This window comes from Phyllostomus discolor, chromosome 4 (genome assembly GCF_004126475.2).
Source record: "Phyllostomus discolor isolate MPI-MPIP mPhyDis1 chromosome 4, mPhyDis1.pri.v3, whole genome shotgun sequence".
In the NCBI taxonomy this organism is placed as follows: domain Eukaryota; kingdom Metazoa; phylum Chordata; class Mammalia; order Chiroptera; family Phyllostomidae; genus Phyllostomus; species Phyllostomus discolor.
The window spans coordinates 123,826,596-123,898,684 of NC_040906.2; the positions used below are offsets into that span (position 1 = coordinate 123,826,596).

General features: G+C 41.4%; 2 protein-coding genes, 1 long non-coding RNA gene and 1 other non-coding gene across 5 annotated transcripts in view; 1 reads left to right on the forward strand and 3 right to left on the reverse strand.

The window, feature by feature from the left end:
* Positions 1-19,642: 19,642 nt before the first annotated feature.
* On the reverse strand, positions 19,643-25,467 carry IL17F (interleukin 17F). Its single transcript, XM_028510206.2, has 3 exons — positions 25,441-25,467; positions 21,396-21,601; positions 19,643-20,271 (listed from the first exon to the last, which is right to left on the reverse strand). Exons 1-3 carry the CDS (start codon positions 25,465-25,467, stop codon positions 20,007-20,009), a joined length of 498 nt encoding a protein of 165 aa, XP_028366007.1. The 3' UTR covers positions 19,643-20,006.
* Positions 25,468-27,931: 2,464 nt separating this feature from the next.
* LOC114495845 lies at positions 27,932-28,058 on the reverse strand. Its single transcript, XR_003684510.1, has one exon. It is a non-coding gene; the product is annotated as a small nucleolar RNA SNORA25 (small nucleolar RNA).
* A 15,225-nt stretch (positions 28,059-43,283) lies between these two features.
* MCM3 (minichromosome maintenance complex component 3) lies at positions 43,284-62,515 on the reverse strand. 2 transcript variants are annotated; one of them, XM_028509915.2, is made up of 17 exons: positions 62,238-62,515; positions 61,049-61,161; positions 60,378-60,586; positions 59,777-59,907; positions 57,592-57,830; positions 56,930-57,038; positions 56,103-56,256; positions 55,622-55,753; positions 54,809-55,017; positions 52,697-52,871; positions 52,199-52,325; positions 51,222-51,372; positions 49,063-49,203; positions 47,988-48,091; positions 47,406-47,494; positions 46,867-46,936; positions 43,284-44,523 (listed from the first exon to the last, which is right to left on the reverse strand). In XM_028509915.2, the coding sequence occupies exons 1-17, from the start codon at positions 62,313-62,315 to the stop codon at positions 44,325-44,327; spliced, it is 2,430 nt and encodes an 809-aa protein (XP_028365716.1). In that variant the 5' UTR covers positions 62,316-62,515; the 3' UTR covers positions 43,284-44,324. The 2 variants fall into 2 exon arrangements, with proteins under 2 accessions (XP_028365716.1, XP_028365719.1); XM_028509918.2 differs by lacking the exon at positions 61,049-61,161 and having other exon boundaries at positions 62,238-62,290.
* A 259-nt stretch (positions 62,516-62,774) lies between these two features.
* Positions 62,775-72,089, forward strand: part of LOC118500212 — a 13,647-nt gene continuing 4,332 nt past the window's right edge. Inside the window, exon 1 of the long non-coding RNA XR_004902768.1 lies at positions 62,775-63,158. This is a non-coding gene — a long non-coding RNA (uncharacterized LOC118500212). The remainder of the gene's footprint in view (positions 63,159-72,089) is intronic.

A 72,089-nucleotide genomic window follows, 5' to 3' on the forward strand; every position in this document is an offset into this window, starting at 1 on the left:
TTGGTCACCAATAACTATTAATTTTTCCATTTCACTTGCACCTCATTGAGGAGCAACTTAATCTTCTAATTGGAGTACCTGACTCTAATGCATCCTGGAGGGTGGTGGATTTCACAACGTTCAAAGTAGCCAGTTTGGGGAGTGGGGTGAAGCAAGAGTAAAGGAAAGATTGGTTAAAATTTAGACTCTTTTTTGTTTTATTTTATTTTAATTGTTGTTCAAATAAAGTTTTCTGTCTTTTACTCCCATCAAAATTTAGGTTCTTAATACATAATTTAGTGAGGAAGTAGTCAACAGGAAGTATCCAAGAGGAAATAAAACACTTAACTAGAAGCTGACTTCATATACCACAAATAGTTGTTCAATGTTCAAAGAATGAAAATGAATAGATAAATGAATAGCATTCTTGGCATGAAGGAAGATATGATATAACTTTCCTGAGGGACAGAATAAGTAATGGCAGTAGAAATAGTGAGAGGGGGTAAATCTGAGAACTGTCAAGCATAAAATTGATAGGACTTGATGGGGAAGTTAAGGGGAGAGAAAGCAGAAGTGGAGAAAGGCAAGGATGGCTTTCAGATTTCTGACTTGATTAATGGGGTAGATGGCAACGTCCTTCAGTATGATAAGGAATGGAAGAAAGAAGAATATTAGGTTAGTGGCCAATGAGAGTGATGAATTAACTTTGGGCATATTGAATTTGAGGTCTCTGTGGGATATCCACACTAAGATATTCAGTGGAAAAACAGATAAGTGAGCTCAGCAAAGGTATGGGCTTGAGGAATTTGGAAAGTAAACCCCTCAGGCAAAAGCAGATGGGATCCAAAACACGGCATGGGTAGCTGTGTGATTATCAGAAGCCATGTGCTCATTGGTGTCCCCTAAAGACAAGTTATAGAGTGAAAGGATCCCGCAGCTGAAGGTTGAACCTTGCAGAACACTCACTGATGTCTAAGGAACAAGAAGAGTCCATGAGGAAGAACTAAAAGTTGAGAAAGTGGTCAACAGAATCAAATGCCAAAATAATATCAAAGAAGTGTGACCCGAGAAGCATGTTGAGTCTGAAAATGAAGTCAATGAGCTCTAGAGGAACATGCTTCTTTGGAGTGCTGGAGGCCACAATCAGATTAGAATAGACTGAGGAGTGAATGGAATGGGAGGAGTGGAAGACACAGGAAAAGTCTCTTTTCAACGTAGCCTGACTATAAAAAGGAAGGTGATAGAGTAATTGCCATGGGAACCTGTAACTTATTTATATCTTTATCTGGTTTTGTTTTTGAAGACTGAAAAATTTTGAGCATGTTAAATAAACTGAGAAAAAATGGCCAAAGGTTGAAGATATCAGACAGAACTCAGGAGGGTAATGCTCCTCAGGTAAAGGCAGGTAAAATCTAAAGCACAGAAAGATAGACACCCCTTCTGCTATTGGGATGAGCAATGGATGGCTCAGATGGAGGTACATTTACATCTGTCATGCTCACTGAAACATACATCTGTTTTTGTTTCTCTACTTTCTCATTATCTAATGCTATGCATTCTGGCTCTGACTCTACTGTTTTGAGGAAGCTGCACTTTCCAAAGTCTCAAATAACCTCCTAATTTCAAATTCAGTGGCATCTTCTCAGTTCTCTTCTTCTAAGCCATTGTGTAGCATTAACCCTATCAAACACCCTCCCCTTCTCTCTTGCCTTGGTTACCATGACATTGTGACTTTCTGTCTCATCACCCTATTAATTTCTTCTGTCTCCACATTAGTTTCATCCCTTTGTCTTATGCCCTAAATGCGGACATGCTCCCAAGATCTGTGGCTTTAGCTCTCACCTTTGTAAAGATGGCATTCAAAACTATTTCCAATCCCTATTATATGACATGAATTATCCAGGACTCTGTTGTTCAGGCCTCCATCCCAAGATATTTGTTTAAAAGACCTTGAATCCCTGGGCATTGTGTACAGCACCAGATACCTAAGGAGAATCAGTGTTGACTGACCAAAGTTTTCGACATACGACTCTGATGGAGTGACAATGGTGCAAACATGAAAGCCAGCAAAACCCGGTATCACCTGGCGTGAGTTCAGAATAAAGATGAATGCCAATCTATCAGGAGATAAAAGAAAGGCAAAAGGTGGACTCATACTAATGAAATATCAAACTGGAACCTGATTACTCCCTAAAGGCACATGACAAGATGCCATATATTCTGTGAAGGGAGCTCAAAGGAACCCCAAGATCAGGACGAGTCATCATAAAAAGGTGAAAAATCAACTTTTCAGATAAAGCATTGCTGACGCATGGGATTGGCCACTTGAACATGCAGCTTTCAAATAGTAACACCTAAATGAAGGGACAGTGCTCTTGGTTGTCACAGGTGTTTAAATTGATATACGATGACAGGCAAATTAAAAATACATTGACACATTTTCTTCACCCACTAGAGTGACTAAAATTTAAAAACAGGCAATACTGAGAGCAGACAAAAATGTGAGACCAACTAGAATTTTGTTACATTTCTGATGAGAATTCAAAACAACAGTCACTTTGGAAAACAGTTTGACAGTCAAATGTATACTTATAAGCCTCAGCAATGCCACCCTTAGATGTTATCCAAGAGAAACAAAAGCATATGTCCACCCAAAAACTTATATGTAAATTTGTAATTACAATAGCACAAAACTGCAAACAGCTCAAACGTCCATCAGCTGGTGTAGAAATAAATAAATCTTAGCACATCTATGCAACTATTCAACAATAAAAAAGGAACAAGCCACTGACACCCAACAACATGAGTGACTCTTAAAAGCATTATGCTAATGTGAAAGAAGTCAATTGTTAGAGAATATTACCTCAAACTATCTCCTGCTCAAAAAGCATTTTTTTAAGAGATTGAACAATTTTTATGAAACCAACACACAGATCAAAATATAGAACATTTACAGCACCTTGAACACTTCCTCATGCCCCCTTTCAGTCAATACCTATCCTTTTAAATTTTTTTTTAAATAATTTAACTATTTTTTAAATTATTTTTTTAAATATTTTTTGTTTTTCAATTATAGTTGGCATACAATATTGTATTAGTTTCAGGTGTACAACCCATTCACTAGACATTAACATGACTTATGAAGTGATCACTCTGATAAATCTAGTACCTACCTGACACCATACATAGTTATTATAGTACTATTGACTATATTTCCTATGCTGTATTTTACATCCTTATCACTATTTTGTAACTACCAATTTTTACTTTTAATCCCTTCACCTTTCTAATCACCTCCCCCAATCGCCTTCCCATCTGGCAACTGTCAAAATGTTTTCTGTATCCATGAGTCTTTTTCTGTTCTGCTTGTTCATTTGTTTTTTATAATCCACACATACGTGAAATCATCTACCATTTGTCTTTTTCTAACTTATTTCACTCAGCACAATACCCTCTAGGTCTATCCATGTTATTGCAGATGGCAAGATTTCATCTTTTTCATGGCTAAGTCATATGCCATTGTTTATAGGTACCACATCTTCTTTACCCATTCATTTACTGATAGATATTTAGGTTACTTTTATACCTTGGCTTTGTAAATCATGTTGCAATGAACATATAGATGCATATATCTTTTTGATTTGGTGTTCTGGGTTTCTTTGGATAAACACCCAGAAGTAGGATGCCTGCTGCTCAAATTTAGCAAAATCTGTTATAAGAAATTCCATTTATATTTGAAAACAATACATTCATTCTACCATTTCACTATATTACTGTGATGAGCAAAAATTTTGCCCAAGAGTGAGTTCTAGAAAAAGAAGAACAAAAGGATTTGCAGGATAAAATTTATTTTATTTGATATATATATATGTAAAACAAATTAAATGGAGAATATATATATATATGGAGAAGATATATATATATATATATATATATATATATATATATATATATATATCTTTCTATCAGGAGGTAGAATATCTGCAATTGGGCTTAAGTGTTTGTGTAATATTTCTATAATGAAAGATTTCAGATTACTTGCCAAAGTTTTTGAAATGACTAAAGAGCACCCAAAACAGTAGCTTAACTTTTGACCTTGAACAGATGTTGTTGCGTAAATTATTCATGAAGCTCATCACTGTCCCTGATAACCTTGCCTTTATCTCTGTGTCACATCCAACTTGGCTCCCATGAGACGCCAGACTCTAAGCAGACTCTAAGAAACCCTGTCTCTTAGATCCAGAGAAAAAGAAAAGAGAGAGAAAAGTGCATATACTTTTCATTGGGATAAAGAAGAAATTCTCATCCTGCACAATAACATGAGTGAATTTAGCACAGGTAGAAAGAGAGCTACTCCAAAGCCATGGAGTAGCTTCCCCTCCTTTTAAGCTCCTTTATGGACCCTCGGCATCAACTTCAAGGTCAGAATTAAAGAAAAATTAAGCAAAACAAACTTTTCTCTAATTCTAGAAAAAGTGAAATATTCCAGTCACTCATGGCTAAACCTGAAATGCTCCTGAGTTGTCACTGTAATTTTTCTCAAGTTTTTCAAAGCCTGACAGATCAGCAAGTCCAAATATGTTGTAAACAAGAAGGAAGGGGCAGAAGTAAGGAAGGGAAGAGAAAAGGAGAGGAGGGGAGAGAAGGGAAAGCAGGGAGGTGAGGGAGGGAAAAGAGAAAGAAAGAAAAGAAGAAGGAGGTAGTGAGAAGAATCAGAAAATAGAAAGGTAAGAATTCTCGAGAGGAATGATAAACTGAGTAAACCCCTACTCCCCCATACCCCTCCCTCAATCATCCCTAGAATGCCCCCCTCCTCCCTTACCTTCCTCCTAAGCCTTAAGGCCTTCCTTCCTTGCTTCCTCTTCCTACTCAAATCCCTCCCTCACCTCCCTGCCCTCCCCCTCCATCCCTCCTCCCTCCCTCCCAGCCTCCTCCCTCCCTCCCCTTCACTTCATTCCTTCCTTCCTGCTCCTTCTTCCGTCCTTCCTTCCTTCTCACTTCCTTCATTCCTTCTCCTTTCTCTCTCTGTTCTTCTATTTTTCTGTTCTTTCTTCCTTCCTTCTTCTCCGCCCCCATCCATCCCTTCTCTCTTAGGAAGAAAAGGACTTCTGTAGAGAAACTACACTCAGCATACATGATATTTCTATTGAACATTACTCCTGCTGAATACTCAGATGTGACTAAAAGAATCAATTACCTTAATCACCCATGTTTACCTCAGCAGCACATACTAGAAATCCGGTTGTATCTGTCAGGATGGGTGGGTAGGACAATTGGGAACCTAATTACAATTATAGCGTTTGGACTACAAATATGGCCACTGTTTGGACTACAAGTAATATGGCGACTGAACTCTGATCTGGATGAGGTGGTTGACATCAGACCAGGAACCACCAATGATATGTTGCTTCTTTGTTCACCAAGAACCAATCCTTGGCTCCTGCGTGAAGTCAAGCCCTATAAAATTCCCACCCTTTTCCCTTCTTCCGCCTGGACTTTCCTCGGCCCTTTCTTTGCAAGGGCAGAGGAAATCTCGCCTGGGAGCACAAACTTCCAAAATAAAGCTCATCTGCCTGTTTTCATGGCTAATTGGCTGTTTACTTCCTCGGTGGGGTCTAATAAAACCTTACAGTATCCATCACCAGCACAAGTGTGACTCAGCCACGACATCCCTCCACTCTCATCCCTATTCAGATCAGTAGTAAAACAGATATGAAGAGCAAATCTCAAAGATGCTCATTATGCCTCATCTTACAGAGTGATTTTTAATGGACAAATGCATATGATTGTACATTGTTTTTATAGCATGTGAATTTAATCAAACATAATGTCTAAACAATGTAAACTGAAAATAGAACATATGAAGTTGAAGTACTATTAAAAAGACATATTAAATTCATCAGTATCTCTCAATGACTCAAAAAGGCTATGATTCCAGGGTGTTCTGTTACTTAAACAGGTTTGGGAACACCCACCCCAGCCATCTCTACTACCAAAGCTTTCCATTCTCTCTGAAACATCAACTCCATTCTCAATTCTCCTCCTGCTCCCCAAAGGACTTTCCTTAACCAAAGGCCTCCAAGATCTATACTTCCCTCAGTTCCAAGCTTTCTTTCTGCCTCAGATACAGCTATAGATATGTAGATTAGATAGATTTAGATATAGATATAGTTATAGATATCAATATAGATAGTTGCATTTATCACATTGTATTGGAATCCTTTGCCTTAGTCTCATGAAAAGAAAACTGTTTTTGCCTTTAGGGACTGGCATTTCTTCCCAGAGAAGTATTTGCAAAGCACTTTGAAAGGCAGTATTTGGTACAAAAGATATGGCCACGAGGCCTCGTTTTAAAATTCAATAGAAAAATATATAGCTAAACTACTGCAAAACAAAGATACTAGAAAGAGGTAAGAAACAATGGAGGGAGAGGGATCTGAGGAGAGAGGAGAGGTGGACCTAGGGTAGAACTACTAGGAGGCGGGCAAAGGCAAGGAGCCTGTGGAGAAATGTCTGTCCCTGCAGATTCCCCAGTGCCGGTAGTGGCTGCAGAATGTTTCAGCCACCATATCTAGTAGTGGGTGTTGCGCTTATTGCACCATGGTGCTGCTGCATGCCTCTCTCACCCCACATCTTCAGAGACACCTGCCGCACTTACAGGTGCCCAGTGGGCTTTCCTCACAAAGCACAGTTTCCAAGTCATCCCAGGGCAGAGCCACATCAAGGAGAGCAGCACCGTCAGAGCCCAGGAACTAAAATAAACCTGAGGTTCCCTCCAGGAATCCCCACAGAAATGACAGGAGGGCCCTCCTGCTGTGCAGACCAGTTGTTTGTTTTTGTGAGTGTGCTGGATTTTAGGAAAAGCTGCCTCCTTTTCTTCCAGGGCCTCCCATTCTGTTGCCATTCTCACTTCAGACTCTTCCAGAGAAGGCAGCTGTGGCTGGGTCTCCAACTTGGCAAAACAGAGTATTTACTATGTGATATCATTTATAGGGCACTGTGTCTACTAAATTTCAGTACCTTCAGTAGACAAAGACCCCAGCTGACAAGGGTTATATTTACTGCTTTTTTCTGTCTCCCGTCTAAATCATGAGATCACAGCGGAAGAAACTGCACGTTATCGATCTTTGATTCTCCGGCTGACACAGTGCTGGACCCTTAAAAGGAGCGTTTTCGGAAAATCTCTAGAAAACTACCTCACTGGCTCAATGTGTTAACCTCCTAGAGATGTGCATTTTTCCAAAAAGCCCTCAGAATCGGCATTTCAAAGAAAGGATTTCAGCAAAGTACAAAGATATATCTTAGAGGCAAAGTTCCTTCCCAGTGCCCCACAAATCCTATCATGTAGAAAATGTTCTGTTTTGCTAACCTTGAGACCCAGCCAAAGCAAACTTTCCTGGAAGAATCCCAATTAAGGAAGGCAAGAAAGAATGAGCGGCTCTGGTGTAAAAGAGGCAGCTTTTCCTAAAGAGTAGCAGACCCACCAAGGTAAACAATTACTGCTCAACTTTTTGCCCTATTTCCCTTTAATATATCAAGTTAAAAAAGTTTGATGAAGCCAAAAGATTCAAATAATTTTAATATATCAAATATGACTGTTATGCAATGTTTACTTTTATAGATGTAACCTTGAGCTGTTAGGAGTGAATAAAGGTCATTTTGGAGGCTGAAAATGTAGGTCAGACATCTGGGGTTAAGTTCGTGGAAGGAGCACTTCACCAACACCGACTTCCTTCCCCTGAGGTTACTGTAAGAAGTTTACTGTTCTGGTCAGATAGATGGTGAGAAGCAGCTTTGGGTCCAACAATGCTTTTCGTATGTCTCCCACACAGAGCATGCAGCAGTCAAACTGAAACAGCATCCTCCTGCCTCCTTTGGTGAGTCAGAGCATTTCCCAGCCTGCACCTCCTGCCGTCACCGAAGATGTTGTTCAGCTGTCCTAGCCACTAGATAAAGCACATTGTCTGGGATAGACTGAAAAGGGGGCTGAAAACAACAGACCTCAATTGCTGCTCTGCAGCAGGGACAGTGAGCAAACCAGAAATTAGAAACGAGTAGACCATGCCTAATAATTCCTAGAGTACATGCTCTTCCAGCCTAGGAATTAGGCCAATCAGACATCCAAGCCGATGAAGAACTACCCATGCCAAAAAAGATTTTCGAAGAAAGCAATCAGATACACAAAGCATTTTATTCATTTCCCATCACTGCTATAACAAGTTACCACAAATTTGGTGACTTGAAACAGTACACATGTATTGTCTTACAAATTCACTGGGCCAAAACCAAGGTGCCAGCAGACCTGTGCCCTCCAGAGTCACTAGGGGAGAATGTTTCTTTGCCATTTCCAGCTTCTAGAGCTGCCTTCCTTGCCGGTGGCCCTTCCTCCATCTTCAGAGTAGATCACTCCAACCTCTTCATTCAGCCATCACACAGCATTATCCTCTTCTGTCCTCAAAGCCCCCTCTGCCACCCTCTAATAAAGGCATGTGTGACTCCAGTCAGGACCTACCATAATAAACCAGGATAATTTCCTCATCCCTATATCCTTCATCAAATCATATGTATAACGGCTCTTTTGCCATTTAAAGTAACACTCACAGGTCCCAAGAATTAGGACATAGGTATCTTTGAGGCTCAGTATTCAGCCTCCTATCCTATGTAAGAAAGATTTCTTTCTTTTTTTTTTAAAGATTTTATTCATTCATTTTTTAGGGAGGGAAGGGAGGGGGAGAGACAGACACACAGACAGACAGACAGACATCAATGTGCGGTTGATGGGGGTTATGGCCTGCAACCCAGGAATGTACCCTGGCTGGGAATCGAACCTGGGACACTTTGGTTCCCAACCCGCGCTCAATCCACTGAGCTGCGCCAGCCAGGGCGTAAGAAAGATTTTCAAAGAAGAAGAAAACAATCAGATACACCCTACAACACTGTAACACAAGGGAACATAGTATTCTTTTGATTATTTAGAAAGCAATTTCTGAGATCGTTCTCGTTATGGACATGCGTTCATCTCCATTCTCTAGCGGCACACAAGTACTTATTAATACAGAGCTCTGGCAGGCAAATGAAACCAGAGATTCAGCTCCATTAGACTTCAAAATACACTACAAGGTATGAGATCATTTTCCTTCTGCAAGAGCACCCAGTAATCTTTGAAACCTTCCTGCAAATAGAATTTTTAAATGTACATTTCCAGGAAGTGAGCATTTTTTGACTCCCACTAGATGTTTCTTGAAACCCCCTATTTTTTTTCTGAGAAATGCACACAGTTGGGCCTTTTAATTATATAAACTCAGGGGTGGGCAAAAGTGGATTTGCAGATGTGAGTACATGAAACACAGAGTTTATTCTTGTGTTGTTATTTATTAATTATTGGGTTATTTATTATTATTAACCTGCTTTTGCTCACCCCTGTATAAAACAGAGCAACTTGGGAAACTACAGTTCCTGGGCATTAAGTGTCTCTGTAAAAGGTGGTGTTAAAGGGTATTTATACCAGAGGCAGAGTTGCGTCTCTGAAAACCATGTCTTTGTAGAAAAATCCTTTGTGTCGATGATATAGATGTTTCTCCAAAAAATTAAACATAGAACTACCATATGATCCAGCAATTCCACTTTTGGGTATATCTTGAGGAAATAAAATTACGAGAGATATCTGTACCTCCATATTTCTTGTGTTTTATTTACAGTAGCCAGGGCATGGAAACAATCTAATTGTTCATTGACAGATGAATAGATGCAGAAAATATGGTACATATTATTCAGCAATAAGAAAAAGAGGAAATTCTGCGATTTGTGACAACATGGGTAAACCTTGAGTACATTATGCTAAATGCAATAAGTCAAAGAAAGACAAAAGTACTGCCCGATCTCTCGTGTGGAGTCTAAAAAGAAAAAACTTAACTAAAAAAAAAACCCAAACTCACAGAAACAGAGAACATACACATTGGTGGGATTTCCAGAAGCGAGGTACTGGCGGGTAGTACAAAATGGGTGAAGGGGGTCAAAAAGTACAAACTTCCAGTTATAAAATAAATTATGGGAATGTATTATAAATTATGGTGACTATAGTTAATAATACTATGTTACATATTTGAAAGTTACTAAGGGAGTAGATCTTAAAAGTTCTCATCATAAAAAATTTTTTGTTACTATGTATAGTGGCAGATGATAACTAAACTCATTGTGGTGATCGCTTTGCAATACATCTGAATGCCAAATCATTATGTTGTATACCTAAAACTAATATAGTATTATATGTCAATTATACCTCAATTTTTTAAAGGCACCAACTTCCAGTTATATAGATAAATAAGTTCTGGGGACCTAATATGCAACATGATGGCTACACTTAACAATACTGTATTATGTATTTGCAAGTTGCTAAGAGAGTAAATTTTAAAAATTCTTATCACAAAAAAATCATAACAATATGAGGTGTTAACTTATTGTGGTAACCACTGTAATATATTAATATATCAAATCATTATGCTGTACACCTTAAACCTATGTAATATTGCATGCTAATTACATGTCAATAAAAGTTGAAAAAATAAAGCAGCCCTTCTATTTCGATCACAACACCTGGGGAAGGGCTCAGCTGGGGAGTTCTCCCAGGGGTTCTCCGGAGCAGGCTGGCTTCCTGGGTGCACAAACCGCACAGTCTCAGAGGGTCCTGTGCTTGGATGAATGCTCGGCTTGCCATTCTTAATCATTTTTAACAAGGAATTACACATTTTAATTTTTCACCAGACATCACAAATTACGTAGCTAGTCTTGCTCATAAGGTTGCATTCAGATATTTCTTGGGGCTGCATTCAACAGAAGTCTTACCAGGCTGATTGTCCAGGATGGCTCCCTCACTTGGCTGAGGACTAGGAGCTCATCAAGAATTCCCAACCATCTGCATCTACATCCTTTCCATGATGCCATCCTCAGGGTAGTGGATTCCTTGCATGGCAGTTGGCATCCCCTAACAGCATCCTAAGAGAACCAAGTGGAAGCTGTATAACTTTTTGTGACCTATGGTTGTCAATCAACCTGACAGGGTTAACAGGCCTCCACCTTCAGGTAGCTCAATGAGGTAAGGATTGGTTGTCCACAACCAGACAGTTGACCAAGGGACTGAGCAACTTTAGGAAAAATTAGAGGGAAATTAAGATGTTGATCTGAGATTTCCAGAAACCTGTGGGGAATAAAGCCTGATAAAGGATTGGATTTCTACACACAAGCAAGAAAAAGGCCATTACAATTTGAGGTGTTACTGAAAGTTAGCAAAATCATGGATCTATTGGTTACACTTCCAATGAGCTTTCCATAAAGCTTAGAATTAAATGTATAGGATTAATATCAGAATTAACATGCTCTCACTGACCAGTCACAGACTGATCCTCAGAGAGGAGGCCTTGGCTCAGTGACAAAAGTGCAGACAAGCGATTCCTGGTGGGTCTCCTACAGAGAGGCTGTGTAGCTCAGTGACAAAAGGCAGGAGTCCACCACCAGGTGGTGACTGTCACCTCAAGAAAAGTATGGACTCAGTCTGTACCTCAATTTTCTCACCTGTACCATGACATAAATTAATAGTCCCTAAGTCACAGAGATATATGACAATTGAATGACTGAATCCATATAAGTTAGAAGGCTGTCTATTCTACTCTAACTACTGAATGAGTGTTAGCTTTCATTACAAAGGGTTCCAGTACTAAGGAAAATAATACGGGATCCTTACCTTCTGTACAGTAGGAGTACTTAAATCATTCTTTTGCCCAGTAAAAACATTCTCATATGACAAGAACTTCAATTCATCTACATTCTTAAACCCAAGTCATAGTACTTAGCAGATTTCAAAAGCTAAGCAACATAGATCCAAAAGATTTGTTTTCTTTTATACTTAATTTTGTTTTCTACATGTCTCCAAATATACGAACCAGGGTTTGGCATCTCGTATACAGATGCAGTTGAAACCAAGTGGCAGAAGCAAACCTTGCTTTCTGAATGGATCTCACTTGGGGTTTGGGGTGACCGCAGAAGCCATTAGGTGTTTGACAAGTGGTCTGTGGGAAGTCCGGGGGTTTTTCTCTCAGGTGTGGAAAAGCCAAGGAGTGTGGACTCAGCAGATGCCTAGGACCCCGGGAAACTCTTGCCTGATGGACTACTCTTTTAAGGGTTTTCCATGAGTGCGGTGTCCCCTCTGAGGAGGCCAGTACTAGCAGACACCACTCCAACCTTTAGCACACTCAGCCCACCCAGGTTGGGGGCTCCCAGACCTGAGTCTGCCAATCATGAGTCTGTGGTTGTGGGAAATGGTTACATGGCTTCTGCTGTTGTCACCGCTGTAAACAAGGTCTGGTCCTTGCCTGTAGGCCATGCGATGTTTCACTGCAGACAGCATGTAAAGAAACCACAGGGGGAAGCCAGGGGCGTAGGAAGTCTCCAAGTTTTGTGACAGCCACAACCCCAGAGCAACTCATTAATCCATCTTGGCTAATCCACTGATTTGTGAGACTGTGAAAACAAGAATTAACAGGTGGGAGCCTTTTTCCATAGGCCCTGGCTTATTAAACTAGTGAGTAAGAGTAGTAACAACTGGTTAGAACTCAGAACTGCTCTAGTGCTTTCCATGTATTATTTCTCTTAACCCATGGCCCAGCCCTACAAAGCAGGTATTATCACCACCCTCATTTTAGAGTTGAGGAAACTGAGGGTCAGAGATATGATATAACTTGTCCAAGGTAGACTATAGATATGAACATACACAAAGAGAATTTTAACATGGAAGGCAACTGTACATGTAAAAAGACACAAATTCTTCTGTCTATATTATATAGTTCACAATAAAAAAGTAATCAAAACAGCTATAAGCATTATCTATGCTTTATAAGTAGAAACAATTAAAGGTCCAAAAATAAAGGAATAACTAAATAAATTCAGGTTCATCAACTTGAGAGAATAGTATAATGGTCACTAAAGATTATTGTGAACAGTATATGGAAATATAGAAAATGTATGATATATAATGTAATTATAAAATTATAAATATAAAATAAAATATAACTAAGTGAAAAATTATCAAATACAGATTACATGTATGTTATGATTATGGCCTTATAAAGGATGTATCTATGAGTCAGAGGAGCAGATGAGAAAGAGAAATATTAAAAGTTATATTTTATTGTGATAGGATAATAGATAACTTTTCTTTATTTTAATACACTGGGCAATACACTTACCATGCCAGGTACTCTTCTAAGCACCTTAAACATATTGCCTTGTTCTAGGCTCTCCACAACCCTGTGAAGTAGGTACTGTCATTCCCACTTTCTAGTAGAGAAAATGGAGGTTCGGTGACTTGCTCAAGATCATTAGCAATTGGTGCAAGTGGTAGGTGCCAGATTTGGCATTCTAACTTGGCATCTGGCTCCATCAGCCACATGCTTAGTCATTATACTATGATATCTGATATTGCTGTGGTGTTTGTATAATTTAAGAGAAGAGAAGACCATTTTGCAGCAAAACATCTTTATGCTCAAATCAGTCATTCTTTTATATCTTAGTTTCAAAATACTTTCTCTTCACTACTGAGCAAAGTTCTCAAAATTATGTCCACTAAATAGCTGCTAGAGAGCCAGTAGTAGGTCACAATTTTTTTTTAAAGATTTTATTTCTTATTTACTTTTAGAGAGAGAGGGAAAGAGGGGAAAGAGAGGGATGTAAACATTGATGTGTGAGAGAAATGTGCCCCATGTCCTCAGCTGGGGACCTAGCCCACAGCCCAGGCATGTGCCCTGAGTGGAAATTGAACCAGTGACCTTTCGGTTCGCAGGCCCACGTTCAATCCACTGATGCACACCAGCCAGGCGATTAGGTCACAATTTTTAAATCACACATTCACATAATCACTATTGTAAAGTTACAGGACCAACTTCATGACCTGGGACTAGTACATGAAAGTGTGTTTTTGAAAAGGCAGCAAGTAGTGGATTTCCAGTACTTTTTATTTATTTTTTTAAATTTATTTATTTCTAGAGAAAGGGGAAGGGAAGGAGAGAGGGAGAGAAACATCAATGTGGGGTTGCCTCTCTCGCACACCCTCCTCCTGGGGACCTGACCTGGCCCTCAACCCAGGCATGTGCCCTGACTGGGAATCGAACTGGTGACCCTCGATTTCACAGGCCAGCACTGAGCCACACCAGCCAGTGTTCCAGTGCTCTTTGTAGATCAGGAGTTAATCCTGAGGACCTCCAGTAATTTATGTAAAAAACATGTTAATCATTCTTCATTTTCAGATAAGAAAATATTCTGGTGAAGAAATATTAGGTACCTTACCCAACTTTATGCAAATGCACTCATTAGATGATCAGTCAAGACAGGGGTCTGCAATCCAAGACATCAAAATTTAAACCTTGAGGCTAATATTTACTAGCTCTTGTGACCTTGGGCAAATGATAATTCCTCATTTCCCTCATCTCCAATATGGGGATAGTGATCTTTCTAAACTTGTGGCACAGTTGTGAGGACTAAGATGCACACAAAACAGCACAGTGCCTGACACACATAGCTAGCACTAGGTATAATGAGCTGCTATCATCATCATCATCATCATCATCATCATCATCATCATTTTTATTATTTTTAACAACCCCCAGTGGAATTGTTATTGAGTTTAGCTTTCTGGGCCATATTAAGACTCCATGGTTCTGCTGCAAATGCAATTTAATTCTATTGTAAATATAAGAAGATGCACAACTGTGACCTGTAAGTCATAACCACCTGATTATCAGATTTGCAGATATAAGAAACACATGAAGTAAAGCCTCCCATACATAAACGGTTCTCCCCATTACCCCACAACTGACCTCACTCACTGCCTAAAGAAATTCTGTTTTCCCAGGATCTTTTTTAAAAAGAAAGAATGGTTTTTTATAGTCTTTTTTGATACTTAGAAATGCACAAACCGCATGTAGAGCTCATCGGTTTCAGAAGCTATCTTTCATTCAATGATTATTTCTAGGCACCAAACAAGGTGCCCCCAAAATACATGTCACTGTTTGAAAGAGCTGTGCATTCCTTTTTACCCTGAGGGAGATCCAGTGAACATGTACTGCCTCTCTGACTTACACAATCAGAAATGACTTTCTTCCAGTTTGTATCAGTGAAGTGGGCTACAATGTTTCTGGCCCCAGAGGGAATTTTTTAATATATTAAATCTATAGTTTCCTTTACTCTTTTTAAGTTAGTTCAAGGTGATTTAAATAAAATATCTATATAAAATATTTAATATCTATGTTAAATAAAATATCTATATATAGTGACAATATATATATATCTTTTATTTAAACTACCTTCAATCACAATAGCCTCCCCACCTTATCCAAGGGAGATATGTCCACGACCCCCAGTGGATGCCTAGAACTGTGGATAGTACCAAACCCTAGGTATACTATGTTTTCTTCCTATACATGCATACCTATGAAAAAGTTTAACACATAAATTAGGCACAGTAAAAAATTAACAACAAACTAGTTTTTAAAAAACCAATTATAACACTATACTGTAATAAAATTATATCAATGTGATTTCTCCTCTCTCAAAATATTGTATGGCACTGTCCTCGCCTTTTCATGTAAAGGGAGCACTTTATGGTTTTTCTTTGACATTCGGAGTTGCCAGCATCGCCACTTTCGCTCTCTGGGGCCCAAGCACTTCAGTACCTTGACATTGACCTCAGAACCAAGGACTGTTTAGTGACTACCAAAGGAAGAGCATCTAAGATGGAGATGCTGGAGAAAGCGATGGGATTTCATCACAACTGCTCATAGCAGTGAACAACTTAAAATGTATGCATTGTTTATTTATGGAATTTTCCCATTAGTATTTTTGGATTGCAGTTGACCCCAAGTAACTGAAAACATAGAGAGCAAACCCACATAGAAGGGGCTGAGGGGACAGCTGTATACACAGTTGTGTGTAGAGAGTAAATGGAGAATGTAAATTTAATGCCCATGAGGAATATTATAGCTGTAGTATTTAAACATAAAAGTTGGCTTGAGTTCCCCGGGACTGAGCAAACTGGGAAACAGGCCTGTGCCTCCTGGGATAACGACCACCAGTGACAAAGCACCTGCCATTTCCCGGACAGTGTATAAAGTCACATTTTAATTTCAAATGCATTACACACTACTCTTTAAAATACATATTATCCCCCATTTGACATACAAGGAAGCTGAGTCTCACTCAGAAGTATTAAATTGCTAGAATTCATACAACCAGAAAGTGGTAGGACCAGAATCCAAAGCTAAGAGCTGTCTAAATATTAAATGCATTTTTCTACCTTTCTTGTTAGAAACAAACAAAAAAAACATTTAATAACCATTTTTCTCACAGTAAATTACAAGCAAAATTTCTCCCATGAGGCATTATAAATGTAGGTGACTTTTATCCAGCTTTAGAAAGAGGTGGGTAGGGAGAGAGGGAGTGATAAAGAGAGAGTAAGAATATGTTTTCTCCACAGCCAAGCCTTCATAAATAAGAACTGGATACCAAAAGAAAAGGCTACATGCTTTCAAGTTTCCATATGGAAAGAAAAGTTCCTCTGTTCACACATTATGACAGTGGGGTTGTGTTTGAACACGTGAACCACTCATCTTAGGCCATCTCCTACAAGTGAAACAGGGCCCTGCTGAGCCCCAGAAAACCAAACTAAAAAACACAGCCTCATTCAGCCTCAGCCATGTCTTAAGTGGCTGCCGAAGAAGATGCCAGTAGATTCCCCATAAGGGAACTGTGCCACCTTGTGAGAGGGAGAGGATCTGCAATTTCCTGAATGACAGCCAGTCCTCAGCTCACGCCAGGAAAGGAAGCTGGAACTCAGGGCCCTGGACTCCAGGGGAACCACGTACAGTGTATTTGGAAATGTAGGATGCGGAGGTAGGTCTGTATCCACTCCCGGGACCACCTGTAGAGAAATGACTAAAATGGGTCTTTATTGGAAAAAAACATGCATGAAAAGTCATAAACTTGAAGTCAGTGAACCTGTTTCTGCCACTAACTACCCAAGTGACCTTGAGCAAATCATCTAACTCCTCTGGGCTTCATCTGCAAATGAGAGAGGTTGACCAGGTGATCTGCATGGACCTATGCAGCTCTAACGATGCGCTACCAAAGGAGAGAAATTGCCTTCTTTCTGATCTTCTAGCACACCTTCAGATTTCCAACCCCTTTTGCATACTACCACCAAAATTATCTTATGAAACACAGCTGTGTTCTCATCACATCTGCAATAGAGCCGTACAAAACCATCCACAAGTGGGCCATTTGCCTCTTGCCATGTTCATTCATTCATTCATTGTTTTTATTCAAGAAATATTGTTTATGTATCCTCTACAAGGGTGTCAAACTCATTTTTGCTGGAGGCCACATTAGCCTCGTGGTTGCCTTCAAAGGGCTGAATGTAATTTTAGGACTGTATAACAGTTAAGCGAGAGCTTGGTGCTGCCACCAGGTAGAAACAAGGTTCCGGGCCAGATAAAACAAGGTGGAGGGCTGGGTTCGGCCCACGGGCCTTGTGTTTGCCACCTGTGCCCTACTGTGTCCCCATGCCCACACTATCCCAGGCACATGGAAATATTCACTGTTCCCCTAACACAACAAGCTTCTTTGTGCCTCTGTTGCTTTTGCTCACACCGTTCACTTCCTAGGGATGCCCTTCCCCCATTTTCCTCTAGAGCAACTCATCTTCAGCTCAGTGCACAAGTCTCTTCTCTCAGAAAACTCCTGGTGAGGTATCATCCTCTGTACCTGCTTAGCATTCCGTACCTTGACTATAGTACTCAGCATATTGTTATGAAATTACACATGTACATATGTAACAACATAATCCTTTTTTAAGATTGCATTTATTTATTTATTTCTAGAGAGGGGGTAGGGAGGCAGAAAGAGAGAGGGAGAAACATCAATGTGTGGTTGCCTCTCCCACACCCCCTACTGGAGATCTGGCCTGCAACCCAGCCATGTGCCCTGATTAGGAATTGAACCAGTGACCCTTTGGTTCACAAGCTGACACTCAATCCACTGAGCCACACCAGCCAAGGCAGATAATATCCCGATACCCTCAGAGGTGTACTTTTATCCTCTGCAATTTCCTTCATCTCTATACTTCTCCCACCACTCAGACAAGGGCTTTCCCTATGAGATTCATGGAAAACTTATGAGCTGATAGCTATGAGAGAAAATGCTTCCCAGATTTCAAGAGCCTGAACATTTTAAGTACAAACATCAATGCTCATGCCATAAACAAAAGATTCTGAAGCAAAGAGATAAAGAGCTAGCCAGGCAAACTGTTCCATCCTCTCCTTCCCCCCACAAGGAGACTAGAAAAAATTCCCCACGCTGATACATAGGTGCCAGGCTCCTGCCACTTTCCCATCCTCATGCAAAGTAGCAGGTGGAAGGGAGAACGTGCACCCCCCTGCCTGGCTGGGATCCGGAAGACAGCAGCAGTGAGAGGTGCTCTGAACCAGTGGGACGGTAGCCCTAATGGAGAAAATGTGGCGTGCCATATCTGGGCAGGAGAGGTGTAAAGGAACCTCTGAATGTCATGGAGACCAGAATATGGAAGCTCCTGTGTCCCCAAGAAGCACTGGAGATGGATGACAGACAATCAGTGACCCAAAAGAAGTCAGAACAAGGAAAGTATAAAGTGATCAGCATGGTCCTGATGACCAGGGGCTCTGTGGATGGCCGTTGCCAATATTGTGGACCTTCCATATGCATTTCATACTTTGTATTTCTAGTTACCACCACAGTGGCCACTAAGTGTTCACTTTGTAAAACAATGTAGCTACGGAGATGGACCAATAAAGAGTACCAGGGAACATGGTACCATTTTGATTAACTCTCCATATAAACCCCAAAAACTATTAATAATGAAATAACTCTCCAACTCATAGAAACAGAGTAGATTGGTGGTTGCCAGGGGTGGGGGATAAGGGAAATGGAAGATGGGCAAAGGGTGCAAACTATTAGTTATAAAGGGAATGAGTTCTGGGGATTTAATGCACAGCACATTTGAAATTTGCTAAGAGACTTCATCTTAAGTGTTTTACTACAGAAAAATATGCAATGCTGTGAGGGGATGCAGGCTTTACCTAACCTTAGTGTGGTGATGATTTCACAGTATATTTATGTGTCAAATCACCACATTGTGTGCTTCAAACATTCACCATGTCACTCATCAGTTACATCTCAATAAGCTGGAAAGAAACTAATGTCACCAAGCTCATACACACACAAAACAATAGTACTAATGAAATAATTCTAACACTAGTGCTCTGATGAGAAAGTATGAAAAAAAATGACAGGTATATAGAGCTTAAAATTTGGGGGGGCTACAAGGTCTGTGAGTACAATCTGAGATGAACACAAAATGTTTTGTAATCATTAATACTTTATTATAATAGTACTTGATATATTAATTTTTCTCCTAAAATTTTATAGAGTCAACATATCACAAAAACATGAATGATTTCATTGCAAACATAAATATCAGGCCAACCTCATCTAGATTTAGCAAATGCTTAATAAATGTATATATTAGATCCTCCTCCCTACCCGGCCCCCCCCCCCCGCCCCGCCTCAGCGTGGACAGCTCCTCCCACACAATTACGTTGTGGGTATATTTTCTGTGTTTCTCTCCGCAGGGAACAGAGGCCCCTTGCACCAACAAAGCGCCCAGGGAGTGGCGCTGCATCGCAGCGACCCCAAGGTGGTCATCACAGTACATGAACGGTGTGCACCAAGGGCTCCTAGATTCTCCTGGATTCGTTTTCAGAGGTTGGGACATTGAAATAGCTCAGGACTATGTTAGGATTCGGAAAGCCCCCAGAAAGTTAATACACCTAATACAAAGCTTGGAGAATTCCGTGCAGACCTCATTAAGAGTCCCATGAAGTGGGGAGAATCAGGACGACACAGGACTTCTTGCAGAGCGCTGGGTGAGGCGTGGCACTGCTACAGCTTCTTCAGCTGAGTTGAGGTGCAGCTCTCAGGTCACGTGCATAGCGGATGATGGGGGCGACGCAGGTGCAGCCAACAGTCACCGTCACCTTCTCCAGCCGGAAGGAGTCAGAGCAGCCCTGGGGCTCCCTTCGGAGGACCAGGAACTCTTGCTGGATGGGGACGGAGTTCATGGAGCTGTCTTCCTTCCCCTCGGCATTGATGCAGCCCGAATGTCTGCACTGGGCCTCTGCAATCTCAGAGGGGAACCGGTGAGGGTCCCGGGTGATGCTGCAGGAAGAACAGGTAAAAGCCGGTGTTGAGACAGGGTGGGGAAGATGGGCAAAGGATGAGAGTTCTGCTGCACTGGGCAGTCACCTGCAGAGCGGTGGTTCTGAGTAACCCAGGGCTGCAGCGCAGGCTTGGGAACAGACAGCCTGTATTCACACACAGCCCCTCTGGCAGGTGTTTAACTCCCTAAGCCTCAGTTTCCTCAACTATTAAATGGAGATTCTCACATATCTCTCATGGAATTGTTGAGATCATTCAGTGATACAAATGCATATCCAATGCCAAACCGTAAAATGTTGGCATTCAATAAATGTTAGACCTTTTAGTTCATTTCTTACAATGTTATTATTATAATTATTATTCATCCTTTCCTTAGAGACTAAAATCACCAGTAGGCCTCCCAATATACAGTCTACAAAGTCTGCTGCTTGGAAAGGAAAACCAAAGCGCCAGAGGCTTGTAAATCCAGTGCCTTCTCTCACTTTCTCCCTCAATAGCCTCCTTTGCCAGGAGGCATAAAGGCAGTCAAGCCAATTCAGCCAACTTGCCACCGTACACACTCCCTTCCCATGGGAAGCCATACGGGCAGTCCAGAAGCATTTGTAACTATTCCTGGAGTCTGTTTTTATACTTATATTGGGAGGATTTAGATAAACTTGATATTTTAGGAATCTATATATAACACAGTCAACAAGGCTACCCTGCACCTTCCCACTGAGCACCCCACTTCCCAAACACTCTTTCTCCTCCACTCCGCCCTTTTCTTCGTTCTTTGAAGACCATTGTTTAGTCTGAGTGGATCTGTCTAAACGAACTTTTCTGGTTCCCACTTATTCCCATGCGGAGATGTTTATGTGGGCTGCTTTAAAGAGACCTCTCTTCCAACACAGAAAGACTCCGTGAAACAGAACAAGGCACAGTGGGAAGTTGGACACAAAATAGTAAGACTTCCAATCACCTAGCCCAAAAGAGCAAGAAAAATGGGAGCTCCCAGGTAAAGTGGGATTTCTGTTTTTAAGAGTAAATGTGAGGGCTTTTGGTTTTTCTAAATTTTCTACTTTCTGATTGAAATAAATTATCATATTTTTTCAAAAGACGGTGAAGATAGTTTCTTCTGCACTTACTTGTAATCCCAGGGGGAGCTGGAGCGGTTCTGGAAGTCGTGTGAGATAGAGGCAACCTGGTTTTGTCTGAGGATGCGAATGTCAACCCTCACACTGTTGCCCTCCAGAGGAGGACAAAGGGCAGTGTCCCCCGCTTTGACACTTTTCCGAGCTGCCCCCTCCCTCAGGAGAGTGAGTTCCAATATCAACAGCAGCAGACACTTGACCTGGAAAATAGCAGAGGTTGTAGCTGGTTAGGGACTCTGGCGTCACTTGTTGGCAAGAGACATCCCATGATGTGCCTGAATTTGGCATTCCTGGTCTTTTATGAGATCATGGCTTCTCTCTGAACCTCAGATCCTCACCTAGAAACTGGAACAGTCATACACGGAAATATCAGGGTACCAAGCTGAGAACTAACCTCATTAGCCTGGTGGCTGAGCCACACAGTGTGGGAGCTCCTAACCAGTGAGACAGAGCAATGACAGGATCTGGGACAGGGTTTCAACCTTGACCTGGCCTCTTCTTGAGCCTCTGGTTTCTCTTCTTTCCAACCGGATGGTAATCTTGCTTTATAGTAATATTCACAAGACTAAGTGAAATGTTCTATGTAAAGCACCCATAAATCTATCTAACAAAAAATAGAGGCTTACTAAATGATGGGTCTTGTTTTTATCGTATTTCCAACATCATACCCCATGAATCCTTCCCAAAATCCTTCCTTCTAGTCATTCCTTCACCTAGAACACACTGCCAGCCACTATCTCTCCCAATCCCACCCTTCCATCCAGGCCCTGCTCAGGCGTGGTCTCCTCCAGAAACTGTCCATAAAGTAGTTCAATTAAAAGTGTGTTATTTATCATGAAGGTTTAATTTAACCATCTACCCCTCAAGCATCTTTTCTTTACTGTCTGGAAATGTTCTGTTTGTGTTGGTGTCAGATCGGCACCCACTGGACTGTAAGTTCCTGCAGGAGAGCGTGTCACAGATGGGGGGGTTTCATAAGCACTCTCTGGAAGGGTGAAAAGCGGGTGAGTACATGAATAAACAAAACAATACAGTTATATTAATAATATAGTTAATCTCCCACACTCTCCCAAAGAAAAACACTATAGCAAAGTTCCAATTATCCACACTAATTGAAAGAAGCAGGGGCACTAGTGATGCCCAACAACAGAGACTATGGAACTATTTCTCTTTAACTCCAGAACATAAATATTTTTTATACCTACACTGAAATACCGGTTTAGTTGGTGTTATGGGCATGCACAAAGAAAGAAAGTTCTCTTTGAGGGCCTTACAAAATAAAAGAAGAGCCAAAATCCCTTCAGCTTCCCTTTGTCGTGACAGTGCTTTGCTCCCCTCACGGTCACCACAGACCCTTCCTGGGGATGGGCAAGGCCCATCAGCGACTCTCAACATAATGCAGAACAAGAGCTGAAGCTGAGTTGCTTTCATCATCTGGCCTACGTGTCGCTCAGGCCCACACCTCCCATGAGTTAAGGTAGGTGAGGCAATCAGACACGTTGGTTAAAGGACCTCCTTTCTCTATATTGCAGATGCTGGAGGCAAGAAATGATAAGAGCAAACAAAAAGGTTTTGGTGTCATCCTGCTGTACCAGGTAGCTGATACTAGAAAGACATTGAAAGTGAGATTGACCCAGATATGCCTGACTGAGGCTGATTTGCCTTCAGATAATCAGCACTCATCTACTTTCATCTCCCACAATCATTCATTCATTCAACAACTTTGTCTCTACAGTATGGTGATTCCGAACATGGGCTCTGGAATCAGATGTCCTGGGTCCATAACTCAGTTCCAGGACTCTTACTAGCTGTGACTCAGTTTCCTCCACCAGAAAATGTGAAGATTAAGTGATATGATCCACGTAAAGTGTGGAGAACACAGCTGCACATGGTAAATATTCAGCACAGGCGATGATTATTAAGTCAACAGCGGTCTTTCCTGATGCACAGTGGACAGGAAAGATGTGAAATTTGTCCTCACGCACCTTTTATCTGGACACAGCATTATGAAGTTTTAAAAAGTAAAAGACCTGCTTAGACAGGAGGGTCCTTAGATAGCTTCCCAAGCCTACCTTCCTTAGAGTTTTTACATAAATTCCTCCTTTGTGTTTTCTCTTTTCTCTTCTGCATCATGTTCACTAAGACATTGTTATATTTCTTACCAAAGCTTTCAAATAACTGGACCTTGAGGTTATATGATTTAGCAAAAATTGCCCCGCTTCTAATAAGTTGTTATTACATTTGCTTATGTTGAGTATTTTAGAAAACACTTTCACCTCTCTTTAAACTTCAGATTCTCCCAACTTTCTCGTCCAGTAGGTAGAGCTGGTGAGGTAACTATTCCCATTAGACAGGTGAAGAAGTTGTGTCTGAGAGGCAACAAGTAGCCTGGTTGGCTTCACCAGCCTGCTAATGACAGTCTGTGGCCTCAAACCTAACTCTCAGTGGTCACTGCTATTGCTATTGTAGACCCTCATCGTTGTCACTAACATATAGCCACTCACAGGTGTTTACTCTTAGCTTTGTCCCACTAGAGGAGCCAAGTATTTTAAGCAGTGTGACAGCTGTGTCAGGAATGCACAAGTGTCAGATGGCCCGTTATCAGGAAATCAGAGGATATCTACAAAGCTCTCTAGTTTGCTCTCAAAGCTGTGGCTCTGAAACTATAGATGCGAGTGGTGATGCAATACAGAGCAGAGGCTCTGATAAGGCTCTTCCTAGTTCTTAAGAACATATACAACACTTCTCTGAGAGGTTCAGAAATCTTGCTTCTGAACCATTCAAGGAGAAGAATACTGTACCTGGAGCCATTAAAATTGGGTTCATGTCCCAGTTCTTGTGTGAACAGCACCCAGTGCTGTTAAATCATTCAACTTGACATGTTGTTCGTGTGTATAATGGGGAAAGTAGTTCCCAACCTATCCACTGGGTTGATGAGAAGTCTCAGAGGTAAAAACAACAATAATGTTATTATACTAATATTTAAACTCACTGGATACTTTCTCAATATTCTTTTATTGTTGTACTAAAATGGCCAAGTTAACTGAAAACTATGTATGCATAGATCTGCTATTTCAGAGTATAGATTTAGTTATTTGCAATGGTATTATTTAATCTCCCCCAGTCCCATATGGGGCATACCATTATTACTGCCCAATACTGATAAGGGGAATAAAAATGCAGAGTGGTTAAAACTTACCCCAAATCCCACATTTAGTAAGTTGTGGAACTAGGTCTTACTCCAAAGCCTATGCCCCTAAATGCTGCACTTTATTGCATTTCTTGTCATCTCTAAAACAATATGTAAATGTAAGTATTATCATTACCATACACCATTACTTTTTTATGAAACCCAAGCTTTTAAGTTGCATGGCCTATTAACAGGGGAATAAAAAAGGGGGATTATTTAAGGCAATAAGATGGTGAGTGGCTTCCCAAGCTCTGTTTTCATTCTCTTCTATGTTAAAAAGTCTCCCCAGGTCTTACTTGCCAGGCAAGATTCTAGACCCGGGGAAGTAGATTTCCATCACACTAACATCTCTGTCTCCTCAGAGGAATGAGAGAGCAAAAATAATCTGTTACCACAGACATGGCAAATTCCCCTACCCTGGGAGCTGTCCAAAGCTCATCATGGCATGGTCTCACTTCCCTCGCAGGGCACTCCTTCTCTACTGTAGTCATGGGGAAATCATTACACCTCTTTGGACCCCAAGTTCCTTGATATGTATCTCCTAATAGCTGGCTAGACTCCCTCATGAGATTAGACTTTTAAGCCAGTCTATCTCTACAAGGGTGGCCACAGGAAAGATAACATGGTTTGTGACACCAACTCTGCAAAAGCCCCCGGGAAAAGAGCTGATTTATACCCCATTATAACTTCTAGCTATATTTTCTATTTCTCCGCCAGGCAGATGTCAAATTAAAGCCAGCTCTGTTTTGAAAAGAAATACCCCCAACAGAACCTAATTCCCTACAATTCTGCCTTTCTGGAATCCTAGAGAGTAACTATACCTAAACAGAAATTGTTGTTACTACTCACCACGGCCATGTTACCCAGGACGGTCATTGCTGTTTTCCTCTGGCTGCCTGCTTCGTGCAGTAAGCTCTTTCTGTGCGTTCCGTGAGTAGACCTGTGTTGTGTCAGTGAGAATACCTGTTGGTTTTATAGCAACCACTGTCCTTGTTTCAACTGACCTGCTTACCGTCTTAGGTTGTGGTTGCCCTGAAGTGACTGACGAACGTAGTTTCTTTTTCTATTCCACTTCCTGAAGGGAAATCAAAGGGGGACCCCAAAAAGAGATGACGGAAAAAGGAAGAGACCTTTCTTTTCTTCTACCCCTACTTCCACCCCCACTACCCTCAAATCACAGCAAAGTCCTTAACTAATTTGCTACAGAGATTTAACCAATGGTTAAAAATTGCTGTCATGATATTTTATGGTCTTCCATAAATGGCTAAGGCCTCTTGACATGAACCGTATGTTCTACTTTCTAGTCATGCAATATGAACCATGATTTAAGTGGGAGACAAGTCATCCTTAGAGAGGCCTTGGTATTAAACGGCAGGCCTCCATCTAGCTCCAATTTAAGAATGGAAAAACAAAACCAAAGAAATGAATGACATCAGTGAGAGATTCGGAAGTTACATCCCCAGATAGTTTCGTGGTAATCTGAACTAATTCTATCTTAACCTGATGGTTAGATTCCTACTGAAACTTAATAAATAATCATTATTCATACAACATATACATGACCACTATCTTGGCTATCTCTGATTGAGGATGATTTTTAAAACTAAATGGATTAGCAAGTAGAGCCTTTAAATGCTCTGATGTGTAATTTTAAATAGCCTGCAAAAATTTAATTTGTCTCAGTTAAGTGCAGGTCAACAAACATTTATTAAGCACATGCTATGTGCCAGGTATTTACCTTAGTAATACACAGATATTTTGAAATAATAGTAACTTAGTATTTTATATCCATTAAGATGAAGTAAAAATATGCATGCTTGCCCAAAAAGGCAAGACACATTCTATCACAGCAAAGTTATTTTCATCTATCACATGTTTGACAAACTTTCCCCCATTTTCTTTAACTGAAAAAATGAAGAAGCATCTCTTGGGCTCATTGGAAGACCCTCCAAATTTATCAAAATTCTTTTGTGATGATGGGCCTTTCATCCATATTTCTATTCTCCATGACTGTGGATTCTTCTCTGCCCCTCTCCTCTGAAACAATCAAAAGTTTAACTCCTATAAAAAAACTTTCTTAAATTATTCTTTAAGGCATCATCCCTTTCTCATTACCTCGCTGCTCATAATTAGTTTATTTCACACTTGCTTATATGTTTTAGGAGGACTCTCTGGCATATTCAATGGCCTTGGGGTAACTTTAGTTTCCCCCCCAATAATCTCTACCAGTCTCCTTCTCTAAATGTGCATCCCCAAATATATAATCTAAATTAAAATAGTATATTTTTATGCATACACAGATTCAAGACAGGTCTCCTTGCCAGCCCCGTCTAGCTAGACTGAAGCCCTTAAACCCATTTGATAGAGAATTTTTAAGACTTCACCAGATACATCCTTCCACACATTCAGTAAAACTAACACCATGAAAATAGGAACCGTGTTTTCATGTATCACTCATGCTACCAAAGCAATATATGCAATAGACCCTCAAACATATATTAAATTGAGTGGCTGAACCATTCACCTTCTTCAGGGGTCTCTTATCCATTCAGAGACATGCATAGAAGACTACACCAGCTCTCTTGAAAGAAGGAACAAGTAAATTCCCTTGTATTAAAAATGCCTAATGTAATATAAGAGGATTTTCTGGATTGCTGGGGAAGAGTAAATGGTCTTTTGTGTAAGAAAGAAGCAAACATGGATGTTTTACATCCCGTGGTCACAGGATGTAACAGCATTTTCACTCATCAAGATAAAAGTAACTAACTTAAGAGGTCAAACCAGTAACCAGATTTCACCAGGTTTGAAGTGAATCAGCAGATTCAGATCATTATTTCATCTATAGTATAAATCATGGGCTAATACTGGGGACACAATGCCAAATATATAATGAACACACCACTGACGGTGTTGGAAGCTCTTCACTAACTAGCATGTACAGCCATGACCCAAGCTGTTACCAGCTTTAAGAGTTTCCGTAAAGCAAGTGGAGCCACCACTCAGCACAGTGACAGCTAGGACACTCTACACACAATGCAAGGGCCCACAGAGAGGCAGCTGGTACTCTGCAGTTCCAAAAATGAGTTACACACAGCCTCATATGAGGTAAAGCATTTTGCTGGTCAATCATCCATGTTAGCAAGATTTTTTTAATGCCCAACTACATGTTTGTTCGGGCCATTACAGGTAATAGACTGTACTATTATAGCCTCTACTTTAATCAGTTTAAAATCTTATTATGGAAAGAAAGCAAACACACACAGAGTAACCAAGAACATAATGACATGAGATTGTTGGAGATATGTATAGTTAAATGTACACATTTAGTTTTATTTATTTATCTTATATCACCTCAGGAAAACATAGCACTATTGAGGGAATACTACATCACATGGAGAATTTTAATCTTAGGTCACAGCATTAAGAGTTCCCGGTTTTGTTCCCATAAGCTTTCTTTGAAATGACCTATAAATTAGTATCTTTTCTAATGTGTACATAGCTTTTAAAAATAATTTTTGCTCAATCCAGTAGTCATGTCAGCCCTATGTAACAGGAATAGAGAGGATCACGTGAATCATGAAGTGTCAGGTCACTGGCAACCTGTAGTATTAGCTAGACAAGGATCACCTGCAAGACTCCAGACGTCGAAGACGGCTATTGCGAAATCTCACCGACTACCGATGGCTGTTACAAAACTGCATACAGCTTTCGTGATATGTATATCGAACAGTGCTGATCTTGGCAATGAAAATAAGTAACGGTTAATAAAATGTTCCCAGTAGATTAAATGCTAACAATGTAGCAGAAAGAAAACCTAGTGGTTAAACACATTCAGTTTTAAATGTCCAACCTTAAGAAGTTTTTATGGGGAGAAAGGGCTGGGTGAGAAAGTTGCAGGGATTAAGAAATACTAATCGGTAGTTACAAAATAGTCAAGGGGATGTCGAGTACAACATAGATGATATAGTCAATAATATTGTGATAACCATGTGTGGTGCCATGGGGGTACTGAGAATACCAAGGGGACCACTTTGTAAAGTACATGATTGTCTACCACTGTGCTGTACACCTGAAACTAATACAAAATAATATTGAAGGTAAACTATAATTAAAAATAATTTTAAGAAGAATTTGTATGTTTACTCAAAAAAAGGTGAATCAAATCAAGACATGCTGCCATAACCTAGTACTACATATGTGGATACAGAAACTAATGCCTAGAAGTGAAGGGCCCCCAAAGCAAAAAGCTAAAATAGTGGCACTGTCACAAAGGCCAGGTGGAAGGCTGTGGCAACCTGCCCTATGCAATGGCAAAACTTTGGGCAGAATTATTCCCTGCAATGACTTAAGAGGCAAATACTGTACCTAGGCATACAAAAGTTCTAGAGGAACCAACTAGAAAACAGAATGTTGGTTCTGTGCGTTGGATGCTATTTTCTGCATCTGGCAAGGCAATACAAGAAAGAGAGGAGTTCAGGAAAGAATAGGCAGGTTTGCAAACAAAAACAAGAGAATGAAGGGAGTCCAGAAATTCAGAGCCTTGCAAGATTAAACAACAACAACAACAATTTCTATCCCCCAAAAGCAAAAGATAAGATTGAAAAAGCCTTTGAGGGAGAAATGTCCAGTAAACCCTTTCAACCAAATAAATTTCCTGTGGGCAAGACTTAACATGAAGCATCTGATACATCCTTTTAACTGAATAAAAGAGCTCAGAATAAAGAGTTTAGGGTATAGTTCTAGTAAACCACCACTAAATCGAGACAGAGTGAGAGTTAAAGGAATGCAAGGCAAAGAAACAGAGATATTCTGGGTTATTCCGGGCATGCCACAAAAGAACCGATTTAGATAAGAAGCTTACTGAATTTTTGAAAGAGTTCTTGAAATTAATCATGAACCAACCCTCAGCCCCCTAACCACCTAGGAGCAGGAAAGAAGGCACCAGGGAAGGCATATTGCTGACACTGTTACAGTTGTGGCAAAGAGATTATCGGGGCAAAATTACCTCCCAGGGGTTGGAGCCGGAGATCACAAAAAGTTCGTGGGAGTTGGGCCCCTCTCGGATCTGATTCAAGAACTTCCCACACGCCCTGGCTGCAGAATCTCCACAATGTCAGCCACGCAGGATTTCAAGGCTGCCACAGATCAAAACTGCTGTGCCTCTCCCACTCTTTCTTTTTCCAAATAGAAGTATTTAGTGCTATTTTCCTGCTTTCTTCCACCCTTTCAGACCTTATATGATGAACTACAGTATACCATTTAGAAATTCTAGACTTTGAGCTACACACTCTGAGAGGATAGAACTTTTGGTTGCCCACCCTTAGGGAGAGGGTGAAGATATTACGTGTGCACGGGGAATGAACCCAATACCTGGTGAACAGAAGGGTGGACTATGGTAGACATAGTGATCCCCAAAATGCTGTTCTTCTCTACTTCCAGGAACCTGGAAGATTACACTTCTTTGCCTCTTTGCTGTGTGAGTTGCTTTGGCCAAAGAAAAGTGAAGCGTTTCACTTCTAGGTAGAATAATCTAATATCTACTTGTTATTCTCCATGACCACTCCTCCCCTGCCTCGGGAATTGTGTAACATGTGGGGAAATGACAGCACAGTAAAGGGTCTGGATCTCTGAGTGAGAACCCTGAGCAGGGCCTCCCTGCTGACCTATCCGGACATGTCCGCATGGTCAGGAAACAAGCCTTGGTTCTTGTAAACCACTGCAACTTGGAGACTGTTGCTGCAGCAGATCCTACTCTAAACTGACTGATAGAGACATTAAATGATTTTACAGGCTTCTCCATTTATTTTTACTCTTAATCAGAGCTGTGACTCCTCATTAAATAGCCAAACAGTGTTATTCTATATTTGGTTTGAAGGATACTTATAAAGAATTAAATGCAAAAAATAAACAGGCTTATTCACTATCTTATTCATTAAACCAAAGCTATTTGTATACTTTATTTTAACTCCAGTGTTATCTCCAAATAATATTAAAACACTTCTACTTTCCCGGAATATTTATTTATGTTAAGGTCAGACCCTTCTGAATAAGGGTTAAGAACATCACGTCAGAATGGCCTCAAAGTGTTATGGTTTTTATTCCCAACCTTCAAGCCTCTTGCAGCTCTTTTCCCCCTCAAGCACAAATATTCTTTCTCTGATTAGGCTAGTCAAACCTATTTTTTAATATTTTATTTATTTATTTTTAGAGCGAGGGGAAGGGAAAGAGAAAGAGAAGGAGAGAAACATCAATGTGAGAGGCAACGTGGTTGCCTCTCACGTGGCCCTGACTGGGGACCTGGCCGCAACTCAGGCATGTGCCCTGACTGGGAATGGAACCAGCAACCCTTTGATTCACAGCTCACACCCAATCCACTGAACTACACCATCCAGGGCTAGTCAAACCTATTAAATATATAATTTACCTGCCTTTTGAGTCCCTAGATCATTTAGAAAGTCCATATCCCTTTCCCTTTCAAAGCCCCACCTCTCTGCCCCCAATGAAGAATTTTTTTTTAATTTGGAAACACAACAGCATCTGTCACCATGAAGCTACAGACCCCACAAACTTCACATCATCTTTACCCCTCATCCCCTTTAATGGAAAAGATTATTTCCAGGCTCAGAATCCTTTGCACCTATTTAGTTTTACCTATTTGAGTCAACTATTCAAACCTACTTTGTATTTGCTATAATCTCCATAAAACCACGCTTCATAGCAATTAGCTCTTTTTTATAAAGGTCAACATATTTTCACCATGAAAAGATTTTCAAGCCCTGACTGGTGTGGCTCAGTGGGTAGGGGATCATCCCGCAAACCAAAAGGTCACTGGTTCTATTCTGTTCAGGGCACATGCCTGGGTGGTGGGCCAAGTCCCCCGGTGGGGATATGCAAGAGGCAACTGATTGATGTGTCTCTCACATACCAATGTTTCTCTCCCTCTCTTTCTCTCTCCCTTCCCTACTCTAAAAATAAGTAAATAAAATATTTTGTTTTAATATTTCCAAGAACAAAACAACATTACTTTGGGTTTAAAGATTAGAAAGAGATCATTATAATGATTATTTGTTGGATGAAAATACTATACCAGGGTCTTCCTGTTCCGATGCCTGTGGGATCAGGAGTTACTTGGGGCTTAGGTCATCACAAGATGAAAGACACAGAAGCCCTTTCCTTTCTCCACCCGGAACTGTCACCCAGTCTTTCTGAGCACGTGTGTGCACATGCTTTGGTCTCAGAGAGTATAATTTCTGATGAGAAACATTAATAACCTAGGAAAAGAGTCACAGGGGAGAAAGATGAAGAAAGGGCATAGAAGCAAAAGCTGAGAGAGAGTAGAAGTAGGGGGTGGCGGAAAGACTTAAGAAAGGAGTTCCCCCAGAGTACTGTGTGAGTATCCTGGGTGGAACAGGATAGAGGTCACTGGAGAAAGTTCCAGATCAAATGGATGAACCCCTCAATTGTGAGTCTATTCTATAGACCTTTAGAGGCTTTTGCACCAGAGTTTTATGTTTGTTAACCAAGATACAATTTATTACACTCCCTTGCTGTACCAGTCACTATGTAGGTACTTAACATGGCTAAGAAGAAGAAAAGTAAAAATACTATAAAAAGATAGAGGAGGAAAATGACCACAACAATTTCCTGTGTCCACTAGTACCATGAACTTTATGTCAGACCAGATGGCACTTCTGATTTGGAGAGAATTTACCGTGGTTCATTTTGGAAGCACACAGAGCCTATTTCAGCATACAAACAGAGAGCAAAATTGCTACATATACAAATAATAGGAACTTGATTTTTCCCTGGAGAGAAGAGAAATGGAAAGAGATGCCAGTAAGAGACCAAGCTGGGTTGGCAAGGAAACTTTTAAGAGTCATGAGCTTAGCATTCAAACTTTTCCCACATCTACATTGTGCTTTAATTTTCTTCCAATATTTCCAGGTCTAAGGGAAAATTCTTTACATAAAAAACAGTCATAATGTCTACACAGCATCAAAGTGACGTAGAGAGATAATAGCAGCCTCAGGAGGGGAAGTAGCAAGAATGAGTCAAGCGAGAACTGGAAATGAGAAGGCAAGCTCCATCCCCCACCCCAGCCATGCAGGGGTGCCGTCCTGCTCAGTGTGGTCCTGGGACCAGCAGCATCTGGCTTGCTAGCACCTGGGAGCTTGTTTAAGTTGTAGGATCTTGGGCAGGGCCCTAAACCTATAGAATCAGACTGCATATTCATAAGATCCCTAAGTGATCATATCACATGGAAGTTGGGGATGCACTGCTTTAGGGAACATAAAAGAGAGGGCCAAACTTCCCACAAAGTACGGTGGGGCTCACTAGATGCATTACATTTTGTGAAACTGAGGAGGTGAGAGACAAGCATCCCTTAAAGTGATTGGTATAAGCACACGGGAGCCTGAAGTCTCACAGCTGCACTCCCTCACAGCTGAGAAGCTCACCTGTTCTACTCTGGACGTTCCTTGACAACAGGGATCCTTGATGGCAGGGGCGAAGGGAACGATAGGAAAGTGACAGGAAATCGAGCAGCAGCTGGTCTGGGTTGGCCTAACTGAGCTACCCACAGGTTAGTGGCAGGCAACTCAAGGTTTCGTGTAGACCTTCACTTACTCAGCAGCCAGGCTGATTTCCTGCATCGGATGGATGGAATTAGTCAACATGTCACAGAGTGCCAATGCCTGGGGAAAGCCCGTGTGAGCATCCGTCAAACACTGTCGAATTTTCCTGGCTTCCTCCCACTGAAACCTCTCTTGAGCTTGTTTCTACCAGGTCATCCAGGAACTAGTGATGAGCAAAAATTGCTCCTGGGCTGTCACCATAGGACAAAGTTCTAGGGTGGTGAGCTGGGGGGGCCAGTCTAGCTCTAGAAAGGTGACCTCACACTCCGGTTGTTTTGCCTCTAGATCAAATAATCAGTTTCTTAGACATTGGCCCAAATCTAATGGGTGGTCCTAGCCTAGTTTATTAAAGAAAATCACCATCCCAGACCTTTCACATGAACTCATTTCTCAGCTTCTGCCCCACAGAACGGTTTGTGTTTCTGAGCCCTGGCCATCTCTGAGCCACTTCCTTTTCCCTAGGATGACCGTTTCCGTTCACACTGCTCATTGAGGTTCCCCCAAGACCTGGCCTCTTCCTTAAAATCTGTCTCCTCTGACCTGTGATGTGCTTCTGCCTTTCCCTCTTCTGAGCTCCCCACTAACCCTCATGACACTTCATTTAGCAATTACTTTTCTCCTGTCTGCTTGAATGTCTATGTGTGTGTGCTTTTGCTTTTTTAGTTTTCAAGGGTGTATTCCTAATCTGCTCTTAGACAACTATGACTTCTGGGTTGTTGTTGTTGTTTTTTATGTTTCCCCCCGCTCCTACACCCCCAGGAAATTATTCTACCCATAGCTGGTGCTCAGGGAATATTCACTCAATTTGACTTAATTTGATATTGATCCTGGTTAATTTCCTCTTCCACCTGGTTTTTTGCTAATAAGAGGATCAGAGTATGTCACCACAAAATATGTCATTTGGGCAATGACATATTAAGGACGATTTTAAGCTGAAGGCAATGAGAAACAGCAGACTCAGGAAAGGCTGCCCTCCCCCAGTCTAAAAGCAGGGCATGAATTTCCCTTTGTAAAGGTGCCCCCCTCTCTTATATTAAAAAGAGGACGGTGACTCTTAATCACAGGAGAGGGAGACAACTCATCAATGGAGTGGGCACCAACTTGAGTCTGCATAACAAACCCTACTAAATAACCCTTAGCTTCTGTTGGTTTCCCCCATATATTTCCTTTCCTACAATTTACCTCTGCTGGGCATCCAAAACCCTCTCCTTCCCTAGTCAAGTTAACCCTGAGTGCATATGTGGAGTGGAGGGGGGAGGACCAGAGAGAGAGTGACACAGACAGCCACTCCTCTGAGAAATGTGTCACTTTCACTCCTGCAGGGAACTGACTCAGAGTGATAAATCTCCGGTTCTCCTAATTTTCGCAGAAACACTGTAGAATAACAGAATGAAATGGGTTTCCTGTGAGGGACGGTTCTTCACAGAGGTAAGGAACTGAAGGATGTATGGAGAAAGGTGGAGGAGAAGAAAATAAAGAGAAAGAAGAGGATGGGTGTGGAAAGGAAAAGGGGAACCCAGGGGAGCAAAGAGAGGTGTGCCCAACTTATCAGGGCTCATCGCACACACTCTCTCCACTGCAGCTCACCAGAGGGAGATCACAGGAAGGTGGTCAGGAAGGGACATCAAGGGGAAAAAAGACTATGAGAGGTGCATGGCTGGGCATGCAGAGCCCAGCTCTAAGAGAAAGCTTCCTGCAGAGTGCACACGTTTATGTCCATTACGCAGGTTTTGTGCTGAGCAAATCACCCAGGAGAATGTCCCTGTGAGCTCTTTTATCCCATAACACCTCTCACACCCTACAGAGGTCCGGAGCACCTCTTCACCTAGCCCCCAACTTAGCCATTACATAGGATAGACTTCTCTTCCCCTTTGCTTCATCATAGATTTAAGGAGGTGTGCGGGTCTTTAGAGATAATTTCGTTCAGTCCTCTCAGCTGATGATGGTTAGATGGCTTTCCTACAGGCAGCCCCCCGGGGGAAGAGCCCAGCCTGGACCCAGGCCTTTTGACTCCCTCTAGTCTCCATCTGCACATGAAGAGGTCTCTCTTTCCAAGTCTTCCAAGGCCATTTTTTTTTATTTTAAAAAAGTGCTGCTAAGGGAGGAAAATTATTATATGAATAGCCTTACATTGTAGATCAAGCCATATGGCTCCCAAAGCATTTTCATAAACATTTTAATTATATTTTTATTGATTATGCTATTACAGTTCTGATTTTTTCCCTTTGCCCTCCTCTACTCAGCAGCCCCCACTCCCAGGGAATCTCCACACCATTGTTCATGTCCATGGGTCATGCATGTAAGTTCTTTGGCTGCTCCATTTCCTATACTGTACTTTATATTCTGATAGCTATTCTGTGACTGCCTATTTGTAATCCTTAATCCCCTCACCTCTTGACCAATTTCCCCACACTCTCTCCCATCTGGCATCCATCAAAACCTTCTCTATATCCATGATTCTGTCTCTGTTTTTCTTGTTTGTTTAGTTGGTTTTTTGGATTCAATTGCTGATAGATTTGTATTTTTTGCTGTTTTAGTATTCATAGTTTTGATCTTCTTCTTTTTCTTACATAAGTCCCTTTTACATTTCATATAATAATAGTTTGGTGATGATGAACTCCTTTAGTTTGTTCTTGTCTGGGAAGCTCTTTACCTGCTCTTCGATTCTAAATGATAGCTTTGCCAGGTAGAGCAATCTTGACTGTAGGTCCCCGCTTTTCATTACTTCGAATATTTCTTGCTAGTCCCTTCTACCCTTCAAAGTCTCTTTTGAAAAATCAGCTGACAGTCTTATAGGAACTTCTCTGTAGATAACTAACATCTTCCCCCTTATCTTAATCTTTGGCATTTTATTTATGATGTGTCTTGGAGTGGGTCCCTTTGCATCCATCTTGTTTGGGACTCTCTGTGCTTCCTGGACTTGCATGTCTATTTCCTTCACCAAATTAGGGAAGTTTTCTTTCATTTTTTTCAAACAAATTTCTGATTTTTTGCTCCCTCTCTTCTCCTTCTGGCACCCCTACAATGCAAAAGTTGAACCTCTTGAGGCTGTCACAGAGATTGCTTACACTATCCTTATTTTTGTGGATTCTTTTTTCTTCTCATTGTCCTGATTGGTTGTTTTTTGTTTCCCTATATTCCATATCATTGATTTGAATCTCAGCTTCACCCACTCTACTATATATTGTTCTTTATTTCAATTACTGTATCCTTAGTTTCTGCCTGGGTCTTTTTTATCCTGTTGAGGTCCTCACTAACTTCCTTGAGCATCCTTATAACCAGTGTTTTAAAACTGCATCTGATAAATTGCCTATCTCCATTTTGTTTAGCTCTTTTTCTGGAGTTTTAATCTGTCTTTTCATTTGGGCCATGTTTCTTTGTCTTCTTGTTTTGGCAGCCACCCTGTGTTTGTTTCTATGTATTAGGTGGAACTGCTTTGACTCCGTGTTTTAGCAGTGTGCCCTAATGCAGTAGGTGTCCTGTAGGGTCCAGTGGCACAGCCTCCCCTTTCGACCAAGCTGGGTATTAGAGGAGCACCATTTGTGTGGGCTCAGCACACCCTCCTATTGTAGTTGAGCCTTGGTTGCTGTTGGAAGATCAATGAGAGGGATTTACCCAGGCCAGTCAGGTGCAAGGACTGGCTGTGACCACTGACCACCAATCTCCACCCTCCGTGGAGGATCAGCTGTGCAGGGACAGGGTGGTAGTACTTCAACATGGTCTGAAGCTGTCCACTGGGTACGTCAGCCCTGGGGTTTCCCAGGTGGTACAGGCCAAGGTCAGCCCCCATGTGTTTTGCCCAGGGTCACCTTGCATGAGCTATACAGCAATGGAGATGGCTGCTACTTGTGCTAGGCTTGAAGATTCCCAGGGGAAGCAAAGCTGTGAAATTGATTCACCCTGTGTTTTCATTTTAAAGAGGCAGGTAAAGAGGCGACTCTTTAAACCTGTGAATCCAGACTGGCTGCTTCCTGTGCAGGGCCTGGGACTCACTAGGGCCAGCTTGTTGCTTGATAGGATTTAGGACGTTCTGAAGCATGAGCCAAGGCCAGCCATTCATCTGGGAAAGCAGCTTGGGTGGGCTGATAAAGTGGATGAGGCAGTCTCTGGGGATGTCCAGGGCAGGCCAGACAGTGGTAGCAGGTTGATATGGAGTTTCAGATATGGTATCAGTTTGCCAGCTGTGTGGGGAGAGGGTTCAGAAAAGGGACAACAGCAAGTGCCTTGATGCCAGACACTTCCAGTTTCTCCGTGTATATCACTGGTGCCTTTCAAGCTGCTACTCCAGTGCTGGGGCTCAGAGGGAGTGAGTCTGAGTAGGTGAGTCTGTGTGTGAGTTAAGAGGAACTGCTTGAGGCTGCAGAAGTTTCTTCCACTGACTCAATTCTCACAGGTTTTTTCAGCCAGAAGTTGTGGGGACTTATCTTCCTGACACTAGAACACTGGGCTGGGGGGCCTGGCATGGGGCTGACTCCTCACCTCCGAAATAGCTCTCCCGAATCTTTATCCACCACAAACCGGTGGGGAAGCAGCCTTTTCTGCGTCTGCACCCCTCCCACCAGTCTGGGTGGATGTGGTTTCTCTAATTCCATAGTTGTCAGACTCCCCTTCAAGAAGTCTGATTTCTGACCGTTCTGAGTGATGGTTGTTCTATATTTTAGTTGTAATTTTGACGTGGGTATGCAAAGAGGCAAGCCATGTCTGCCTATGTCATCTTAACTGGAAGTTCATAGACATTACTGTATTTGATTCTCACAACAATCCCATGAGAAAAAGATGATAAATCTCTCCATTTCACAGATAAAGAAATTGAAACTTAGAGACTGCATGGAAAAATAACAGAGCTAAAATGCAAACCCACGGCTTTTGACTCCAAGCCAGAGAAGGAGAAATAACTTTCCCCAGACGCAGGCTGGAGAAGTTGGAAACAAAGATGCCCTGGGTGCAGTGGCCAGGGGATGGACTGTCGGAGGAACAGACTTACAGAGTGAGCAACATGCTCTAAGTGGTGTCAGGACACCCGACTGGCTCTGCCTGTTTTCTGAAAGTCATGAAAAATGAAACCAGTCTTTTTCTTATTCTGAAGGCTTTTTAGCCTTTTCACATTATTTATACACATGTACCTATGTATTAACAAGATAAATGGAGACAACATCCAGCCAGGGGGTTTTGATGACAGCTCATAAGATACCTCACTCTACCAATTTTTCACCTCCAGCTCTCAAAGATTAGAGTGGTGGAAAGTTGTCTGTTCTGCCCTTGCTGTTTACTATAGGGAGAATTTTTAAACCACTTCCATAACTCTGTAGGTACTAACGAAGGTATTGTATAAGAAGTGTGTGGTGTGAGATCTTAAATATAAACTTAAAACTTAACAAGATTAAACCTGGCAATTTTAAAAAGAGTTGGCGATAGAGAGGATATCAAGTGTTAGCAAGGATGTAGGACAAAGGGCACCCTTTATATATACATGTGGGAATATAATTTGGAAATTTACTGGAATATATCTAAAACATGAATAACATTCATAGTTTTGGTCTAGCAGTTATACTTAGCAGTTATACTTTCTAGGAAATTATCCCTAGAAAATAAAAAAATACCAATTATATATTCATATACACAAATGTATCTGGGGAAACAAGCCAAGGTATGTTTTCTCTGGTTACCATCTGATAGGAGTTTCTGTTTACTCCTTGTGGTTATTTTCTAGTGTTTCTCTAATGAAAAGATACTGTTGTATAATAAGAAAAAGTTATATTTGAATTGTTTTTAACTTTAAAAACTAAACAGTTTTCAGGAGGGTAGTTTCCTGGTAACTATGATGCCCACCTACCACAGCACACACTTTGTAGAAATGTAAGAAACAGCAAATACCAGTCATTGCCAAGTAAGCTTCTTGGCCTTTAGAGTAAATCACTGAGATTATGCAGAGAGCATTATACACTAAGAAAGGTCTTTAATTTCATCTCTGCACACTGACAACCACAGGCCTTATCACCCCAGGATTGCTCATAGATTGCTCCAGCTCCTAAAACACTCTCAGCACTTTGAAGTACTAAACGGGAACAGCAGAGCATGGTGATTAGAACAGGACAGTTAAGAATAAAGATAGCCCTGAGTTTGAATCTGAAGTCCACCTGACTAGCTATGAGACCCCAGGCAAATTATCTAACCTGAGCCTATTTCCTCTTCTATAAAATTGGGAAGATAAAATCCACCTCACAAAATTATAGGAATAATATATAGGAATAAGATCATTTATATGATGCTTACTTAAATGCTAGCAACTAGCAGAACCACACCTGCTCAACTGTCCAGTCACCAGGTGCATGAAACGTTTCTGGAAGTCGAAGTTTGCGTGGGAGCTTGGGACCTTTATACAACATCCCAATGTTAACTGTTTGGTTTCTTATTGTCCATTAGAGTGAAGTGTGACACGTGAATGCTTGCATTTCTTCTGCAGACTGGATTTCCAGAATTCTGACTTGAAGTTCAGAGTTTTGGAAACATTCTTAGTCCTTAAACTCCTACACACAGTGTTCATTAATCTCAGTCTCAAATGCCTAACCTGCAACTCGCTGATAAAATGGCTATATTGTGAAGTGTGACTTTCAAACCCTTTTAAAACTGGTTTTAGAATTCACCAAAAAAAAAAATAGTAGTCATATTAGGGTGGTAAAATAATTTTGTTCTCTATTTCCTCAATAGTCCATGTTATGTTTTATTAGACACAGCAATACTTTAAAAAATAAAACCTATGCACATAGTTAAATTCAACTTCAGGCTGTTTTTGGATATACAGGGTGGGGCCAAAATAGGTTTACAATTGTTCATATGGAAAATAACAATACTTAATAAATAACGAAACAAGAATAAACTGTTTCATATACTCACAACTGTAAACCTACTATGTGCCCCACTTGGTATTATCTGTCTTTATTATAGCTCATTCAAGGCTTCATCCATTTAAATGACTAGAATAATAACCTACACACACACACACAAGATGGCATGAGCTGACCTTTCTATGCCAAGGTTAAGCATTGGTACTTAAAGGTAGGAAGGCTTAGCTTGTTACAAGAAACACCTGCTGGGAGAATTATCGTCAGAATGGTAAATCTCAGCAGAGGCTAATATCCTCCTACAGGTGATAGGAAAATACTCAGGATTTAAGAGTAAAAATATTTAGGAAAAGAATTGAGAATCTTTTCAATTCTCTCCCTTGAGGAAAAACAAAAGAAAATGAGGTAGAATTACATGCTGGTTAATAATGGAGCAGACAGAAACCAGCCCTCATTACTGAGGCATCGAACCTGAAAAAGAAAGTGAACCAAGTCTGTATTTCAGTAAACTCAAGTGGAGCTGTACAAAAATTGTTTCAAAATTTTCCTAGGAATTAAATCTCAAGATAATTGGAAACATCCTGGAGTTCTACTCACAAAATACAGGGTCCAACAGAAGTAACACCTACTGGAGTGTGGTTGGCAGGCTGTGTCTCGCACAAAATGGACAGCAATTTGAACATTTCACCTAAAATGCCATATGGTGTGCTTGAATGGGATAGTTACGTTACAGAACTACATGCTTACGATTTTGTAATAAAAGAGGGACTTCGCTTGTGCCAGACCCTGTAGAGAAGCAGACCTCAGCACTCTGAAAAAGGTATTTAACAAGATGATAGAAGGCTCATTCTGACCTTGCTAACATGTCTCATGGGTAGAACTGACTCAGGGTGTTCAGAGTCATATGCATTACCAGAAGGGACCTCAGAGATCACCTAGTTCAACCACCTCCTTTTCCAGATAAAGAAACCAAGCACTCCCCTCTAAGGAAGTGGCTCACCCAGCCTGGCATGCTAACACAGCTGCACGCTGTCAGAAAAGGAACTCGGACACAAGGCCCCCACTTCCCAGTGCAGGGCTCATTTTCCTCTGCCAACTACTGGCTCTCTGGAGGTTTCCTGTGCAACCGCTGCAAAATACTCCACCTCTGCTTCCCCACCTGGCTCCTGAGGGGAGGGGAGGGGAGGGGAAATGACAGGGCTGTTTTTAGGACTGCATAGCTGAGGCAGCCAGTACACAGGTGACTCTCGCACCTGCCTGATTCCATTTCACTGATGTCATCTCAGACCAAGTCTGGAATCAGTAGGACAACTGGTGTGATTTGAAAACTGGAAAATGAGAAGGGGATAACCTATGGATTCTCTGGTTTCTGGGAGCCTTTTTCAAAGCTCTTTATCTTCCTCCTCCATGTTCTCAATAACCCTACCTCACAGGGATACTAAGAGGATTAAGGTGGCAGTGCCCACGCTGGACAGACTTCAGGCGTTAGGAGAAGCCAAAGAACCTACTTCCAGAAGCTGGGAGTAGGGGGTCCTCCGTGTGAGAAGTGCTTGAGTCGGAGCCAAACTGACTGGGCGCCAGGAACAGCAAGGAAGGGAAGAGTTCGGGAACTCAAGAAGGGAGAAACCACTTTAAATGGTTTTAATCAAAGGATCACTTTTTAGAAAAGAAACACCTATCAAAATGAGTCATTTTACTTCAGTGAAACCTGTAACTTGCAGTACTAATGGAAGAACCAGGGAGTAGTTCCATGCTGGTGGGCACTTAACCCCCTGCTCTGTTATGTCTCACAAGCACCTCACGGGCAAGTCATCATTCCATTTCACAAGTAATACAAGCGGCACAAAACTTAGCCAAAGTTATTTGGTCACAAAGAAATTCAGTTCCAGCAACTTAGCAAATCCTCTCTTGAAAACTATCCTTTCAATATCTTCACTTATCCAGGAGAGTTAAAAAATAAGGTAGCATAATTTTTCAAGGTACAATTTATTTCTCTAGGCCCTACCAATTATTTTAACTATTTCGGATGGCAGACCTAAATGTAAACACTTCTCTTTTGGAACAAAGCCCGTGTTTTTCCCTGACAAATCTGGGTCATCACTGCAATGTATGCCCTCTGGGGCCACCGGCCTGCCGCCTCCCTCGGCCAGAGCTGCCTTTCTCAGGTTCCGGCAGCAGGAATTGAAAAGCTCTGGGCAATAAACTTCTTTAAGTGCTTACTGACTTCTTTTATTTTTTCCTAAGTTGGGAAATAATACACACAAATTTTTAAAAACTCATGGTAGAGATTCATTGAGTCCCTAACAGTTAAGTTATTTTAATACAATTAATATCCATTGTGGCTGCCTAAAACAGCCTTCTACCTTCTGTCCTTTTGTTTGCTTGCGGAGAGCTGAGCTGTCAGCACGGTAAAGTTGGTATTACAGGTACCAACAAAATGCTGGGTGCTCCTGGTTACTCTCCCCCTCTGTGCCTCGGTTTCCTCAGGAGTGAAGGATAGAGAGTAAGAGTCCTATTGACAAAATGTTTGGCCTTTTTGGAACATGTGACTTGAGAAGACCCCTGAAAACCCCTGGCTTTTCTTTACACCAGCACCCCATCAGTAGCTTCCACCCTCCCTCCATTCTCCACTGGTCCCTCAACTCCTGTAGTTCTTTACTTTGTGAGTCCTTATTCAGTATACAGGGATGGCCAAAAGTAGGTTTAAGTGAAAGTTTGTTCTTATATTATTAACTTTTGTATTGTTTTCCATACACACTGTAGACCTACTTTGCGCACCCCTGCCTACTTTTCATTTTTAGAATGCTGACAAATTAGGCATACATATCCTCAGCCCGCAGGCCTCAAGAGCAGGAAACCCCACCTTTGCGCCCACTGTCGCCTCCAGCACATCACACCCATTGCCGGTTTCAACGTCAAACTCCCTCGGGAACTACTGCCCTCTCCCCTTTGAAACTGGGCTCACTCCCGCTAGGACCTGGATTTCACATAAATCACAAAGATGATGAAATGGAACTCCCCAACAGTGCTGTCTTCCCCTCAAAAACCTTATGCCATGAAAAAACAAAGAAAAAAGAAAATGTGCTTCACAGCTTCAGGGGTTGGGGCTCCTCCCAGCACAAAGAAGGAAGGAAGTGCCTCACCCATCTGACAGCGGAGAACCTGCGGACCCTCTGCTCTTCCAAGCAGCTTCCAGTGCATGTGACCCAGGCCCCCATAAAATCACACATTTTTAATTTAAGTAACTTTAAATGTTTTTCAGAAGGTATTCAAACCATACAACAGTAGAAATATTGCGCTGGCCCCTCTACAAACTTCTGTACAGACTAACAAATCCCAAAGGCTTTACACACAGGTGTATGTGGTTTCACAAGAATCCTGTAAGAAAAATCTCTTTATGGGCAAAACTCACATGATTTTGAGTATATCAGGTATTGTTTCTCATGAAGGGGATTTGATTCGGGCTCAGGAAGCCAGTAGAGAATCAATTCTCCTCCTAGACTTCCACTCACTGGCCTCCTGTGGCCATTTAGCTATTTCAAATCAGCAGGGTCTGGTGTGTACAACTTAAACTGATAAATGCTGGTGTCACTGAGGAAGAAAACTGACTGAAGACCTAACCTTCACAGAGTGCATGGTAGCCTGCTGCCACCTTGTGGTGGATTCATGCAAATACAGGAGCAGTAAATCTTGTAGGGCAGAGCTCTTAAGAAAAACAAAATTAAATGTGTCTATAACAGCACACAGTACTAAGGCCATATGCATAGAATAAGAATGGGTAAGTATATTCAAAGTCTTGAGTATTTAGGTCAAAGATTCATCGTATTGGTCTTGACTGGTGTTTGTGCAAAGAAAGCTTTCGTGGCCTCCATGACTTGCTTCCAGAACTTCTCTCCACCAGTGTAAAACGACCTAAAGCCTGCTCTAGACCAAAGTGCTTGGGAGAAAATAAAAGCCAAACAACACAGAAAGGATGAACAAAAACCAGATGAGCCCCAAAATACTCAGAAGTCCTTTGTTGGGGGATCCAGTCTTTTGCGATGAGAAGCAATAGTCTTGGCCTTTTCCCACTTTACTCTACCTCACGGCAGCTTTCATTCCCAAAGCTGCCACCAAGCCCTGATTCAGCTTCCGGACATGTCCCTCGGCTTCCATTCAATTAAACACTGTTACTCATAGGAAAACAGGCAAAGACCAAAATGGGGATTAGGGTGGGGACTTTCTCGGCAGATCTCCAAAGTTTAGACACGAGGCCTCCTCAGATGAGGAAGATGATGCCCTCCGACACCATGACCTGGTTGTCGTCCTGCATCTTGCTCAGCGCTGCCTGGATCTCCTCCGAGGAGAATGGCTCTTCTGTGTCCCGGTTGATGGATTCCGTGAGGCGATTCATGCCCACCGACTGGGCATGGGCTTCCCGGAACACTTCCAAGAGGGCCACCTTGAACGCCTTCAACCTGCCCAAGACAAGAAAACATGGGTGAAGGAGGAGTCGACAAACCCAAATACTTTCAGGCAAGATCTGTGTTGGGAAAACCTAAGGTGTTAGTGCAGTATAGTCACCCGCTGCACATACACACACGCACGTGTGCACGCCTCTGATGGCTATTCCATGCCCGAGTTTCCCCCTTTAAAGCTAAACTGGTGTATTTCAGAGTTTACTGAAACCTTCAGTTTGAGCACACCAAGAAATAAAAGTATTTTAAAATAAGAGGCCTTTGAGGGTGTGGGGAAATTGGCATTCCCATACACTGTTGGTAGAAATGTAAACTGGGATGGCATCTTTGGGAGGCAATTAGCAACACGTACTAAAATTTTAAAGTACATATCCTTTCACCCAGGAAGTCCATTTCTAGAAATTAACCTTACAGCTAGCTACACTTGCACAAATGCACTGATAAATGAGAATGTTCTACTGTAAACAGATTTATAAAACCTAAATATCCATCATTAGAAAACACAAATAAAATTTTACACATCCATACTATGGACACTCTGTAATAATTAGAGATCTGTATGGACTGATTTAGAAAGCACTATCAGATACAGTTCAATAGTTATCTCTGGGGAGTGGAATTACAATTGATCTTAATGTTTTTTCCTACTTTTCTATGTTTTCAAATTTCTTCAGTAAATATATTGTGTTGTATGCGTGTTTAAGGTAATAAAAGAAAAAATCAAACTTTAGTCAGTTTCTTTGGTGTTCAGTAACAAAATTTATAAATATAACTTTCTAAAACTAGTAGTAAAACTCTTCATCTCAAAACAAATAACAATTCAGTAAGAAAAAACAAATACAAGTATCCAGCCATGTAATATGAAAAACAGAGACATTCACTGAAGATACAAGATAGAAGAAACTTTGTACATAGGACAATGACCCCTCAGTCCCCTTCAAAGTAGGTACCTTGGGACCTCACCCAGTTCTCCCAGCATCTGTCCCACTGTTCAAAACACTCTGCAAAATCCTTCGTTGGAATCACCATTACCTGCCCCATCATATTTTCCTGAATTGCAAAACGAATTTTGCCACAACACATTTCATGCCAATATCCTGCTTCAAAATCTCAGACACAGTAGTTTTTGGAATCCCCAGATCAGCTTCTAGTTCTCGCGCTGTCAGTCACCAATCTTTGTTGATTGACCCCTGTACACATTCATCATTCTCAGGTGTTCTGCTTGTTGCAGGCCTTCTAGAATGTGGGTCACTTTCAACAGATTCATGACCATCTTTGAAGTGTTTACACCACACTTTTATTTGCGCTGCACTCATTGCATCATCCCCAAAAGCCTTCTGAACCCCCAAATAGTTTCCACGGAGGAATGTTCAAGCTTAACACAAAATTTGATGTAGATTCATTGCTCTACTCGCTCAGCTCAATCATTTTGAATACACAGTACACACATCACTAAATAGTGTCTACCACCCTCAATGACCAGTACAGTGAGGTCATCATCGTTCATACATACACATTCCAGCCCACTCTCCTTGGCTGCCAGGGTACATTGATGTCGTGCAAACTGTTCTGCTTACATTAGCAATGGCTGGACTTTTTCCAGATAAGACCTCATACATATGTATATATTTATATTTGTAAATATGTGCACATTTTATATTTAAATTTATAAATATATAACACTTAAATTTATAAACATAAATACATACTTATGTATATGTAATTATACTTATATAAAAGACATATTTTGTGTTTATATATTTATACAATTATATAATACATATACAATATACTTATTTATTAAATATACAAATGTTTACATTTATAAATATACACATACTTTTATATTCCTAAATATGTTTTTTCTTACTGAATTGTCATGAGATGAAGTTTTTACCACAAGAATTTCAGAAAATTTTAACTATAAATTATATATAAATCCATTTCTATTTTTCCGTGTATTTTTTCATACACACATCTATCTATATCTCCCACTGAGAAGAACCAAAGGTTCAAAGACACAAGCTTTGTCCTCGCTCTAACTTTTCTTCCTGACCTCACAAGGACTTCAGGTTTAAAATTCCCACCAAGAGAGAATTATTTAGAAAGCAAATGGTAAAGTGTAAACTAGGAATTTTTTTTGTAAAGGGTATAAAAGAATTCTTTACAAACTATTTTTGCAAAACTTTTTAAGTTTTAAATCAGAAGCAGAGTATAAAATGTGTTTTAAGACCCCTGGGCCCCTGGTCCCGAGCTCCACTGACAGGCAGCTTGTTTCACGCTCACTCCCCCAGAAGATGCCCGTGCCATGCCCGGACACGTGGAATTCACTTCCCTACTCACCTGGACTCACTCAGCTCCACCTGCTGGGATTCTGTGGCCTCCTGTGTGTCCGCTGACTTTGGAGTTTGCACTTGAGAGGATAAATGGTTGCAGAGTGAGAAGACAACAAGGTGAAGAAGCCATTTGCAAAAACAGCAAAGAAGTGACCATTTCTGCTCCCCACCCCTCAATGACCCTGCTGAAAAACTATTTCCTGGGATTCTTAAGGGACCAGGAAGGACAATTCAACAATTAGGATACAGGGAACTCTCCAACAAAGGAACAATGTAAGAATTGTGTCAGGCAGGACACCCTCAATACGCGTTATCTGGGCTTGGCAAACAGCACAGCTGATCTAGGAGGAAAGCAAAAAACTGTGCAAAGCTTATTTTCCGAAGTTTTACTACAAGTTTCTGAGAATCTCTTAAAATAAACCTCTTGGACACAGGGTCCCAAGCAGAGCAAATGGGAGGCCCCCCCATAAAATGCAATGCACAGAGCAACTAAAACATCAGGAGTCGAAGGAACCACCTTATTATCAGTAAGGGACACGCTCTTACCTTGAGGCATTTCCTTCTCTGTGTCACTGAAGTCATAGGGGTCATACGACTCCCCATCCCTGGCATCTGAGTGATGACGAGTCTTCCTCCTAAAATACCCACAGCAGTTCAGAAAAGCTTTAGGAAGCCCTACCTTGTTCCTCTGACCAGGAGAAACAGAACCAGAAGCTTCTAGAACCAAAGTGACACACTAGGCCCAGGCCTGTATGATCTGTTACTTTTTCTGCTTCCCAATGCTTTTTCCCTATCACCCGCCCTCACAAATTCAACCATAGTCCCAGGAGGAATAATTAATCTTGAGGAAAAAATTCCAAAATGTATACTCAAAAACTTCTGAGTGAGTTACCTACCGCTCCTGCTATTCAACATTTCTCGAGCCGGAAGGAGGACAAACGCCATCCCTCTGAAGGCAGTGAGGGTTCACTCACTCTCCCCTTTGTCTAAGTCACCTTCACCCGAAACCCTGAAGATCCAGGCACCTTTCCCGGGAGAACCTGAAGTCTACCAACCCGATCCACCCTCCGCACCTCCCCCAGCCCTGACTGGAGTCTCTTTCTCTCATTTCCCTTTGCCCCACCTTACCTCTTCCTCTTCTGTGCTTGGTCTTCCTGGCTTTTCTCCTCTTCATCTTCCGTCTCTGATTCATCCTCATTTTGCTTCTTACGTTTCTTCTCCTTCTCCAGAACCTAGGGCCAAGTTAAGTATGTATGGGTGGGCAAGAGGGGTCACTGATGCCAGAGAACTGAATGAAGACTGCTGAGTAAGAGTCCCTTCTGCACCATCAGCAGAAATGATGTCCACGGGTCTAATGACTCACCTAAGCCTCTCTTGTCCCCAGATCCCAGAACAAGGACCAAGGGATAGGCTGCTACCCATCTTTAGAAATGCTGGGTGATGTGTTCAATGCCTTTCACACAGTAGGCACTCAATGAGTGTTTAATGAATAAAGAAATGAATGAAAAAAAGACAAAAACAAAACTCTAGGCAATAATGGTTAAGTGGGAAACGATTCATTTCTTTATAAATCAGGTGTTTACATTTAAGACTACCCCCACCCTAGCAAGAGACAGCCAAGAAAGGCTTATCAGACCCACAATTAAACCCCAAAAGGCTACAGTTCACCAGACTCGGGGATGGGGGTCCAGGGACAGGAATAATGAGTAAAAAGGAGTCAAGTCTTCAAGGTCTAAAATGACAGAGATGCAATGTCACAAGTAGAAATATGACGAGAACCAAGTTTGAGAGTTCAACTTCTGAAGTGAGGTTTTGAGGTGTCACTAGAACACCTACCTGAAGAGGCTGCCAAGGGGAAGGATACAGAAGGAAGAGGAAGATTATCAGGGTCAATCCTTTAGAAACATCTACTCTTCTAAGAGGCAAAGGAAGCAGAGAAGCTACAGCACATCAGTGAAACCGGCATCCCTGCAAGGGCTCTAGCATCAGTATTTTAAAGCTTTCCGGCTGGTGCTCACATGCAGCAAGCATTGGGAACCACTGGTGCTGCAGGTCCCAGAGAAAGGGAGGCCAAGTGAACACTGGCAGACAGATGCTGCTTTCTGCTGATGACCCAGACACAGGTGACAGCCGTGGGGGCTCTGAAGCCCGAGTAGCAATGATTAATTCAGAAGAACCTCTCGCCGAGCATCTGAATCCTCACCTTTTTGAAGTAAGCGTACTGGACCAACTCCACGGCTTCCTCTGCATCCTGCAGGTCCACAGTCTTGCTCATGCGGGCCTTGGCGTGGGCCGTGGCCAATCGAATCAGAGTTTCCAGTGTCCGCGCTGTAACTGGAGATGTCTGCAGAAGAAAACAAGAGGATTACTCATCCAGAATTACACATATTCTTCAGGCAAGCCCACCATCCCCACTGCACCAAAAAGGAAATGACACTACCAGAAAAGCTCTAGGAAGTCCAAGCAAAGGATTCAGAGCCCCGTGTTCTCTATAACTACCATATACACTTCAGAAAGATGAAAATTATCAAGGAAATGTGTGTGAGAAAGTGCTGAGGGAGGGAGGAGTGGGTGAACAGGGAGGAAAATTAGGCATCTTACAGCTGGAAAAGTAAAAAAAGCCTAGAAAGAGTACAAAAGTGATGGAAGAGAAGTAATCCCTTACAGCAGGCCTGAAATGCATCAAGAGCTTTGCTTTTATATTCTTTGTGTCATTATACACTCTTTCTTGGATAGTTTTATAGATGAACAAAATGAGACTCAAGTAATTTGTCCAAGGCACATTAAGGGAAAGGTATGAAAGAGGACACATTTTTAGAAGTTCGCTAAACTCACTAAGTCCAGAGGAAGAGCAGAATTTGACATGTTCTTACCAAATGGATTCTCACGAGGGTGGGCACCTGTCAAACTAGGGTGCTCTTATCCCTTTTAACTATTATTGTCTGAATAGGATCCCTGGCCTAAAGAATCAGAATGTGTTTAGTACCAGACATATGTACTTACTTTTTTTAAGTCCCAGGTAATTCTGATGTACCCTTCTAGTTAAGGCCTGACATTATCCAACCTTCTCATTACTTTATGAATAAGGGAACCATGACCTGAGAGGTGAAAAGGATTTGTACAGGGTCCAAAAACTAGCTGAAGACCTGAGATCAGAACAAAGGGCCAGGACTCTGCCACACCTCTCATCTCCCGCTGAGTGACGACACATCAGTTATGGATGTGGTTACTTCTACTTTCAAGTTTTCAAAATTATCGCTCAAACCCAATCTGACATTCAAAAACAAATATATTCATTTATCCAAATCTGTCAATGATTTAGAGAATTAACAGAGTTTGCAGGTTATATACTCCATTATAAGCTCTGATTGGTATACTATGTTCATTAGAGGGCCTTTGACACTCTGGAACGTATTCACATGATGGGAAACTTAAAAAGACAAGACAGGGGCTATTTAATCTGGAGACAAGTCATACAAAATCTCCAGAAAACAAAACTGAGACTCATGGGTAAAAGTCACAGGGAAGCAGTTTCAGTTCAGTAAGTAGAAGCATATTCTAACACCTCAATGCAGAGACACACTAGGCATGCTTTCACTGGGGGTGTCAAGGACGCCCTGCAGGCATTCTGGAAAATGGAATGCCTGTCCTGGTGTGAGGTTGGAGTAGGCGATCTTGGATCACATCTAAATCCACGAGTCTGTGTCTCTATCGCATAACGAGGACTTTGGACTTGGGTTTGTGAAATCCTGTATGAACTGAAGTGCCCCAAAACATTTAGATAAATCCATGGGCTGGTGCATAAGTTTTCAAGACATAGCTCTGGAAAACCAGCACAGTTGCCCAGCTCCAAATCATTGGTCAAAGTCCAACTCAAGTATCACGGTCTGGGAATCCTTTGCTGAGACACATACCACTTTTGGGAAGTCTAAAGGAAAAGTTGATAGTGTCTTCATCTGTCTCCAGCATTTTCAGGTGCCACACTGTGGTTTGTATTTTAAATCTGCATGTATGACCTCTCTATCTACCGTTTTGCCTCCCCGTCCCAGATCTGAGCTCTTTCATACTTTAATGCTACATGTAAGAAAATGGAGACTAATTCCGTTACTAGAAGTTGTTCATGTTTGCCAGATAGATCACGGCTTCTGGGGCCAATACTATCTGAATTGACCTGATACATACTATCTCTGGGGCTCTCATTTCATCTTCCTCTGAAAATGGAAATGATTAAAATTGTGTGAAGACCAGAAAGAAAAAGGTAAAAAAACACTACATCAAAATGGTTTCAGAGCTCTCAGAGAGGAGGCACTGTTCCCCAGCCACATATTTACAGGGGCTCCCCTTGCCCTCGGGGACTCTCACCCGGGCTGTGTCGGAGCTCATGCTGTCTTGGCTGCGCAGGCGCGAGTACTCCTCTGCAATGTGGGCGGCCGACTCCTGTGTTAGGATGGGCTTGATGATTTTGGCCACGTGGATGTACTTCTTCATGAAAGCTGCACTCACCATCTTCTCCCTGGACCCACACACAGTGAATTCCACCGCCCGGCCACACCTCAGCACCTGCCGGGGATAGTGGCTTTGCCTCTCCTTAGAGAGGTCAAGGGGCAAAGCAGACACAGCCTAGAACTCACTATCAGGAATCTCATATGGAACACGTACAAGGCCCTTTCACATATTTTTATTTAATTCCATAGATATTACTTAGGTATTACTTGTGAGGTAAGAAGTTTAGGTATTATTTGCCCTATTTTATAAATAGGAAAGCTATGGCTTAAGAGATGCGTAAGGAGACTCAAATTGTTTTCTGACTCAAAACTTTACGCTCTTAAACCAACAGATGTGAAGATTACGTTATGCTCCCTACTGCACCACACCTGAAAATAGAGGTAGAAGACCTCACATTTCATGCTTCAAGCGCCTGATCAGTTTCCTTTACCCAAACCCACTTGCAAAGCCTCCAGAGCTTGCCATCTATAGACCCTTCACCATGAACCCAACACAACAGCTGCATGATTTGGGCAGCCCTTCACATACGAGGGTGACATCACACTCCCACCATCGGTTAGGTATGCCACCAAGCCTTGTATTTGAGGAAGACATCAAAACCTAAGTTTAATCACCCACAACCATTTACAAGGCAAATGGCCAGGAAAAAATGGTCTATCTATGGACCCAGAAGGAAAGAAAACAGGCCCACATGATTAGGACTCCAAGCATAATCTTAACCTGGGCAGCATATATACATACACATGCCCTAATGTAATATATTAGATGTACACATGCTCTGATATGACACAAATCTGAGGTTCCCTCAAGAGACAAGTATGAGAAATGCTCACTTTTTCTTCCTGTTCCCATGCAGAAGGTTGTCATGCTTCTCATAAATCTGGGTGTCTTGCTGGTCTTCCTGATTAAAGTTGGGATCATCTGTGGCCAGGATATCCACGGCACTACCCAAAGGCATAGCTAGAAAACCCAAGTTGAGAAAGTTAGAAAGAGCTTAACCTAGGGGAAATCACTTCTTCTATAGCACAGGAAGGAAGAGAGACAAGACTCACGAAGCAAGGACCCATAAGAAAACAGACATGTGGAAGTCACAAGTAAGGAAGGTGGAAGCACCTGGCCCACAAAAGATGCTTAAAGGTGTTCCCAGACCCAGAAATGGACAAAAGACACACCTAGAATAATCTCCAGTGAGCAAGAAGGGGAGGTGGCCAGGCAGAGAAGGGCATCTTTGACATCACCCCTGACACCCACCCACCACCCCCTCAGTTGGGCCTTATATAATGGGATCTGTTTAGACTCCCTTCCCTTCCTCACTCTTCTCATGGTCTCACCATCGCCATCCTGCTCCCCTGGTGCCCTGTAACGGTGCATCCTAAGGACGTGGTCCGAGACCTCCCGGTCCTGCTCAGGGTCCATCTGATCCAGCATGATGAAGAGTAAGTCAAATCGGGATAGCAGCGAGTCCTGCAGCCCGATGTTCTCCATAGGGGTCTTGTACTGATCATACTGGGAACACAAGAAAACAGTAAAGTGGAGGCAAAAACCAATCAATACAAAGGACAAGGAAGTGTCACTAACAGGCTGTGTGTGGCTCTCAGAACCAGCCTCCTCCTTCCCAAGCTTTATTCTGCTCCTCTCACTCCCAAGGCAGGACCAACCCTGAAAAATGACTCCCTCTTCCCTACCTGTTACAAAGACAAGACAAACTGGCTAAACCGGAAGCACTTGGAAACTCTGGAGTCCCTTACTCAGAAGGTAATGAGTAAAATAAAAATGATCAATCATCTATAAGTCATAACATCTTAAGAACCATGGGAGGTTTCTCCTGGGAGTCAAGAATTCCTATATTCTTTCAATTCAAGGCTGATTTAGGCTGATGCCTACCCCACACACACTTCAGTCAGAGGGTCTAACCACCTTGTACATAAGATTAATAATTTTTCTGACCAGGTTCATATTTCCAGACTTGCCATTTTCTCCCTACATTTCCCTATAGTCCTTCAGAATGATGTAAACACACATTAGCATTAATCTGAAAACCTGCAGTTCTCAACCTGCACTATCATTAGAACCAAACTATGGAGGCTTTTTAAACCATAGTTACCAAGGGCCCCAACCCAGAGATTTGGATTCAGAAACTCTGGGCTAGAGATCAGGCACCTGTATGTTTAAAAACCACCACCAAAAAAGGTATTCCCACTGTGGGATTGCCAGAGCCCACCATGGGCTTTGGGTTCAAATCCTAGTTTTGTCATTTTCTAGTTTATGACTCTTAAGCAAGTTATCTCAACTTTTAAGCCTCCATTCTCTCATCTGTAAAATGAGGAAACTACCTAACCTCACAGGGGTTATCGTGAAGATGAAAGATGATAAATATAAAATATTTATAAACATTAGTTAATAGTATTATTATAGCAGAATCTTTAAAGAGGGCAATTTGGCCCTAGCTGTTGTAACTCAGTGGATTGAGTGTTGGCCGACGAACCAAAGGGTCACTGGTTCCATCCCAACAGGGCACATTCCTGGGTTGCGGGTAGGTCCCCAGTAGGGGGCATGCAAGAGGCAACCACACATTGATGTTTCTCTCCCTCTCTCCTTCCCTTCCCTTCTCTCTAAAAATCAATAAATAAGATCTTTTTTAAAAAAGGGGGCAATTTGGTGATCTCTACCAAAATAAAAATGCATGTAACTCAATACAATAATTCCACTGGTAGGTATTTAACATACAGGCACATTCCCAAATGTATAATAAAACACAAAGGGATGTTCGTTGCAGCTTCATTCACAAAAGCAGGGAGGAAAAAGGGATAACATCAAATACTCATCAAATGGAGACTACACAAATTTACTATAAATCCATATAATGAAATACTAGATAGCTGTTTAAAAAAAAAAAGGCAAAACTCAGCAAACCCCAACTGGAATAAATACAAGAATTACATCTGAGCACACTACAGTCATACTAAGAACCAAAGATAGAGTAATTTTAAAAGGAGATAGAGAGTACATTGTTGGTACATGATTAATTTTTATTTTCTGAAAACACTCAAGAGCTGTTACTGGCTATCTCTTGGGGAAAAAATAGGAAAAGAAAAGCTTATAATTTCCATATTATATCTCTGTTCTGTTTGTAAATCCTCCTACCACGTGTATGTAGTGCTTTCATTCAGTGTCAACACAGATTACCTGGGAGGTGACACTGCAGGTCATTTTTGTTTTCTTTGGATTTCTAAAGTTACTTCAAATAAGTAACTTTCCAGGGGGTTCTGATGTGTATGATGGGTGAGGAACCTTGGCCCTACACCAAGGACAGTAACAAGACAATAAGCTGACTTTGGCCTTGGCTTGTGGTCCCCCTGGGTCACCTGGACTGAACTTCTCAGCCCAGTTATTCAGCAAAACTAAATGAAGGCGACAATGGTTAAGTGCCTGATTCCACTGACCCTGCCATAGACGGGGTTGGCTGCTGCCAGAACACTGCAGCGGGCATTCAGTTGCGCGTGGATGCCAGCCTTGGCAATGGTGACCCGACCCTGCTCCATCACTTCGTGGATGGCGGTGCGGTCCATGTCAGACATCTTGTCGAACTCATCGATGCAGACCACGCCTCGGTCAGCCAGGACCATGGCCCCCGCTTCCAGACGGCGTTCCCCTGTGGAGTGGGGAGGTAATAACACATGCTACGGTCCAGGTTGGAGGGGACAGAAGGGAGATTTCAATCCCCCTCCTCGGCACCTCTCACTGTCACACATGAGAATAGAGTGAAGTCAGCTCCCGGACACTTAGAGGAATCCCTGGTGGGTCACATTTTCAAGCTCCAACCTGAACCTCATCTCCTTGTTCCACTTTGACCCCTAAGCAACTAGCCTCCAACCAACTTCCTTCATAGATTTTCCTCTTCATCCTCATCCTCAGGTAATTTCCTAACTAGATCTCTGTTCTCTTTCACTACTATTGAAACCCCTTCCTCTAATTTAGGAAATAGTACAATCTTTACTTTTATTTCCCTTCCAATTTGCTTTCTCCTTCAATACTCTTTTAGACAGCCTTCTGGGAAACATTCTTGCCCACAGAAGGCGACCCAAACTTAAATTTAACTCACTCACTAGTGCCACATGCTCAGTGCTCTACAATCTGGCCCAAACTAACCTCTCAAGTGTATCTTCCCAACAGAAGCCAGTACCTAGAGCAAGCGCCAAAAGTTACGCTCCATCTCACTGCCGGACATTGCCAAGGACCATTAAACACTCCCTTACCTGTTTCCTGGTCTGTGGTCACAGCAGCCGTCAGACCCACTCCAGAGGAGCCCCGGCCAGTGGTAGGGATAGCCCGGGGGGCAGTGCAAAGCACATACCGCAGAAGCTGAGACTTGGCAACCGATGGGTCTCCTGTAATCGGATGGTGGGGAGGGGTGGGGGGCAGTGGTGACTCTCTAAGAAATTCCCCCACACTCCCCAGCAAGTTCTGCTTTTATAGAACAGCTCTTGGAATAATAGAAAATACACTAATAGGTTATTAACATTATTTCCTTCACTTTCCCTTTAGCATTTGTGGAATATATTTTAGATATACAAAAGGAGATCTAGAAATAATAATAAGACTCATTTTAGCTTTTTGCCCTTTGATGGGACTGAAATACAGCCAGGTATAGAACATACCATCTTACAGGCTGCAGCGTCCCACACCACACTCTGTAAGGGAAAGCCAAGCATCTACAGCAAACCCCCAACACCATACCTATTAGGAGAATATTGATGTCCCCACGGATGTGGCTGCCGTTTTCTAGGTCTCGTTCCACCCCTCCCAAGAGCAAGCAGAGGATTGCCTTCTTGACATAGTCATGCCCGTAGATGCTGGGGGCCAACGACCTGGCCAGCTGGTCAAAGATATCCTACAGAGAAATGCCAATGGCATGAAAAGCCTAATGAGCCTAAACGCTTCCTCTCTAAGACAAATCTCAGCCATCAGATCTTCAGAACAGGTCCAAAGAAAGCCTAAATCCCAAAACTTGCTTGGAGAAATCTTTAAGAAAAAAAGTGAACCCTGATCAAGACTGAAATCTGTTTATCTTTATACTCTCCAATGATATTAATCAATAAATGATCTTAATTTTTAAGCCAGAAAAGTGTTTCTAGGTTCAGTGAATATGTATTGTGCTTCAGCATTAACTTTTATCACACATGCATTACATTTTGTTCAATTCTAAATATGAATAGTGTTTAAAAAGAAAAAACAAATTGAGAACTAAAAAATAATATATTTTAAATTTAAGTTACAATGTATCACTGTCTTTAATAAAGACTCACTGGTACGTAGATATTCTAAATCCTATTCTTTATATTAGATTCACCTAGCAGCCCAGCAGGTAGCACAACAGAAATATTAAAGAATATAGAATAAAAACAACCTGTTACTTGCTGACTGGGTCAAAACTAGAAGCTAGCACCAAACACTTTGGAGGAAAAACCTTGGCCTTCCTCCTGATCCAGTTCAAAGGTGGCCGTGCCCAAACACAGCCCGTACAAATCCACCCCCACCCTCAAATCACCGAAGGACATCCAGACCTTGGAACGGGTTTTACTGAACTTCTTGATCTTGGCTATATCCTCAGCAGAGAACGAAGGCTGAATGTCCTTGCTCATCTGCTTCACATTACAGGCGATCAGAATTGTCCTGGAACAAAGAAGAGAACGAAGAGAAAGCCTGTTACTTTCCATTCCTCACATCAGAACCTTTTTACGTTAATAATCTAGAACAACAAACAAAAAGCAAATGAAAGAAAGAAAAAGAAAGGAAGAAAGGAAGGGAGGGAGGAAGGGAAGGAGGGAGGCAGGGAGGGAGGGAGAAAGGAAGAAAAGCTATTCTAAATTAAACAACTGATTCTCTGTTCATCCATGACCTAAACATGCAGACAATGCCTCACCTCAGGAATTTATCTCCTGCTGATCCACAGAGCTTCAGGCAGAAGATGTGGGAAAGAGGTAGGAATACACAAGATACTGCCAGGTAAGCCATGAAGCTACAAATCATACAGCAGTAAACCCAACTCTTAGCATAAGGTAATATTAGCAGCATTATGATAGAAAAGAGGCATCCCATCTCCCAGGCAGGTAGAGTGCTCCACCTATCTGTTACAACTCTCTGGATTATGGCAAACTAGAGAAAGACCACCACCAGAAATGGGAGCTGCCAACAGCATTCCAACACTTCAAGACTGACCCTTTACCTGAAGTTCCCAGAGGTGTAGCCTCCCTTCTTTCCAGGAAGGCAACGGTAGGTGCCTACCACCTGGACGCGGTCACCAGGCTTCACTTTATCCACCAAGTCATCATCCAGAATGACATCCACTGAGCGGGGAAGCTGGCCAGCAGGGGCCTTCTCTGGCATCTCCTGGATGGTGATGGTCTGGTGGTCCTTGTAGACAGAAAGGCCGTATTCTGTCTCAAGGGGATTGTTTTCCTCATCCTGGAAAAGGCACACAAAAAGCAGTTATCTTGCCCTGCCTTAGAAATACTCCACTAATTTGGGGAAGGGAAACAGATACAATTTGAAGATGACCTCATGAGATTTTAACATCCAAAAATTAAAAAAAAGCCAAATATCTTCTCTAGCTTTTCAACTTTATCTGTTCTAATAACAAACCATCCAAATGGAAGAGGCAGTCCATAGTCTGAAGGGACCATGGCTATATTAAGATCTAAATTAAGATTCTTCTGCTACTAACGCTGAATATATGCTTTCTCTGTGATGCAATATTTCCACTCCTAGGTAATACCCAACAGAAACACTCACCCAAAGCCTTATACTACAAAGTACTCAGAAGCACTATTCCTAATAACCAAAAATCAGACAATGTCCAAATGCCAGCAACAGAATGGTTAAATAATGTGGAATATCCACACAAGTGAATTATACAACAATGAAAATGCATGAAATACACCTATACACAACATGGATAAATCTCACAAACAGAAGCTACCACAGTGTTTATAAGTATTTATTTAGATAAAATATAAAAGTAGGCAAAAATAATCTATGCTGCTGGACATCGGGACAGCCCAACATGGCAGCATGGGCCCTCAAAAGGGACTCCTGATTGCTGGGAAGATTGTTTCCTATTTTGGATGCTGATTTTATAGGCATTCATCAAGTTGTACACTTGTATGCACTTTCCTGTATGTATGTTAAACTTCAGTAAAAACATTTTTAAATTTTTCTTTCTTTACAACTTGAATTTTTAAAAAAACACAGTACTTACTGAATGCTTACTATGCACAAAACACTGCTATCATTTCATGGAATTATCTCATGGAATCATCACAGCAATCTTTCACATTTTACAACAGATTTAAAAAGAGGTTAAATATATTCCCTAAGATCACACCATACGTAGCAGAGCCAGGACTCAAGGCAGGTATAACACCAAAGCCCAAGCTCTTAAGCACCACCATAGACACAGCAGCTCCAGAGACCTAGCCCAATATATTTCTCCGCTCAAGAAAAGAAACTTGGCCACAGTAGTTGGTACAAGAGCACTCCTTGAGTACTTCCCAGAGGAGAAATTCTAGGAAGTACAATTCTAGAAAGTAGGGTAACTTAGAAAATGCAACTGGCCTATACAAGTAAAAAGACATGGGTCCCAGTCCTCAGGGTCATCACCAACTGGGACCATAAGCAAGTCACTCAACCTCTCCAAACCTCCACGTATCACCTGGGGATAAACTGAATGATTCTAAAGTAAAATGCAATTACAATTCTAAGATACTCTTGTTTTAGTTGTTTATATGTTAAGATTCTCCAAGTTGATAAAACTGAAGACATGGGCTGGGTCTTATTTATACCTGTGCCCTCCACAGTGCTAACAATTCTCTGGATACAGTAGCTCTCAAATAGAATTAACGGTGGAAACAGGTATTCTTTGATAGAATGAATTTACACATCAAGTAATCAATATTGGTCATCTTCTTTTGTCTCACTAAGGCTTCACATCATCCTCAATTCAGACCAACCTGCACACTAAGAATAAAGCCACTGCTTACACCAACCTTCTCTCACACTGTAGTAAATGCTCGCAAAGAGTGCACAGCAGCATCATAGCATATTTTTACACATTACTTAGACTATAAAAGTATAACTTTGCTAAAAGATTGATGTAGATTAAATGGTGTTTTCCTTTTTTTCAAGCACTCCATAATTTTCTAGTGAGTATTTATTCTTTCTTAAAATAATAAAAATTGTCAACTTTCCATATTTCCTGGCTAACAATCTATGTTTCCTTTAGATTAATCCTTAATCCTTACTTTTCACCCTATTTACTTTTAGAAGACTCCAAATATTACCCAATTACCTGCATTAAAACCGATTTATTTGACTACAACCTCCAAAGAAGCCCAATCCTTCATTCCCCTCACCTTGGTGGGATAGACAGAGGTAGAGGGAAAGGCCACCAGGGTGGTGAGATCAGAATAACGTCGCTCTATGGTCTTCTTGGTAGCAGGACAGTAGTGGACACTGCGGACAACTTTGGGACGAACTAGAGAGCCTAGGAATGGAAAACGTGCATATGCATTCATCCAACTAGACAGTGATAAAGGTGGGACCTCACCCGGGCAACCCTATGATAACTCTAAATACTCATGTTCCAACTGGTTTAAGCTATTTGAGTAATACTTGTCATTTATTCACCTTTACATTTATATATAGAACATCACCATACCCATGTAAAACTTAAAGTACATCCAATCCCAGTTGAGAAATAGAAGTTCAGGGTCAGAAAGAGGAGATTGCCAAGAGCCAAGACTCCTCCACTCTGAGCAGAACTCATCATTCTGCTGGCACAGGCGGTCATTCAAGGTCCTCCGAATCCCTGAGCTCCTCCAAGTTTCACCTCGTAATTTCATACTCCACTTTTCTGATGCCACAAGCTGCCCTGCTCTACTCCACCTATCCTGCTTTCCCAGCACCTTTAAGTCTATCCCACCTCCATTCTGACTCTTATTTTAACCCACTCACACTTAGTGACAATGCCCTCCACACAGACTACACAGCTGAGGAAGCAGGAGGTCAGAGTCCGGGGAGAGACGTGCTTGGAGCCAAAGCTGCCCTCCAGTCCTATGTAGAACTCCTCATACTGCTTGGCATAGGTGGCATCAATGGAGGCCACAAAATCCTTTAAGGCCCGCTGGAAGGCAACCAGCTCCTCAAAGGCATTGTTCAGGAGGCTGCATATGGACAGGAGAAAAAATAATTAGGCAGAGAGGACAGAACTCAAAATAACTGACCCTCAAAACAGAAGCAGACCTGCCCTGAAATTTTTTAAAAATGATTTTAGAGAGAGAGAAGAAGGGGAGGAGTAGGTGGGAGAGAAGGAAGGGAGAAAGAGAAACATCAATTTTTTTTATTCCACTTATTTATATATTCATTGGTTGATTCTTGTATGTGCCCTGACCAGGGTTCAAAGCAGCAACCTTGGTGGACGTACACCGACAATGCTCTAACCAACTGAGCTCCCTGGCCAGTACACAGAAGTGGACATTCTTAAATGATAAAGGCCAGGGAGTAAAGGTGAAGCAATGAGAGCTTCAAGGTCAAAAACATTTCAGCCAGTTCCAAAGTAGGGAAGAGAGAAGGGAGCCATTCTCACCCAATGCCAGGATATCCCCTTCGAAACACTTGCCACTCACCGATTAGCCCTCTTCTCATTTTTCCTGCGTAGGTCATTCACATTAACAATCAGCCGGTACTGGTTGTCACTGATCAGCTCCCGAACTTTGCTCTGATAAATTCCCTGGTCTTCCTGCAAAATAGCCACCACCACCACAAATAACAACAGCCACAATTCAAAAGTGTTTTTAAACAGAGGCAGCTCTCAAAGCAAGATAAATATCAATCTCTGCAACAGAGCTGAACCCCAATTTCTGCTATATTGTCACTCACTAGCCTCAGATTCTATATACACCCAAAAGGGATAGTGCAGAGATTATGACTTCCTCAAAAAGTTCATGCTATTATTTCTATCATCAACAGCTTTTGTCATTTCTCAATCTTTAATGGGGAATTAAAATGAGTTCATAATTAGTATAAAAGGACAATAAATGCAAACCTTGTTAAAATGTAAATTAAGTGGGACTTTAATATTCATATTTAAATGAGTTTCTATTTAAAAATTATAGACATAATTAAAGCATTTTAATTCCCAGTCATCTGTATAATACAGAAACAGTTCTCCTATCTAAACCTAAAGGAGTTGGGAGCCTCAGGTATTTGTTTATGGATACAGCATCAGCAACCTTCAAGATGCTTTACCAGCATTCTATGGCTTTCAATCTGGGATAGTACACAAAACTCCTTTACCTGCGTAACAATCACTTTTTCTCTGCATCTCATGTAGTACTGAAGAAGAATGCTGCCAAATGAGGAAGTCTCCTCCCAGCAGAAAATCAGTCCCTAAAACCTGGGACCCTCAACGCAGCGGATCACTACCATCCTATAGCAAAGTTTCCCCCACCTAACCCCCCAAGTTAAGAGAGCCGGGAATGATTTCCAAAAGGTCCAAGTGGACTTTGCCGTTTTGTTTGCATTTGAAGAAAGCCTGTCAAATTTCCCGCGACCCGGCCATCACTCGTACTTAAGAGAAAGTCGAAGGACGACTCTCTAAGGTTCAAGAACAGAAAACCAAGTAAGAACTGACTCCACCAGGAGAAACTTAGAAGATCCGAATGGAAGGCTCCTGCGCCGGCAGGCCTGGCCTGCCTCTACCCCCCGACCCGTTCAATGACCTGCAGGGAGCGGCGTCCCGCGTGGCCAGCCTCCACATGTTCTCCCCCGCCAGGCTCCAAGTTCCCGAACCTCGCAACCCAGCGCCTCCCTCACCTCGTCATCCAAGAAGTCCAGGTAATCTCTCTGCGCCTCCCGCAGCTCCACATCGTCCAGTACTACTGTCCCCGCCATGCTTGTCAACCCTCAGCTACCTCTTCCAGAGCCGCGCAGATGTCTTGGCTGACCCCGCCCCGGCGCGAAAACTGGTGAGCTTTTCCCGCCACCAAAAGTTACGTGAGGAAGGGGCAGGACCTCTGAGAGAATGTACATATTCTGATTGGTTAACTCTTCTTACCCAAAACCAAATACTACCCAATCGAGAGCTTCTACTTCGCGTTCACTAGCGGCGCCAAGTGGCCGCAGGAAATGTATCAGCCTGGGCGCTGTGTTTCTCCCCTCCCTGTTGCTCCCTCGCTGGTGGGAAAGCTGACCAACGAGGCCGAAAGGAGGCTCGCTGAGCCTACTCCAAGAGCAGAAGGCGGGTGAGAACTGGAAGCTGTGCATTCTGGGAGTCGTAGTCTTCCCCCTTTTCCGGATGTTTGGAGGGTGTTTTTCAATCACTTGTAATGTCACTGCCGAACCGGAAACAAACTGGCGGACGGTAGCACTGGAAGACTAAACGTCAGCGAATGGGGATTTATAACGCAAGGAAATGAAAACGTAAAAGCAAATAGTTTTTAAAATATACATTCAAATCCAATGTGCTGGATGTCTTTCTGAAGCATCCTCCAGGGAAATAAAGTGAATTTTGAGAATCTGAGATTGAGAATAGAATCAGCACCTTTGTGTATGGTTTTGTAGTTCAGCGACCCATTTGGTAACAGAATACCGTTGCCTGAAATACCCCGTAAAAATATAAAGCCGCGGAGGAGCGTGAAGTGAAGGAAATTTTCGGTGTCTACCCCGCAGCCCTAGAGAAGGCCTCATGTGTTACACAAAATTTTGGACATAATTACTACACCATCTTTCAAACGGGTAAGTTAAAGGCTTTCTCGCCTTATAAGATCACGGGGTCTCTTAAAATAACAGTGAAAGATAAACACATGAAGAAACAAAAAAAGGGGGGGAGGTGTCAAGACACTCTTAAATACCGATCAGTAATTAAGATAAAGCAAGTCTGAAATTAAATAGAAAAGATCCGTTGCATTTCCAAGTTTTGTTTGTTTTTGGTCTTTTACAGCTTTTAAGTATTTTTTAGTTTTACATTTGAGTTATATACAGCAAAATGCACAAATCTTAAGTCTATAGCTCAATGAGACTTTATTATGTATAAACCCATGTAACCACCCAATGCACATTAAGGAACAGTCTCAATTGCCCCAGCATGTTTTTAATTTTATGGAACAGGAAATGAAAATACCAGATTGACCAATACTAGCTATCTGTTAATTCTATATCTGAAGTTTTGGCCAACTAGTTATTAGCTTTTTTAAGGTCTCCAAGACTCACTGTGCCTGTATTCTAAGTATTATCTGCCTAAACAAAATAAATATGCTATCTATTTGTACATATATGTATTTTTAGTTATTATGCAGATTAGGGTATTGTGTCATCTGGTGGGCAGGAAAATCTATCCTTAGAGAAAAAATACCAGTCTTCTCTGACTGCTTGCTTTTCTTTAACAGGCCAAAAAAAGAAAAATCCAAAATGAGGATTCTGTTTGCAATTATATAGTAAGGGATAATTACTTATAACTTAAGAATGTCTTTATCAGTTGATCACAACTGCCATATTATGGATATATTGAAGGCAATACTGACAATATTTTCTGCTCTGGAAAAACTTGAAATTGACACTGAAAGAACTAGGAAGCTTAGCTCAATGAAAAATAAGTAACTTGCAATGGAAAGTCCAAAGTAGTGGAAGTATGAAAACCAAATCTTTGAATGTAGCACACTTCTCTGGGCTTCATTTTCTTCATATAAAATATGAGGAAATTAGAAAAAATTCTTAGTAATCTATCCCACTCAAGCATTCCATGAACCTACGGCGAACTTGGAGACCTGGAGACAATTCCATTTATCAGGTTTTTAATATCATCATCTTCAGTCATGAAGGACATACAGATATTTAATTGGTGTTTTTCTCTTCTTAACATTGGGGCATGAGATGTTTGAGCAGGGAAAGGATGTTTCCTTTGTTACCTCCTGCTCCTTCAAATTGCAGAGAGAATAATTGATCAGATTGATGCTTTAAAAAAATTAGGCGTATTTGCACATATCTCATACAGAGTCTAGCTGAGTTTAGCCAAAGGTTCTCCCCTACTTCTTACTCAAAATAAAGAAGCATATGTAATCTGATAAAGTTGTATATCTATGGTTTTCTTTTTTGTTCACATTCTTGCTTTCCCTGTGTATGTATCCATTTTCACTCCACTCTTGGCCTTGACAGAGCTAAGTAATCTCCAAAGCTAAACACTAGGGGGCTCCTTGGAGAGCAGAAGTTTGCAGGAAGACTGGAAAATAAATTGCTGCATCTGTAGTACTTTTACTTTTCTGTATCCTTGGGGGAATAAGAAGTACCCAAAAGCATAATGTAATTTAAAATTTTTAATAAGTATTATTAAATAAATATCATTTATGCTTACTAAATGATATACATATGCATGTATATATGTCCTTATTGAAATCAATGAATAATATTCTATGTTGCAGAACTTTTCAAACAATACCCTAAATACCCTACAATTAATAACTAGCTTTTAGCATTCAAGAAAGCACCATAATCCATTACAGTCCTTTAACGTTCAAAGGCCACAAAAGCTTGGAAGTCAAAAACTACCTCTCTAAGGCCAGAGCAGTTTAAGGAATAACCTGCAGGCCCAGGCTTGCCCTGGCCAAGCAGATTGTTCTCTTCTGTGATAGGGACAAGTCAGAATCTTCCCGATGCTGTAGTGTAGGGTCATAAGCACCAAGACAAGCAGATTTTCTTAACTTACTTAATCACTCTCTACCTCAGTTTTCTAACCTTTAAAAATATAAAGGCAGAGGCATGGATACATGGAACAGACTGACAGCTGTCAGAAGAGAGGTGGGTGGGAGGGACTGGATGAAAGAAGGTGAAGGGATTAGCCAAAGAACATATATGCCTGACCCATGGACAAGGACAACAGTGTGGTGATGGCCAGAGGGAAGGGGGGCAAGGACAAGGGGAAGCAAATGGGAACATCTGTAATAGTATGGGCAATAAAAATAAAGAAAAACATAAAAAGTTTCGTATGAAAAAAATAAAATCAGGATAGAAGTTATATCTAGTTCAAAGAATGGTTTGAGTATTCAGTGAGCTAATAACATGAAAGACTGAAAAATGTTCCTGGCATGTAGTAAGCACTAAATAAATGGTGGTGGTAGTGGTTGGAGAGGGATCAAGCGATGTTGGGGAAAAAAGGGGGGGAGCAGCCTGGTACATTCCTTGAACAATTCAGACAACAAAACTCAAGCTACTCTTCCCACTCCCACCAAATTTGATAATAGAACCAATGCAGACACTGTTTTGAGGACCTTGTTTGCTGTAAATCCAACTGGCTAAAGGAATAATACATTCATAGGGGGGGCCACAGTACACACGGTACACTCAGTACACACAGTAGTCTGGTCCAACTCTGCTGGTGTTGAAAATCATCGGAGGCATTTGACTTATGCTTAATGGGAAACCAAATGGTCCCTGGAGTTAGCCACTGTGTCTTGTAAAGAGAGGGGAGTCCCATAGCACCTGCTCCTATCTCTTGTTTCCTAGAAGCCTTTAGGTTAGATGTGTTACAAAAAGCAGGAAAATCCGGAAACCAAAAGATATCCGTAACTCTAATTTCTCCATTAAATTTGACAACACAGTTGGGGTCTACCAACAACCTGTGATTCATTGTCATTTGCCAATGTTAATTTCAGCAATCAGGTTTCTTAGTCACTGAAAAGTCATCCCCATTCCTAGTTGCACAATTTCATTGAGAATCTGTTTGGAGAATTTTGCTTCAGTGCTTAGATCCACAGATTTGCAGTGGAAATTACCCAAAACTTGCTGAGTGAATATGAATACAGTATGTAAGATTCTCTAATAACTTCATTCTGTAAATCTGTCTAGATATAAGTGCATTTTTAAAAATATAGTCATTTTATTCTCTATAATGTGCCAATGCAATTAAATTAAAAGATGTAGCCATATCAACCAATCAAATATCAGTTGCGCATCTGTATACCTAATTCTGCCCCTGACCAGGCACTCTACATCAGTGCTGCCCAGCAGAAATATAATGCAAGTCACATATATAACTTAAAATTTTCTGGTACCTACATTGTAAAAAGTAAAAACATGTTAAATTCATTTAATAATATATTTTATTTAACCCAATATATCCAAAATGTCATTTTAACATGTAATCAATATTTTAAAAGTATTAATGAGATATTTACCTTTTTGTGCTAATTCTTAAAAATCTAGTGTGTTTTTTATACTTCACCTGTCTTCAGACTGGACACACTTCAAGTATTTGATCATATGTGGCTAGTGGCAACCATACTAGCACAGCTTTAGGGTGTGAAAATCTATCTCTTGGAGTAGCTATGATTTAACTTGAAATAATAGCAACCATTTATTGAACATGTACTATATACCTGATACTATGCTATGCACATTACCACATGATCTCATTTAATCTTTCTAATACCTTGTGATGTGGTTATTTTTAATCCTCATCTTACAGGTAAGGAAACAAACATTTAAAATATTACAGAATCCTACACCAATAAGGGACAGAGGCAGGATTTGAACCCAGGTCTATATATATGGCTATGTTGAATAGCATTTAAAAACAAATGACTATTTAAGATTCAGTAGGATATACTTAAATGTTAAGTGAAACATTCTATATTTTATACTGTATATTTTAAAATACTTTAATCAACTTTTAAAAAGACAGTCTGTTGTATTCTTAGTGCATTGTAGTTTTTCTTTCTCATTTTACTTTTTAGGTGTAAAGAGACATTTCTCTGGACATGATGAATACCTTCTGCTGATTTACAGATAGGCTAGCATCTGTGTGTCTCCTGGAACATTTGTGTATTCATTCAATTGATCAATTATGTGTGAGTTGTGTATGAGACAGTACATCAGACACTATTTACAATCAGTTCTTATTCTATGTTACCCTTCAAGTAAACTGTGTGTCATCATTTTGAAGTTTCAAAATACTTTAAATGCCTGTCATTATTCAAACAACAGGGCTTTGAGATGCTATATGTACTCACACTATAAATAATGCTGTGGGCATTTTTATTTAGGTCATAGGGGAAGTACAAAGATCAAAAGTTTACAATCTAACATGGAAAACAAGGTACAAGCAGAAATAGCCCTGAGAAAAAGCAACCTGTGTGTAGGCATGGTCCAAAGTGCCATGTGCAGTAAAAATGGCAGGTGTGAACTTACACAGGGGTGATGAGGTAAAGCTAAAGAGAGGGGGTAGTATTCGATGTGAGGTGTGTAGTGTTTCTTCTAGGGAGATGGGTCAGCAATGACATTGAAAGCAAAATGTAAAGGCAACAATGACCAAATCCTTGGGAGACTAAGGTAGCTAGGATGAAGGGTCAGCCTAAGAGGTCAGTGCAGGGTAGGACTGGAAGCAGTCGGGTGTACTGGGCCTGACTGTAGAGGACACTGAAGAGCAGAGGAAGAAGACTGTGCTTGATGCAGGAGGCAAAAGAGGGTCATTGACAACTTGTGAGCAAAGGAGAGACTGTATCAATTGTGCTTTAGGAAGATTAATCTGGCTGGAGGATATGTATAAGGGGTTATTTAAAAAAGAAAAGAGGTCTGAAGAGGTGTTCAGAGAAAAGACAAAAAGAAAAGAATGAGATAGACATTTCAGAGGAAAAATGGACAGATCTAAGGCTCTTTGGATGGAAATCAGGATGAGGGAGAGAGAGGAACAGAAATTACACATGTACGTGTCAAATAAATGCATGCGCCTCACACACCATGCCTCAGGGGCTTGCAAAATGCATGTAAATGTTAATTATCTTTATTAAGATATTAATTTAGAATGAACAATTGTTTTGCCGTCAAGACAACACAGGAAAAGAAATTTAAGACATAACCAAGTCTCTCAGGAGAATATACAGTAACTTGAACATTTAGTTCTGAAACTTTGTCTAGGAAAGTATAGAAAAGGAGGGAAAATTATAGTTTTATTAAACTTTAAAACAAAGTGTATATAACAACTATACCTCATTAAAGCAAAGTATGTAAATTGTATACTTCAGTCAAACAGGTTTATTCTAGAATTCTAAGCAAAGAAAATAAGTCAGAAAAAGCATGATGGTTACATCTGGTCAGCTGGCATGGTTGGGAGAGAGCCAGTGCTCTCTGAAAGAGACTGAATATTAATTTTAACTGACCCTGTGCCATTTGACTAAGAAACTATGGTTCTGTCCACAGCATGCACAATTAGTTTGATAGACCAAAAGCCAGGGTCTCAGAAAACTGAATCTCATTGCATCCTCTACTCACTGAACATTTAGCAACATAAAACAGAATTTAAAAGATGCTTGTGAGGCACCTTGGGATACAAACCCCAGAAATGGTTGTATTGATCACTCACTTGCCGTTTATAGGAATATACTAAGATCACCTTCTCCATTCCCCACTCCAGCTCATTCCCACAGTTCATGTCAGAGTCTTCCTACATCCTTCTAGCTCAGTTGTGGGAACATTTAGATAAAATGAAATACAAGCCTTTATTATCCTTCTTTCAGCCCTCCAATATGCTGTTGTTTTTTAGAGAATATAGAAAACCCATGAACACTCTAATTTTGTATTTTAAGTGCTAGAAAGATCAAAACAAAAATCTGACTAGCCGAGGTTTAGTTTTTACCCCTTCTCCCTACTCTTTTACTGGATTCTTTGATAAGCATCCAAAAACCAAACCCAGATGGATATTTTTCCTGGCCTGTGTTCATCTGGTTAGCCATCTGCTTCTCTCTTTGCTGATACAGGAAGGGGATATATTAAAAAAAAAACAAAACACAGAAGGTGTTGGCTTAGAGCCCTGGAGATCTGAGGAAGGTGGCTTTTAAAATAACCATTCTTTATTCACTGCCATGCTCCAATGCCACCTTCATTAATTGGAAATGGAAAGTCAGCCAATTGTGTTCATTAAAAAATATATCATAGTGCATGATAGAATGTTAGTGCTCAAGTCATCTTAGAGGCCATGTTAGATAAAGCCTCGTTTCATATCTAGACAACCGAAGTCCTGAGAAATTCAGGTAGATCCCAATATCAATATATTTAAAGTAAGTAAAGAGGGTTTTGTGGTTTTTTTTTCTTTAAAAGGTAAAAAAATACTCAGGACACAAGATCCTGAAACAAAGGTAGATTTGAGCAAATCAAACTTTTAGAATTAAAGAATAGTTTTGGGGTGGTTCTTTTCCTTTTTTCTTTTTTCCATTGAGAGAGAGAGGGGAAGGGAGGGAGAAAGAGAAGGAAAGAAATCTTAATCACTTGCCTCTCATACATGCCCCGACCAGGAACTGAATGCACAAGCCAGGCAATGCCCCGAATGGGAGTGGAACCAGCAACCTTTTGCTTTGCGGGGTGATGTCCAGTCAACCGAGCCACATCAGCCAGGGCAAAGAATTCAGTTTTTGAAAGGGTAAATTAATGGACTGGTTAAAAGCAGGATAGGTAACATCTGAAAAGAGAACTAGTAAACTAGAAGATGGAACTGAGAAAAGTGCCACAATGCAGCAGAATGGGGGAAATGAAAAACGTAAAGAGAAGTTAAGAGGAATGAATGATAAAATGAAAATGGAAATTCCAGATGGATTTAAAAAATGAAGGAAACAAAAGAAATAATAGCTGAAAATGTTCAGAATTGATCAAAGATAAGAATCTTCAGAATAAAGAATCATAATGAGCCCTGGCTGGCGTAGCTCAGTGGACAGAGTGCAGGCTGCGAACCAAAGCATCGCAAGTTCGATTCCCAGTCAAGGCACATGCCTGGGTTGCAGGCCATGGCCCCCAGCAACCAAACATTGATGTCTCTCTCTCTCTCTCTCTTTCTCCCTCCCTTCCCTCTCTAAAAATAAACAAATAAAGTCTTTTAAAAAATACAAAAAAATCTTTAAAAAAAAGAATCATAATGAATCTTGGGCAAGGAATATAAAATTAAACCTTGACTTAAAGTTAAACCTTCACTGCACACTACAGTGAAACTCAGGGTACCAGAAATATGGGGAAATTGTTAAAATCAATCCAAAAGAAAAGAGGAACAAAAGTTTAGACTGACAGCTGATTTTTCACTTGTAACAACAAAGGCCAGAAAATAGTGAATAATATTTTCAAAGGGCCCAAGAAAATAACTGGCAACCCAGAATTATATGCTTTGCTATTAAAGAGTTAGGGCTAAATAGAAGACTTTCAGAATGACACTCCAGATCTCTGTTGAATGGACTATATGTCTGCTAGGGCTGCCATCATAAAGTACTGCAGGTTGAGTGGCTTAAACAATAAATTTGTTTCTCAGTTACGGAGGCTGGAAGTCCCAGGTCAAGATCTGGCACAGTTCAGTTTCTGGTGAGAGCTCTCCTGGTTTGCAAATGTCCATCCACCTTCTTGATGAGTCCTCAAGTGGCCTTTCCTTTGATGACATGCAGAGAGAAAGAGGAGTGGGGAGGAGAGGAGAGAGAGAGAAAGAGAGAGAGAGATCTCTTCATCTTCAAATAACACATATTGTATTATGGCCCCACCCTCATGACCTCACTTAACTTTAACTACCTCTGAAAGATTATCTCCAAATGCAACCACCATCACTGAGGGCTAGTGTTACAGAACACACAACAAGGGGGTCCTGGGACGATATACTATTATTGAAAGAAGGCCCCGGGTCCGTTATGTCCGCCGCCAGAGGAAAGACGTCTCTCAATGCCAGACATTTGTGAAAAGGAAAGGAAACATTTATTTAATGCTATATACAAACTTAAAGTAGTGACCTAATGTCTTCACCAAAATCCCAAAGTCCATTAAAACACCCACAAACACACAGTCCTTCCTTCCTTCCCCCTTTGCCCAGTCCAGAGTACTGTATCTCAGGGAAGGAAATAGAAGTCCATGGCTTAGGTAGTCCTCTGGTTCTTCTCAGTTAGTACTCCCTCTCGACTGGGAGACCTCCCTGGGTTCCCGGCACCCTCGGCTGAGTCACCGGGATCTCTGCTAAAACCAGGTGGTGGTTCCCCCTTCTAAAGCTGTGGGGGCCCCACTCTGCCAGGCCGCGTGGTTCTCTTCTCAGGGCTGCAGGAGTCTACACTCCATCAAGTCCGCGTGCTTCTCCTTCTCCTCTCAGGGCCAAGGGAGTCTTCACTCTGCCAAAGCTGTGGGGTTCTCTCTTGCAGGACTGCGCATGACTCTCCCCCGCAATGGCTCCTGCATCTCCGTTTAAATCCCGGCGCCAATCTTCCTCTGAAGCCCCATTTCCGGCTCCTCTCACAATTGGCTACAGCTGCCAGATTCTGGGCAGGTGTGGCCCTGTGGTGTGGAGCCAATTATCTCCAGGCTCTTCTGGATCTTATTACAGATCCCTATTTGAGGCTACCCTCTTGGCTGCACCCTGTTACACTAGGACTTCAACATATGAATTTGAGGGGGACACAATTCAGTTCATAGTAGATTCCTAAGGCATACATTACAGGAAAAAAGAAACTAAGTACAGAAGTAAGGAGTAAACACTGGTGAGCAAAGAAATTGGTAAACACAGAAGGTAAACCTAAAGTGTTGACTCTAAAAAGCAATATTATTAATAATAAAAAATAACTAACTTGGAGGAAGGTAAAAACTAAATGAGAATAACTAGTTTTGCCTAACAGAACTCTCTACAATGATGGACATTTTCTATATCTACTCTGTCCGGTATGGGAGTCA

What these genes read in the sequence shown, in the direction of transcription:
- IL17F (XM_028510206.2), bottom strand. Translation starts at nt 25,467, where the DNA reads ATGACCGTCCTGGGTAACATGGCCGTG. An exon ending in TCCTGGGTAACATGGCCGTG is followed by an intron (nt 21,602 to 25,440) that starts GTGAGTAGTAAC and finishes GCTATTTTCCAG; the next exon opens with GTCAAGTGTCTGCTGCTGTT. An exon ending in AGCTCCCCCTGGGATTACAA is followed by an intron (nt 20,272 to 21,395) that starts GTAAGTGCAGAA and finishes TTCTTCCTGCAG; the next exon opens with CATCACCCGGGACCCTCACC.
- MCM3 (XM_028509915.2), bottom strand. Translation starts at nt 62,315, where the DNA reads ATGGCGGGGACAGTAGTACTGGACGATGTGGAGCTGCGGGAGGCGCAG. An exon ending in CCTCTGTCTATCCCACCAAG is followed by an intron (nt 57,831 to 59,776) that starts GTGAGGGGAATG and finishes TGCCTTTTCCAG; the next exon opens with GATGAGGAAAACAATCCCCT. An exon ending in CAAGCACAGAAGAGGAAGAG is followed by an intron (nt 47,495 to 47,987) that starts GTAAGGTGGGGC and finishes TGGGTATTTTAG; the next exon opens with GAGGAAGACTCGTCATCACT.